We start from the raw sequence: 72,089 nt of genomic DNA on the forward strand, positions 1-72,089 counted from the left end.
TTTGGAATCCGCCTTGTAAATCATATCAGCATATATTTATGATCATTAATTTTTTCCAACCACTGCATGATAATCTAGAAATCAATCTTGCTATCATGGTAAATATCATCATTAAAATCCTTATTTTAAAAATTAAAAGCATGTTTTTCTTCGCTTCTTAAGTATAAAATCAAATCATCAATTGTATCTGTAGCCAAACAAATAACAAGATATATCCAATTCTAAAAATCAAATCATAAATTCTATCCATTGACAGAAAAATCACAAGCGATATCCAATTTTATAATCAAGAATTAATAAACCAAGCATTCAATTAATAAAGACAAATCCTAAATCATGAGAAAAACATGATTGAACTCATATCTAGAATCTCATCTTAGTCAATTGATATGAAGCAAGAACAATTTAAATCATTAAAGAACAACTATTGTGGGAAAAATCAAATCACATAAATATTACTGTTAATCCTTAACAAGGTTTCATCCTCAACCCTAATTATAAATTTAGCTACACATGGTAATCGAAAGAAAACACAAAAATAAAATACTAAACATTAAACTAGACAAATAAAATAAAACTAACTGTCATGGAAGAAAACCAAAGAAGTAGCCGCACTTTCTATGCATTCAGCCCTCAGCCCTAGCACTAGCCTCCGCCTCCGCCTCCACGAATTTTGCCCTAAAGAGCCTTTAAATAGGTCAAGGACTCCTATTACAAGTTGAATTTCCATTTGGAGAAAATCCCAGATTTTTAGGCTTCACTTAACCGACGGTTTTGGCCCATTTAACGTCAGAATTTGGACTTTCATTAAACTACAAAGTTGTATCCCTTTAAGTTAACGTTCCAGCCCAACTTGAATCATATCGATTGGACATCTGAGCCGAAAGTTATGCCAAAAATACTAACTGATGTGCAGTCTGGAATCCTAATCCGAATTGGACTTGGATTTGGTGCATATTTCCTTTGATTCCTTGCTCCAATTGGACTTAAATTTAATTGGATTGGTCTTCTCTTGAATTCATGCCTGGCTGGATGTAAGTTGGCTTGATTCAATTGGCCTAGCCCCACTTTGCATGTAAAGCCCTTGTTACCTACAACACAAAGATATTATATAATTAGTCACAAAATAATATAAAAGTAAGGCTAAATATGTAGATATATGAGTACTTTATTGTATATATTTCATGCACATCACAAACTTGAGATACAACACCAATACTACACCACAAGTTACATTACAACTAAGAACACTAAGCACCATACAATCAGGATCCTAACAAAAACCCATACATATAAACACATGAATATCACTTCCAAAGCTCATAAATCACAAGAATATCACTATCAAAGCTTAGATTAAAAGAACCCTAAGGAAAAGCATAAATCCCATAAAAAAGATTAGAAATCTTTACCTCAAATAAAAGGGATGAAGATGCTTAGAGGTTCTTAAGGATTTTTTGGTGATCTTGATAGAAAAATGATGGTGGATATGGTGGTGTAGAGTGTACCGGTGGGAGAAAGTGAGGGAATGAGAGGAGTGGTTGAGAAAAAAAAAAAAAAAAAAAAAAGAAGAGAGAAGAAGAAAGAAAGAAAGAAAGGTGAATGGCACTAGCAGACCTCTCTAGTAAATGGATAATTGGCTTGAAGCCCGCTGCACGAATGTGGGCCCTTATATCTACAGTAAGGACCCTATACCACACTGCCACACAGTTAATATTTCCCCTACCTGAAAATGGGGGCAAAGTCTGCAAAAGGATGAAAATAGGGTGCTGTATTTGTATTTGGATAAGAAACAGATGAAACAAGAGTTAAAATAGGATTCCTGACTGGTAACATGTGCACGCAAGCCTGTGTCTACATACACAGGAACTAGGAATGCATACGTACATTGGAAAACGTGTACGCATAATCTCAAGAATAGATACGCGTACGCATGAACAGGTCCGCATGTGCATAAATCCTGGCCGCACACTCATGAATGCAAGCTACATACACAGGCTCAAGCCCTCGTATGCATGAACATAGACAGTAGGTCATTCTTCAACATTTTCAAGCATGCTTAAATCAAAAATCATCCTAAACATGTTCCTACCCCTCCTAAGGTATCAAGTTTTCATCTAAACCCATCCTATAGTAAAACCCAAGTATTGACATGTCCAAAAATGGATTAAAACAAAAGATCAAAGGAAAATGAGAAAAGTTTGAAAAACTTACTAATCTGGTCCTTACACCTTCTAAAAGATGATCTTGTGGCCTATATATCAACAGAGGGGACTCATTCAACCTCACTGCTCCATTCCAGCATGTGAGGTTGAAGGCATCGCTAGAAAGCACCTAGGATGTTTTCTTGGACTTAGGTGCCATGGACAAAATGAGAGAGCTTGGAGGGGGAGAGAGTTGCAGATGAGATGATTGAAGAGAAATGAGTCAGATTGTGAAAGGAAGTGAGAGGGAGGTCAAGTGTTTTGTAGAGAGGAAAGATGGAGGTTAGAGAGATGGAGAGAATGTGAAGAGATGAGGGAGATAAAGAGACAAAAGAAAAGAAACGGTTGGTAACCGTTGGAGAAAAATGAAGTGGCGAGAACACATCTAGTGGCTAAACTACATGTAGTTTAGGCCCCCACTAAGCTACATGTAGTTTAATAAAAAATACTTTAAATATCCCCTGTGGGTTCCCAAAAGGTAGGAAATAAAAAAGACAAATTCAAGAGTGCGCCAAAATGATGGAAATACCCTCAGTTGGGTAATGGACACAAAGACCCTCAAAGCATCTCCAATGAAGGGAAAGTATCCAAAGTATCCCTTAGTGGATCAAAAGTTACCAAGGAAACACCGTCGTGAGTTTAAATCATCAATTCCCTAGTAAAGTACAATATCGTGGAGGGACTCCCCCGTGGGTCCGAGACATGAAGACAACCCTTTCATGAGTTGTGAAGAAATTTCAACATGGAGTAGATAGGACCTCCCGTGGGTGGAATCAACATAAGTTCCCCAATGAGCCATGAAGAAAAAAAAAGAACAAGAATTTTCCCCCAGTGGACCACACATTACCAAAGGCTTCCTTGTAGGCCGTAACCACCAACATGCTTCTCAGCAACTTACCATACCTAGTAAGCTACATACCAAGGAGGCTCCCCCGTGAGTCACCAAAACTTCTCAAAAGATCATACTCTCCAATGAGTCTTTCATCATCCTCAATGGATTCTTCACTTGAGACTCCTTTGTTGGTCGGAACAGCAAGGCCACTCATGCACATATCCTACGGGAATTCAGACATACGAATCCCATGCGACTTTGCGGATTTGCACCCGCCCCATGTATGCGTGCTATGTGCCGTGTGTGTGGGTTGGGCCTGAGGCGTACGTCGAAACAAAATGTTTTGTCTCTTATTCTTTTTATTCCGTTAGTGAAGTTCACGAATCAAAAGAGGGGTATCTGTAAACACTGCATTTTGTACCCCTTACGACTGGGGCCTCCATTCCCCAATGATGCCGAAATTCTAAAGCCCAAGGTTGGTTTAGGGCCCAATCAAATTACAAATTGATTTGAGAGGTGTTAAAATGGAAAAAATAACTTTTTATGAGCAAATAAATCTAGTTTTGGAAAGTAAAATGCCAAGGAAACCCTCGGCCTATGTATGTAGGTCTAATGTATGCGTACACATCAGTCTAGTAATATGTCCAATATGGGACTCAAAACTCATATTTCATTAATATCCAATCAATCTAGGATATCACAAGGGGGTATTGGGTCTCTGTCAAGTGTGAAATGTTTTATGCCTCCATGGAGCGGAAGTATTGTTTTGAAGGAGAAAACTATACTACCGCATCTTGTATTTTTTTTTTCCCATGAATAGTAAAATTCTTTCAACTCTATGAACGTAGGCAAATTGCCAAACTACGTAAATGTTGTCTTGTGTGATTGTTTTTCTTTGGTGCGTATTTTTTTAATCTATTTTTGCACCTTACAGATCTGAGAATTTTGTGTATATTCCTTATATAATCTATATCCTATTTCTTGAAATTTAGACCCACATGTGAATGTGACTTTGCATATTTGTGTTCAGATAGTAAAGGCTGTACCGATTTGTACAACAGTACCTGAATTTGTCTCAAGAGCTGTTGAACATAAGGAGTTGATGTTATGTTTAACCAGCCGCCCTAATATCATAATCGAAGTAATCAGATTCGAATCTATTGTTTCTATTCCTCTTAATTACAATCTGAAATAATTAAACTTAAGTTTCCAGAGAACATGGATAGTGCATTGTATCAAGAACTTTGGGCTGTAAGATTCAGTGAATGGCTTTGCTTTTAATTATATTTTCAATATCATACACCCTTGCATGGTTACAATTATAGCTTTAAATATAATATCAAATCACAATTAGCACAATAAGATCCAGCCTTCTCTTAATTAGTATTAATATGTCCTCCGTTATCAGAACATGGTGGTCATTGTTTAGAAAAAGAGATGCTTTTTCTTACTACACTCTAAACTAAACCAACACCTTTAAATTATTGTTGATCCTCAAAATAATTATGCAAATAAAAAGAGTTTAAAATCCTCCCGCCATGTATACCTTAAAGTAATTTACTAGTTCTAAGAGTTAATTAAGTCCATTCTCAAAACATGGTGGTTTCACCACCACTTTAAGTTTTATTTTAATATTCAAAACCCACATTCACTCGAGAAAAGAAGACTTGCTTTTACTACTCTCTAAACAAATCAACAGTTCGAAACTATAGTTGCTCCTCCAAAATAATGGTGCAAATAAAGACGTGTGAAATGCTCGGACCACATCCTCAAGTAATAAAATAATTTGTAATAAACTTAGTGACAAAATATTTTACAATTTTTACACAAATATTTATGTGATCGATTATGAATCTATGATAGGTGGATAATAAAAATAGCATGGTGTTTTGTTTTTTAATTTTTTTTTTATTATTATGCAGGAAAAATAGCATTGTGGCAAGTTATTATAAACATATATTATTTTAGTAAGGATAAAATATAGCTACAAAATTGGTTGTAGTCTAAGGTTACAATCTTACTCAATGTCACACCCCGAACCTAAGTAAGAGCTAGGCACATGATAACAGCCACACACTTATAAAGTTTACACCCTACAAGTGTGTAAGGCCCTCTTAAACAATTAAAGAATTATCCTCAAGAAAATTTCATCAATAAATTTAAAAATATCCTCAATAAAGAAATTCTCAAAAGATCTCCAAATAATAATCTTCCAACATCAAATAAAAATAAACTAAATCCTTTAAGTCTGAAGGATTACACAAATGGTAATCTTAAAACATAAAAGTTCAAATCTTATTCCATTGATTTCCTAAACTTCACTCATGCGCACATCCCAGCAGAAGCCCAAACATATGCTACTCTTCCTGATCAAAATCTAAAAGGAGAAAGAGGGGGGGGGGGTGAGTTGATGAAAGTTCAAATAGTGTAAAAATACGCTTGAACATTTAAACCTCCAATTTACAAATTAACCAATTCAAGCTTTATGTCAAACAACTAGTGTGCGGAAAATGAACAAAAGTTATAAAACAGAATTGGAAAATAATCTAAGCCAATTTAAAATCAAAACCCACAGCAGATAATAAAATGCAAAGATAAAAGGGAAGGAAGATGCAAACACAAGGACAACACACGATGTGTTATCGAAGAGGAAACCGAAGCTCTCGACGTAAAACCTCTCCGCCGCCCTCCAAGCGGTAAGTAATCCACTAGAAAATGTAGTTGGGATACATGAACAGCAATAGACCCTCCAAGCTTAATCTGCCCAGTGCACCTAAGCCTTCCAAGCTTCTTGCTCCAACGAGGTTGCGCTGAACCTATTTCTTTTCTAGCTTCTCGGATTCCGCTACTTGACCATAGCATCAACCAATGTAAATTGGTTCCTTCCTAACTGCTTCCCAGAATATCAAACAGCCCTCTCACAGTAATGGATATGGTGAGAAAAGGTTTTGGTAAAATGGCTCTCAAGGGTTTAACAATGGAGAGCAAGAGAGTTGAGGAATTTGAAGAGACTCTTATGTAAAGATTATAGATGAATCAATCTTGTTTTACTCTAGGGTTTCTCTCTCAAAATTCTCTCTGAAAGCTCTCATTCTTTTGTGGGTATAAGGGGTATTTATACTGGGGTGAGAAAAGAATGTGAAACGTTAGGTTTTTCAAAATAGGGGTGGCTCGCAGCTTGACTGAGTCGCGAGATCCAACTGCGCGATAACAGAACGGCTAGTTGTCCTATTTTGTCCTGTAGTGCTCCAGCTAGCATGACGCTTCAACTTCTGGCATGCTTGGCACGTGTGCTGCTTCTGGCGGTTTGCAGCCGCGAGACTCTGTTTTCTTGTACACTCTTGAGCATTCAACACTCTATCTCACTCACTACCCTTACAACAAGCTCACCTAAATACAGAATTACTAATTGCTAAAATACAAGCAAATTTGGTACGGAATAAAACCAATAAGATGGTTGACTAAATTCAACCTTACAGTTGACAACTCAATAAGTAACCAAAATCCGAATAAGTTCTATCCAACAATAGATCTGTAAAGTAATAACATGTAATATGAATCTTCAAAGGTTATACTATGCTATGGGTTTTCAAAAATAGCTAAAGAAGTTTCATGATCTTAAAATAATACTTTGCAAATAGATCACATACTTTAATCTTACAATTATATCATAGATGGTTTAAGAAGTAGTTAGTTTTCCATATATCAAAAGCTATAACTTACAATAGGGTCCAAAAATACATAAGCAGTTTTAATGACTCAAAATAGTTAAATATTCAAACGTAATTCATATTATTCACAATCTTATGACTATGGTCACGCTATATCCCCGTGACTGGGCATCAAAGTATCAATGAGCAACCCCCATTGGTTTGGGTATTAGAATACCAATAAACAACCCCCATTGGTTTGGGTATTAGAATACCAATGAATGACCCTCATTGGCTGGGTATCAGAATACTAATGAATAACCCCCATTGGTTTGGGTATCAGAATCAATTCATAGTCAATTTGTCCATAATCATATATATGAAATCATAGTTTCTAACAAAAATATATCTTATTCAAGTACATATATATACATATATAATCATATTTTCAGTATTCAAATATATTTGTGATATTTCTATATTCTATACTTTAAATCAATATAGCTAAAGAAACAATTAAATAAAATAAATCTTATATTCAATGCTCATATTTGTTTGTGGAATTTCTTTATTCTTTACTTGAAATCAATAATACAATAGAAATAAATAGTAACAACTGTAAACAATTTTCAATAGTTAAATTATGCAGAGATAAAACCAATTAGGATAAGGTTACTTACCTTAGCTAGCTCACCACAAAAAAAACTTCTCTCTAACACTTTCTCTAAAATCCTTAGATTTCACCTAACAATTTACAAGTACCATCTACTCAATAATCATAATGTTCAAGAAAGACTTATAACGGTATCAGAAAATCTTTCATAATTTTCTGCTTATCTCACACCAAAAATTCCACCTAATCATAATATTATATATATTCTGCCATCACTTATGCCTTACAAGATAAAGCTAGCACCTAGGAGTAGTGTAGTACTATGTCACTCAAGGAATGACAAGGACGTGTACTACTCTTACTTTACAGTTTCCTTCTTCTTCATTTTTTCCCCCCAATTCTATCAATCCGGGCACAGTTTCTTAAACAACCAAACTGTGCAAAAAGTTGACCCTTAGACCTCATGCCTAAAATTCACAACTTCCAGCTACTTATCGCATTGGAGCATATATACATAAAAATTTTAGATGCTAAGCACAAAAAAATATGTAGGTTGTAGCGTCCAATTGACCGAAATATAAATCTAAACTTTTCTTCGTTTGTATAATTAAAATCCTTGAATAAATAAATAGTTTCACTATTGATCAAAATACTCACATAAATAAAATACTCTAATTCTAAATAAAGTTTATATTTGACAAGCAGAGATTTTTAGGCTCTTACCTCTATTGTGCAGTCAAATCTTCTCTACTTCAGTATTTTGGGTAGTCTCCTCTCTCGAAACATCTGTCAGTATACGCTGACTTAAAATTAGACTATACAAACTAGGGTTTCAACCTTATTTTCTAAAAACCCCTTAGTAATATTAACTATAAAAGTTGACCCCATAAACAAATTTACTTAAATACCCCTCCTTTTATTTATTATTTTTTTCGGGGTATTACACTCAATATCATTCATATTACTACATATTTTGAAAATCTAACTGTTGAATTGCGTGTTCTTTATGTTCTTGATACACATATTAAATTTTGTGTCAATTAGATGTTATTTTCTGTACGATCTATAAGCTTACATTTTATGCATAATTTTAAACTATAAAAACTTGCAATTTAAATAATTTATTAATAACATAATTATTGATCTTTAATTTTATAAAATTTTTGCAAACATGGAGAATATAAGAAGAAATTGTAATCCAATGGTAGATTTGTCAAAATTCAACTCCAATAAAAAGATATTAAGTAAAATTGTAACCTTAAGGTTCAACTAATTTTGTAACTAAACTTTGTCATTTTAATAATAACTTTTATATTAAAGTAAAGTTTTATAAGAAATTTTATTTCTCCATGCTCGTTAGGGTCATATTTTTATGAAATTAACATATCTTTTGACAAAACTCATTTTACTTGTAATTCTGTAGTTTTTAGTGTATTCATATTATTGAAGACATGAGAAATACTCAAGAAACACTACAAAAAAAGCTGGAATAGATGATTTCGGGGTTTTTGTTTGTTTTTCTCCTGGGATTTTGACCAAATCTTCATCAACGATTCAACCAATCTAGGCTTTTGTGTGTTTGCCAAGAAAATTTATGAGTTTGAATGCTAAAGTTTGATTTGTTGGAGCTTGGTTTGGTTATTGGGTTTATGGGTTTGGTTGCTTTGCTAGAGATATGGGTTTGGGGTTTGGTTGAAATCTGGGTTTGGGGGTTTGGTTATTTGGTGGAGATTGAATATGGGGAAGAACACCGAGAAAAACACAAAGAACATGAACATGTTATTCTGAAAAAATAATGAAAGGAATAAAAAAAGAATGACATTTAATTAATTTATTTTGTTTAGATATATTTGGTTATAAAGAAAGTACAAGAAAGACAAAATAATTGATAAGAAAATAAGAATTAATTTGCTAAGAATATAAATCAAATTATGGGGAAGAATCCAAAGAACATGAATTTGTTCTTCCCAAAAAAAAAAAAAAAAAAAAAAAAAGACTGAAAAAAATTATCATTTTAATTAAAAAAAGTAATTTTTTTATAATTGAAATTAAAATTCTTTTGTTTTAATTTTTTATATTTAAATACTGTTGCGGCGTTTAAAAAATTCTAAATGACTTTTTTTAATAATATTTTAATGTCTACATCAGTGTAATGTTAGCAAGCAGGACACTTTATCTGCCATGTAGAACTTTTTTATTAATGGGTTGATGGTAGGAATCAAAACTGAAATGACTTTTTGATTTTAAGAATTAAGATAAGTGCAAAATTAATTTAGAGATCAAAATAGATAGAAATTTACAGCTTGAAGCAAAAGTGTTTTACGAGCAAAAGTGTTTTACGACTAGACTCTTACGGTCTTCAAAAAAGTTTAAAGTAGAAAGGCAAGGTAGATGGCACGTGATATCTAGATCTAGGTGCCTACTTGATAGTTCCTTTGGACTTAGTCTGGTAGAAGTGTAGTGGCCCACTGGGCGCTTGACCCTTGGGAAAACAAAAGATTGGCTCTTGGAGAGGTTTAAAAAATAATAATAATAATAATAATAATAAATAAGATGGGCAGTCATTTGAAAATTTTATTAAAGTTTTGATTTGAAGGGACAAAATGTAATTGGGGCCACACTCATTTAACTTTCACTAATGACTAATGTGAACGGCATGAAGCACGTGATTATTATTATGCGGGATGCTGTTGTAGTGTATAATTAGTAGATAAGTTAAGACTTTTCATTACCTAAAACATCTGGCTTTGAGTAAAGAAGGCAGCATCTTCTTGTCCCCTCTTCCATGACACAATTACCCTCATTTTCTAAAAAGTATATATACTATAATTTTTTTCTTGAATAATGAAATATGGGTTTCTATAAATAAATAAATAAATAATAATAATAATAACTAATTACTAAGCCATGCGATGCACTTGAAAGTTATATTATACTTAAATTTAAACAGTTCTTTGTTTCATCCTCTTGTACATTAAGATTCTAGTCTCAAAAATTTGTATCTTTGTTATGAAACATTAAATGACTAAATGAAAAATATTAATCAAACTTAAATTAAAATTAACAAAAACACCATCCATAAACTTAAATTAAATCCAAACACAAACAAATGAAAAAAAGAAAGAAAAAAAGTCTCATAGTAATACAAACAGAACATAAATTGAGGATTCTAAAAAATGGTCTCAAATTAATACAAACAGTTTATAAACTGGGAATTAAACTGTGCATAGAAAATCTTTCTGTTTATTCTGATATTGTAAAATTGTACGTAAACAGCTTTTTTAAACATGTTTACACCCATAGCATCTCAACTAATGACTTACTGATTATACACATTTATGCCTTTATGGATATAGCACACCCCAAAACTGGTCTTGATATAGGGTTTTAAGGTCCACAAAGTTCCACACAAAACCAAATTAAACAACATCAACATGAGCATGAACTAAATTTTCAACCAACCCAGATAAATTAAGAGAGCAATAAAAAGTTGCAATAAGTTGGAATAGAAAACATAATGAGTTAGGTTAGATTTAAAAAAAAAAAAAAAAAAATCCATAGTTAGTAATTTTTTTAAAAAAAAATACTAACTATGGACATAATAAAAAAAAAAAATCCAACAATGAGTAAATAGACATTTTGCTAGTTAGTATTTTTTTTTTTTTAAATGAAGAAATATTTAACTTCTATACTTTTCCATAGTTTAGGAGTGTTGTCTAACATTTAACGTTATTGAGTTGCAAATGCATAGTTATTGAAACTTACAAAATAATTTACAGTTCTTAAATTAATAAAGCAAAACTTTCAATAGTTATATATACACTCAAAACTAATATAAACTGCAAATATATAAACAAAGACCATGATAAGAGGAAGACATACCAAGTTTCAAATTTAAGTAGCAATATGACTTTCTCATGGTAATAACAATACAAACAATTTAAAACATGGAATAATATCAAAATTATAATACCTAATTCCATTATCTTTTATGTTGAATCCAAACAAATAATTAATTGAAATTAATCCAAACAAATAATTTATCAACCAAAAATCATAGCTTTTAATAAGAAAAAAAAAATCACATGAACCTAAATAAAAAGCATTTAAGGTGAAGAATTAAGATCAACCTACTGAGACGCAAATACCAAAAACCCCAATACTTAAAACTTCAAAAATTTTAGAATCTCCAAATTCTACTTCAGAACCAAACCAAATTCAACAAATTTATATATAACATACCAAATAAAAATTTATCATTCCCTAGGCTGGAAGACATAGGTTGCATCTTTGATTTTTCTCCAAAAAAATAGAGATGCTTTATTTGCTATGTACAATAAAAAAAAAAAATAATTAGTAGAAATTTCAACCCAAAAACCAAACCCACGATTATCAACGTGGGTCTCTTTATTTTTTTTTAGTCCTATCATAATTTTTTTTTTTTTTTTTTTTTTATATAGATTATCAACGTTTGAGTTTGATTTTAAGTTGGACTTGTTAGAGAGATAGAGTTTCATTCCTTGTTAAGTTTTTATTAAACAAAAATAATTTTATTTTTTTAAAAAATGATAATGTTGAGTTTGAGTTTAAGTTGGACTTGTTAGAGAGATAGAGTTTCACTCCTAGTTAAGTTTGAACTAAACAAAAATAATTTTATTTAAATAAAATGATAATTTTATTTAAATATTATGCTAACGTGAAAAATTGTGAGAGTTTTAGAGGTTTCAGTTTTATATATATATATAGATAATTGTATCCACAACATGCAAAATTTTGTTAATTCTATTTCTTTCTCTTATTAAAGTTAAAATATCAAGAAAAGTAATGCACGTTTTACAAAAATCATTTTTATTAAATAAAACCTCCTATAAGCAAAGTGATCACCAAGTTTTTTATATTAAAAAAAAAAAGAAGAAGGCAAAAGTCCAAAACTAACCTTATAACTTTCAGCTTTTGTCAATTAGTCCTCTAACTTTCAGTTTTGTTATTTTAATTCTTTAAATTTCAAATTTTGTCAAAATAGTATTTCATTAGATATCAGTTAAGTAGTGTCATTAAATGAGTCAAAACGATGTCGTTTAGGCTCTAATTTTTTTTTTTAATAAATTTCGTAATTAAAAGAAAAAAATTGTTATTAAAAAAAAAAAACGTTTAAGGGGAACGACGTCGTTCCCCTTCCCCTAAAATAAAAACCAAAAACATGATGACTCACTATAGCCCTAACTGAGAAAATAAGGGAAAATGAGAGAAGTTTAGGTCAGTGGGGGATTTTGAGAGGGAGACCGAGATTGCATCCAATTTGAGAGAAATTGAGATCAATTTGAGAGAGAGACCGAGATTGAGAGAGATTTTGAGACCGAGGTTGAGAGAAAAATTGAAACCGAGATAGAGAAGGTGATGGATTTCTAATATTGAGACCGAGACCGAGACCGAGATAGACTGGTGGGCTAGGGTATATCTCGATAGGCTAAGGTGTACTCCATCTACTCCAACTCTATCCAAGTACAGTTTTGGGTAAGTGATGAAAACCCAAAAAATTTTATTGTGTTTTTTTGGGTATAGGTAGTAGTAGAACAATAAATTTTGAGTTAGATTTTGCATTTCTGTATTTATTTTCTTGATTCACACAAAGTAGCATAGAAATTAAAATTAAAATTATTTGTCTTCTTATTCCCTTTTTTTTTGGGGGGGGGGGGGGGGGGGGCTTTTGAAGGCAAAGCTACAAAATCCTTGCTTCATTTTAAATTTGTTGTGCCCTTTTTCTGGGTTTGATATATGTCGGTTGATCATGTGCTAAACCTTCTATGTGATATTCCATGTGCCCTCTCCTTTTCCCCAAATTTTCTCAGCTAGGGCTATAGTGAGTCATTGTATTTTTTGTTTTGATTTCAGGGGAAGGGGAATGATGCTGTTCCCTTTAAATGGTTTTTTTTTTTTTTTTTTCCTTTTAATTAGGAAATTTATTTAAAAAATTAGAGCCTAAATGACATCATTTTGACTCATTTAACGGCACTACTTAACTGATGTCTAACGGGATATTATATTGACAAAAATTGAAACTTATATAACTGAAATGACTAAAGTGAAAGTTAGAGTACTGAAATAACAAACCTCGATATTAAAAGGTCAATTTTGAAATTTTGCCCAAAAAAATGGTTCAGGGTCAAGATCAAAGGCTTTGAATGAATTTTAATTCAAAATATTAATAGGTGTGAAAGCGACAAGTGGAATCCCTATAACTAAAAAAAAAAAAAAAAAAAAAAAAAAAAAAAAAAAAGACAAAGCAAGGGAAGAGTAGCCAATCCACAACAAACATTAGAAGAAAACTCTCCTAATTGAAGTCTAACCAACAAATTAGCAGTCTAGACTTTTTCTTCAAGAGCAAGAGCAAGAGCTTGGAAGATAAAAAGGAGATGGCAGGTGCAAGAAGAAGAGTAGAAATGATAAACATGATGTGTAGTACTGATTCTGCTGTTGCTGGCCGTCCCAATCCTATGCCAAGGCGGGGCCAAGTGAAGGTGGCAATAGTGTTGGGGTTGCTTCACTCTTTCTCTTCCATCTTCTCTCCTACTCCTAGGCGCAGGGCCGGTGCTCACCTTTCTTGACCTCGATCAGCTCTTGTTTACTTAACTTGTTTCTCTGAATCTTCAATTAATGTTGAGAAACTTTTAATAGTTTATAGAAACAGGATGTACAATTTTTGTTGTTTTCAACTCCTTTTTATTTGTTTGGATCAAACCTTAATTAGGGACCAAAGATTTCATTTGAATTTCTTTGCCAAGCTTCTTTAATATGAAATTAAATTTAGTTTAATTGGTATATATAGGAGGTGGTGATGGTCTGGAATTGAGTTTAATTAGATTTACCATGAAGTGCTTTAAAGCTGTAATAGGGAGTCATCTAACATTTATAACACCACCCCTCACCCCCCCCCCCCCCCCCCTTTTTTTTCCAATATAAAAATTATATTCTAACTTAATATAGATGTGTGTGAAGTTCCTTTTGAAGATTTGAATCCAGTGCCTTATCTCACATTCCACAAGTACTTATTTTTGTAGAGTGGACACACAAAGTTGATTTTAATCTGAATATAACTTAAAAATAACATAATCCAGGGCATCTCTGTACTCAATGTTTGTACGCTACAGACTTCTCCTATTCTTTTTGTTAGATTATATATTGTGTTGTCTAAACAAACACGATGATACTCTAGCTAAGTGGGCACTTAAATGTAATTCTAATGCTCTTTTGTCACAATAACCCTCCTGAAGAGGTGGTCAAAATTAATTACCCTGGAAAGGGGCCAGTGGATGTTTAGATTTCCTCTTTATCTTTATTCTAGAGAGAGAGAGAGATCTTAAAAGTTTTTAGGCTAATTTCGTGAAGTTCTTAAATTTATTCATCAATTTTGAAATATGTGAGTTGAACTAGATCACATTATTAAAATTTAAACAAATATTGAGTCATTAACTATTTACCATTTTGGTATCTATTTCAAATTATTGCCAACTTAGAGAAATTCAATCCAGTAGTAGTGGGTTGATGTTAACTTGAGAACTATGAAGGAGGTTAATTCTAAAAGAATAGGATTCATATATTTGGGTTTTGCCTCTTTCACCCTTTCTAGTTTAGATTTCCAAACACAACCAACAAGTTCAGTGGAAATTTGTTAACAAAGTCAAACTTAAAATTGGATGCTTTAACAAAATTCCACAAATTGTCTCAATGCCTTGAAAAAAAAAAAAACAAAAAAAAACAAATATATATCACCAAGAGCTTGCTAGCAAAGCACTGATTTTGTGTCAACCTATTCTGGAGTTATCTCTGCCGAAGACTAGTGTGGTTGCCCAGTTCATTGCCACATAAAACCTGTTTCTCCAACTGACAACACGTGTAAGATAGGCTGAACGCCAAATCAGCCAGCTTACAAATCCAGCATGGGATACGCCTTTTGCATCCTGTCAAATTGGAAGTGTAATAATAATGTTTCTGTTATTCCAAATAAGATTTAGATAAAAATTTGATTTTTGATTTATAAATTTATTTTGGGAAATGCTAATGAGTGCCCTTAGGGCATTGGTTAAGAATCCAGTTAAAAAAAGTTTTTATGAAAAAGGAAAAAAAAAAAAAACAATTAATGTTTTGACAACTTTTTTCATTTCCCATAAAAGTGATGTCAAAATTTTCTAAAAATGAATTGTTAACAAGTGCCCTTAGGGCACTCGTTAGCATGACTCATTTATTTTACCTTAGATTGGCGTAGATCCACTAGTGCCTTATAACGGCCTACTGATGCCATGCTTCCAAGATGCTTGTACACAAAAGGTTCTCCAAGAGGGATGTCTTTTGCAGATAATGCCTTCCCCCCATTCTTCTTCCCAATTTTTTTGTTAAACAACTCTGCCAAATATTTACCTTCCCTTTCTGCAACCTGTTCACACATAAATTTATGCAACTTCAAACATTGTTTTGCGTGTTAATCTCCCGCAATTATTGAAGAATTTTGATGCTTTCTTGAAATTCTTCTTTATGTAACAGTGTCGTAATTCTTCTTCTTTCAATGAACAACATTTGTTTTTATATTTTTGTGGCAATACCACTAGTTTAATGTTGTGTTTCAAAACTAACAAGTTGAACAAGCAAGTGTTTCATTTGGAGTCCCACTGCCCCCATGATCAGTGCCTAAGATGATATTTGGAGACAAGAAAAGCAAGTTACTCAAATCCAGTGTATAACATCTATCTTTTTACTGTTTGCGTTCCTTCATAATTCTGACTTCAATAGCATGTTACATTGTCACATAAACTACAATTATCACTTGCCATAAAAAAATAATAATAATTTGCAATAAGCAATTCTTACATTTTGTCTTTACAGGTGGAAATATTTTAAATGGGGAAGTTGTTTAAGTGAAATATGCAATATTGCAAAGAGCGAAGGGAGTATAGACTTGAAAAATGAAGAGTTTGTACAAGTTAAAACAGAAAATCTAACCTGTGCTAGAGCTGGAAGAACTGGCTTGCCTGTCTGTTCAAGAAAACCAGCACAATCTCCAAGTGCAAACACATCTTCCACAGAGGGAACCCGCAACCATTCATCAACACCAATCCTACAATACCCATAAGTTAATTAACACCATCCATAATAGATAACAAGGGATTCCTAATGCACATACCTACCATCCATAATAGATAACAAGGGATTCCTAATGCACATACCTTCCACCTGGGGACTCGGGAAGATTCAGCGATTTCACAAAATTGGAAGGACCAACGCCAGTAGACCAGACCAAAAGGCCATATGGAACATCAGTCCCATCATTGAGAACTATCTTCTTGGGATGCACCTCTTTCACAACACCTCGCATAAGGTGAACGCCACTCTGATGGATAAGTTTTAAATGTCAGAGATAGTTCTGAGTACCATAAAGAAACACCCTCTAACAAAATCGATTTACCTTGGTTAGGTGTTTTGTTGCATACTGACGTAGACCGACATCAAAGGATGACAAAATCTCATTTGCCTGTTCAAAGAAGAAATCAAAATTAATAAATAGTCATATTTCATCTCTACACAATTGATAAATAAACATGGAAAGAAGTTGCATATAAGAACCTCTATGAGTGTGACTTGGATATAATCCTTGACATGAGTATACCGCTCACGAACATCTCTCATTATAAAATCACTCAATTCTCCGCTGAACTCCACCCCTGTAGGGCCACCTCCAATAACAACACAATGTAACAACCGTTTCTTCTCTTCTTCTGATATGCCTGCAATAATAAACTATACATTAAAACTTAAAACTTAAAAAAGGAAAAATATTGGTTAAGAGATTATTTAAAAAAAAAAAAAAAACTAAACACCAGTCCCTTCAAGAAGCATTTTGATGAAGTTTATCCACAAAAAGGTCTAAATAGTAAATTGATAAAAGGATCGAGGCGAGTATAGGCCCATTTCACATTTCAAATAAAGCATGATGCTTGGAAAGGAAGAAAGAAAATACATTTAAGAAAAAGGGAAAACCAATTGGGAGAACAAACTCAACATATAGGTTTAGCTTCTCTTATCAAAACACCTCTACTCTGCTTCTCAAAATTAATAAGTGTATTTAAAGGAGAAAGTTTAAGAGGCCTGATAAATAAATCAAGTTGGGCATTTTTATTGGCCAATTATTATGGAGAATCAAAAAGAGCCTTCAAGAGTTTCAAATCTTTTAATAAATAAATAACACTTACCTGGATTTTCAGAGAGCATCAAGTTCAAGAGAAGCTTCTTCCTTATTTCTTGGGCATGGTTCACCTCACGAAGGAAAAATGCATTTTCATACACCCCCTTGATTCCAAAAGTCAAGGGCTCAGCCCCGGCAGCAATGACAAGCTTGTCATAGGCAATTTTAAATTGGTAAGGTTCACTAGGTAATCCACCATTGCTAACGGTCTCACAGTACACCTGATTACATAAAAGCACAGCATTAAATTAATTGTTACAGTGAATTCAGAATGAGCTAGAGGAGACGTGTATTTTCCATTGCCAGAATCAATGATGATGCTGGTACTCCATCTCCACTGTTTTATCCTGTAGTTGCTAAGATGGAAGAGTAGAAATGATAATATGGCTCTCAAATTACAGTTTGAAATAATGTAGTTTTGATACAGAACAAGCAGTAATTTGAACAGAAATGACACGCATGACCTATTGTGGTTTTGTTGTGAAATATCAATATGTTTTGGGGTGCTGTCATTATCAAAGTTGAAATTGTTGCTTCTATGTCAGTTAGAAGCACATCAATTGAGTGGACCATTACATGTGAAAATTGTGGACAAGCTAAACTACTCCGCCTGTAAATTTTACCAAAATGGAAAACCGTTTGCATGAGTATGCATTTCTTTAGGTTAATAAATATATTTGGGAATACTATTTATTATTACGTCCCTCAAGGAGAAAAAGAAGAAAACAATGCAAAGATACTATAAAATGTATAAAGGTGGTAGGAACATTCACTTACCTCATGTTTGTCGGTGTCAATGTCAATGCAAGAAGCTAGATAGAAGTGAGAATTAGGACTTGTTGCTAATGCAGACTGTATCCTACTAACAGGTTCAGCAACAGACCGGAATTCCAGGGTTCCAACACAAGTTGAAGCAAGTAAAGGAGTAAAGACCATGTGATTCCTAGGTGATACGCAAACAGCATCATAAATCTTGGTGTCCAGTCCCTTAAGGAATCGACAAGCAGCCCACCCAGTTCCAAGGACAACAACCCTTGGCTTTTCACCAGGCTTGGTTGCTTCTAGTCCTGGATACCTTGGCTCATCATACTCTGAATCAGACACTTCTGCTACCATCTCAGCAGCAGGAGAATGATAATGTGGCATTACCCTTATCCCCCTGCTCCAAAATCTCATGTGATTTACATTTTTAGTGCTGGAAAAGTATGACAGATTAATGTATTCCCTGACATTTTCAAGGGAAGGCATGGAACATTGGCAAGGTGATACACCCTCACAGAATACATCCTCAGTTCTGTTACCGCCAAAGGAGCCTCCTGACCTTCTCAAGCCACTCCTAGCAACCCTTGCCAATGCCATTTGATGAGAGTAGTACCGGATGTTTATTATAGCAACACCTGATACCCTTTGATCTTATATTAAGAACCAGATTCAAAAGGCTTGAACTATTGAACCTACACCAAAGAAGACAAGAGAAATAAGCAATGCAAATTGCAACTATGATAGAATGATCCATCAACAGGCAGATCTATATATATATATATGTAGCAGCTGATTTGAATACATAAAGCCAATATGTTGTTAGAGGACTTGTTCAAGCAACACAATTTTAGAAATAAAACAACGATTCTTTCTAAGGCTACTTCCTGACAAGAAAACAAAAACCAACTTGGCTACGCTCATCAGCCGATGGTAGATACAAAGATTTTTTTTTTTTGGGTAAAATTATAAAAATTAACTAGAGACATAAACAAGAGCTTTTCCTACATAACCAACCACGCTTAAATAGTAATAGGTGCATTTCATGCAACTTACACTTTTTCAAATTACATCAAACATGACTTGATTAATACAATTGTAAAACTGAACAGATTTATGCAATTAACCTCTTAATTCATTCATGAAACGTAATAAATGGCCAAGATGCCCAGAGTCCAAAAAGATGGGAGCTTCATATATTCACAATCAGGACATGCACACAGGTTCAGTTGGGCATTTCTCACAATTCTGAGCCATGTATACAAGCAACAAGAAAAAAAAATAATCAACTTACAAATCTACCCCTCTAAAAAAAAAAAAAAAAAAAAAAACAAAAACAAAAACTTTTAGAAATGAAGGAGGATTGGCAATTCTAGAGACATAAATTACCAACCATTGGACAACGTGAATCACTTGCTCTAAGCAAAAAGATTGAAAATTAAGAAGAAAAGCAAGTTGGCATCACAGTATGATGATCAAGATCAAGCAGGTATATATATTAAACCAAATTTCACCCAGTACCAATATTAGTCAAGTTCTTTTTCAAGTTTCCGTAAAATCTGGAGATGGTCCAGAGTGCCTAAATTTACGGAATCTCCCGTGTAATTAGGACTACTAAAAAAAAAAGGTTAATAAACGTATATAATAATAAGAAAACCAATTTATCAGGAATATTCTTCGTAACGAAAGATCAATAGACCAAAGGGGATATTATTTTACTACACAGTAACTACGATGAGATATTATTTTTACTACTACGATTCGAATGTGTGATTTTTTTACATGGAGATCAATTTTTTTTGTTTACAATAAAAAAAAATAAAAAAAAAGAGTAAAATAAGCTACCAAAAATGAAATTACAAGAACAACAAGCATTTTGACAAACACATAAAACACACACCTTTAGGAAAAGGAAAAAAAAAAACCTTTTCACAGATCCTTTAACCAAAAAAAAAAACATAATACATAGATGTTGATGAACCAAAAAGAAAAGAGCATAACGAGAGATACATTAATAAATTATGAATATCAAGAAGAAAGAGCGTTACTTTTTCTTTTTCTTTTTTTGTATGCAGCAGACGAAGGATGAAGGAAAAAAGAAATTTGGAACAGAATTGTTGTCCAAGATTGTTGGGTTTGGGCGTGGCGGCCAAAGTGGTACTACTACTTTTAACGTCGACTAATAAGAACGAGTCTTACTTACATTACATATATAATAAGAGAGAGAGAGAGAGAGCGAGCGACTTGAGACGCAAGAAAGAAAGTGGGAAGTTCGAGGAAGGAAAATGTGTTTCTGTCCAAAGTTGTTGGTTCGGACTTTGGAGTTTGGACACTATTATTTTTTTTACAATGGAAAATATATATTTTTTATATTATATAAATTATAAAGTATAAAATTAAAATATCTCCGCGTCGTTTGAAAATTCCAATTTGCAAAGACAATTCTCTTCTTTTCGTCCAAAGTTAACAACGAAACAGCAGTTTTGACCTAATGTTGTTTGACCACGTGAGCTGTACCTGCTCTGCTATATATGCTGTATGACTGTATCATATATTTTTGGATTGGATCTTCGTATGTTACTATGTTAAAACTTTTACCCTACAGAATTTCTTTAATAATAAATTCATTTGAAAATTATTTAACACCTGCTATTAAAATTAAAAATTATAACATTAATATATATCAAAAAAAAAAAATTCTAACATTAACAGGGACTCAGAGAGAGTCTAATCCGGCGACTGCATTTGTCTATTCTCCTTCTTTTTGGCCCAAAAATGAGAAATTTAGTTGAAAATGCTACCACGGACCTCACAATCGAGATTATTCTCATCCTAACAAATCTTTGAGGTGTTTATTGTATGAACAACTTTTGATGAGAAGGATAACCCTCTTATATATATATATATATATATATATATATATTATTACAATTTTAGATGTCATATTCAGCTGCGGCTCCACTTGAATTGTCAAAAAAAAATATTTATATAAATAATTATTTTTAAACTAATTTGTTTTGTCTACCCTTCAGAAAGTTATTGGTCATCCTACTCAAGAATTTTGGTCCATCCAAAATAAAATAATGCTGCCCTACAATACTTTTGCAACAACTTTACAAAAAAAATTAAGTGATAAATTGTTACTTATTTTAAAGTGTAATAACTATTAACATTACTTTTTTATTTATATTCATAAACACCTAAAATTTATCATGAAAATAATCAATAGGTAGATGTATTATTTCTTCCAAAAATAATTTTAACCTCCAAACATAATATATAACCCTCCAAATATTACTGTCGGTTTTGTCTTATCAACTATCAAATATCAGTCCTTCCAGGATCTTGGGGTCACTATTGTTAATATAAAAGATTTATTCCTAAAATCGTGTCATTAAATTTAAGAGCACCGTTGCCTATATTTATACACTTTGCTGTTGAATTGCAGCCATGGCCCACGGCTAGATTTTGCTGTTGAATTGCAGCCATGGCCCACGGCTAGACTGGCTCCAGCCTCAGTTGGAATTTGGACCAGGTTCAATTTCAAAGCCACAACCAAAGGACCAATCATGATTTAGATTTCAATAAAACTAATCACTAACACGTGCGATGCATAGGTTTGTTTTAAATTAAATCAAATGTTAACATGTTCAAGTTTAAACATTTCTCAAATTTCAATTATTGAAAACTAAATTGGTTCTAATATAAGATGAAACATGTAATATTATGAAGTAATATTAAAAATAAGATAAATACAAATATTATGAAGTAATATATTACTATAATCATAATGTGCTCTTACATTTGGTTTAATAAGTATTACAAAAAACCCAGTAAATAGAACAAATATACAATTGTGCTTACATCTTCAAGCTTTATCCAATACTTTTCAAGAATGTATTTCTTCCCTTTCTTAGTCTCTTCTCTTTTCTCAACTTCTTCAAGCTACTTAATTTTTCGCCAAATTTTTTTTTTTAAATGGTTTACTAATACATACCCTAACACCATACTTTAGTAAAACCCAATTTGTAATATCTCTAACAATATTTTTGTTACACATATCTCATCTCGAGTACCAAAGTACCTAACATTTGACAACAATTTTTTTTTTTTCATTTTTTATAACTAACGTTTTTTCACCTCCACTCATTCTCTGTTGCTTTTAGGTTTTATTTATTTTCTTAATCTTCATATTATATCCTCCACATGCTCTCTTCCAATATGTACTTACATTTCAAAATTTGCAAAATAAAAGTCTTGGCAGTTGGCTCTTTTTACCTTTCATCATTCATAACTTGATAACCCAAAGCAAATTTCAAAAACCAATAGAGAGAAGCGGTAACCAATAGAGAAAGATCTGATAGAAAAAACAAAGAAGACTGAGAGTAGAGGAACACGCAAAGACCACGATGAAAAAATTGTATTGCAAAGCTCACAAAAAACAACGGAGAAGAAGAGAAGAGACCAAGATACAAAAAGAGAAGCATCAGATTGGCAGATTTTGGATAATTCTAAAGAAGTATTTCTGGCTTCTGAAGTTGTCGAAGAGTTAAGAAGTTATCAAAGAGCATAAGAGACGTTGGAGAGAAAAAAGTCGGGTTTTTCAAAGCTTTTGTGTCTATGGGTCTTTAGATGCGATGCGATGCTTTACTGTTGGTTTGCCATGGGCCTGATCGAGGAGGAGTTGGTAGAGGAGGAACTGGTAGAGGAAGGTAGGGAAGAGATGGCAGAGCATCACGAAAGGGAAAGGTAGAGCATCGGGTTTTAGAAAACTTTTATTATGTTTTTTTTTTTTTATGTTTATTTTTTTTTAATATTGTGCTGATGTGGAAATTTGTGGGAGTTTCAAAAGTTTCGATTATATATATATATATATATATATATTTATATAGATAAAGGAAAAAGTTTAATTACAAAATTAGTTATAATCTAAAGTTACAACTTTAATCAATAAAATAAACATTATAACATATTTTGAAAATCTAACCATTAAATTGCATGTTCTTTAGATTCTTGATACACATGTCAAATTTTATGTCAATATGATATTATTTACTATATAAGTTATAAATTTATATTTTATGCATAATTTTGAACTATAAAAATTTACAATTTAAACAGTTTATTAATGACGTTGTTATTTATCTTTAGTTTTTTTTTTTGCAAGTATGGAGGATATAAGAAGAACATGTAATCCATTAGTGGACTTGTCAATATTCACCTCCAATAAAAATATATCGAATAAGATTATATAGCCTAAAGTTACAACTAATTTTGTAACTAAATTTTGTCTTAAAATAAAACCGGTTAGACTGTGGAGCTTATGCCTTAGCCAAGAAAGCAGATCATTCTTTAGCTTCTTAATAATATTGCATAGTCTTTTTCTTATATAAAAAAAAGGGTTTAGATCTCAATAAAATAAAATTAAAAAAAAAAAAGTTGCATCTTCCTTTTAAATTTCATACAAATAATACCTATTTCAACCAATGATTTTAAGATGATTAAAAAATCCTTTTACCTTTCATTTAATAAAGAAATCTCAAAGATTATACAAAATGGCTCAATACTTCTCCTAAGAAAAGTCAATATAAATCCTCTGGTTTGCTTTATCCTCTATTAATTGTAATTGATTATATGCCTTCTTCTTCGCATGGCATGGGTCACTTTGTTATAATATCTCGATACCCAATCAAATAACACAATTTTTTTATTTTTTATTTTTTATTTTTTTTTATTTTTTTATTTCTCAAAGAAAATCATAATAACACATTTTTGGCCTTTGGAGACTTCATTGGTGAGATACCATTCTCACATCTCGGTTAATTTCATATTGCTTCAACCACTTTAAGGGCATATCTCATCTAATAAAATTGTTAATGTTTTCTATCTTGATCAAAATCGTTGTCTACCTAACTGTGTGTTTGTTTTACCTTGTTTTTAACAGCAACCAGGTTTACTAAACTTCTTGAAAAATGCATCTCCAAATGGAAAATCCTCATCATAATTTGTTGGATTTAAGGGATTACAGAAGCCCTGCATTAATGATAGTTGATCATTATTATTATTTTTTTATCAAAGATAATTGATCGTTATTTGCTCAAAATATATGTTCTTGTTTTCATACACAGGGGTGGCTCCATGTTTAACTCAAGGTAGTCATAGGATTAATACTGATATCACTTTTTTACCCACTAATATCAACTTGTCACATAAGATTTGTTGTGAAAATATTGTGAATGTAACATTACTCTAAAAATAATTATGGCCCCCTAAACATAATTATTAGAGAAATGCATGTTTACAACATTTTCATAATACTTTCAAAACAAATTCTAAGTGATAAGTTGTTATTGATTATTAAGAACGGGAAAAAAAAAGTAATTTAAGTTGTGAATTTAAATTAGAACCAATAACAACTTACCATTTATGATTTGTTGTAAAAATGTTATGAATGTAACATTTCTCTAATTCTTAAGCCCTTAAACAAAAAAAACAAAAACAAAAAAGGCTTAAATTATAGCAATAAAAAAAAGGTAAATTACAAAGTTGAAACCTATCCTTTACAACAAGCCCAAATAACAACAGAAACAAAAACAAGATTGCGCAAATAACACCAAAAATCACCCGAACAAAAATAAGACTAAACCAAACAACAAAAACTAAACAAATTATTCAAGAAAAAAATTTTAAAAATAAAAATAAAATAAAAGAAGTCCTAATCATTCAAATTTGTAACTTGTTCAACTTATTACTTTAAAAAATCTTTAATTTCATTTTCCCTTAAAAATACGATACCAAAAGAAATACTGTGGTCGTGAGTTTTCCTTGTCGGTGTCAGTAGTTATGCTCCTTTTGGCTTTGCAATCGCAATAATTTTGCTCTCTAGTAATTCAACTTGCATTTGTAATAAATCTCTCTCTCTCTCTCTCTCTCCATTTTTCTTACTATTGTTATGTTGGACTCTTTCTCACTTTATTACCCTCATCTTAGCATTTTCAATTTCTACTCTATCTCTTATTAATCCTTTTTTTTTTCTTTCTTTTTTCTTGTTACTATACAAAAATTATAATATTTCATGTATTTGCATTTTTTTTTAATGATGTTGATATATTCATTTTATCTCTTTATTAAATTTTGTATAATTTATTTTTCTTAGTGGCCACCCTAAAAAAATTCCTAGAGTCACCACTATTCATATGTCACCAACCATGGATGCAATGATCTCACACTAGTGTTCCAAACTCATTTGTGAAATTTGTAAGGGGGCCTAAGTACATATTGAATGATTTTTTTGTCCTCCAGTCAAAGTCTCATCTTTCATTCCCTTTGTTGGCTTCCTTCTCTTTTGTGAGGGCTTGGTCCACATAATGAAGTAATTTATTTAAGGCAAAAATACAAATTTGGTTCATACATTTTGGGGTCATATTTAATTTTGGTTTTTACTTTTTTTTTTTTTTTTTGGTTGAGAAAACCATACTCAATGGTACTTTATTCAAATTAAATTGGAAAATCTAAAACTACCAAATGAAAAACATCTGGTGGAACATCCTCCAGACAACCAACAAAACGAAAAGTTTAGCTCTCTCTGCTAAGGCATGGGCAACAATGTTGCCTTGCCTACTAATGTGAGAGAAGGTGTGGGCTTCAAACGAACCTGAAATATGACCTACACTAGAGAGGGAAGAATTGTCTATAGAAAGAGCTTTAATAACAACCTCTGAGTCACCTTTGAAAGTAAGCTGCAAAAAACCTAACTCTGCTGCAAACATTACAGCTCGTCACGCTGCCAGAAATTCCAGAATTTCCACCGAGGCTGGTTGATGAATTTTTTCTGCCAATGCAGCCATAACTTCCCGAACTTCATTCCAAATCACTATCCCAATACCCGCCTCAGTAGATTTCGGAAATAAGGCCCCATCAAAATTTACCTTGACTGCATTACGAACTAGAGGTGACCATCTAACCCGAGGTTGGGCTCATGCCCTCTGCTGTGTCTGAACCCAAGGCTTATCTGAAATTCAGTCAACATGCTACAAGCTGATTCCAATTTTTTGTCTAATGGCAAGCTAGGATCACTGCGGCGGATCTTAATCCTTCTATACCACACCAACCAAGCAACCATAGCAAAAGTCTCAAGCTGAAGAGGTTGCTGATCTACCAAAGATACTATGGCAACAAAAGAATTTATCTGAGGATAATCTTTTCTAATCTAGCAGAAGATTGGTTCCCAAATAAAGTGAAGATCCACACAGCCCCTTAAAGCGTGGAAAGTGTCCTCCGGATAGTTTGAGCAGAGACTACGTAGAGGATTATCCAACACCTTTCTCCTCTGCAGATTTGTCCTCGTGGGTAAAGCTTCGGAACACGCCTCACTATAGAAAAATCTTTACCTTATTTGGGACCCCCATCTTCCATGTACGGTCCCGAAAGAATTTTGGAGGATTTATATCAGAACTTGAGGCTCTATCCCTCCTCTCCAACTCAATCAGCAGCTAATACCTTGTCTTCACAGAGTACTTTCTGATGGGTAAAAAATTGTGCAACATCTGGGCCTGACGGATTCAGGATCATGGGCCGACATTAAGCAGAGGCCCAAGGCTTAGCCCCGCCTACAATGCTTGATACGCACGTATAGAATCGGAGGGAATCCCAGAAAATCAGGTGGTTCGCACTAGGGCAATTCTAGAAGATCCGCCTTAATGAAGAGACTCGCTCTACAAGGAAATATTTGCCCATCACGTTAGGGATTTCATAGTTCTACAAGGAAAAGACTTCTAGTCCAAAGAGGAAAAGTCGACCTTCTTCTACTATAAAAGCTTGAATATTCTCGCAAATCAAGGTACGCAAAAAACCCTCTCTAGCACTCTAGAGTTGAGAACAATACTAACTTGATCGTCGGAGGGTATTTGGTCGACACCACACCGGTGCCCACGGCGAGAATACTTTCTTTTTCTTTGCAGGTTGCTAGTTGCGGCGAGCGTGGATTGTGCGGCTCACTGGTGATTTCACGGCATCATCAGTTGGCGCCGTCTATGGGAACCGCGAAAAAGATTGTCGCCTCCCGGACGTAAGAGTTGCATGGTACTCACTCGTTCAATGGCCACCACCAGCAACGCCCAAGGAGACGAACCGCCAAGATCTACCGCACTGGAAAGGCAGGTCCAGACCCTCATGACGGCGGTCGAATGACTCACAAAGCAGAATCATGATTTGGAGGAACAGCTACGTCAAAGGGATGTAGGACCTAATCCTCAGGAACGAAACCAGGAAGGTGACAGTGCCGAGCGGAGGGAGCGGGAGAATCCAGAGGACAGCAACATCCCAAGCCGACAGGAGCGGCAAAACGAAAGCCTTCCGTCTCTCACAGATCTTACTCCCCCACCTATCATCGCGGAGATGCAGGCGATGAAGGAGCAGATGGAGGTCATGATGAACGCCCTCAAGGGGTAGGTATCCTCCGACCTTGACGATTTAGTGAACAGGACCGACTCACCATTCACTGCGTCCGTCAACTCATCCCCCTTGCCACCAAAGTTCCGAATGCCTCATATCGAAAGTTACGACGGGGTCAAGGACCCCCTTGATCATCTAGAGACCTTCAAGACCCTAATGCACCTTTAGGGGGTACCTGACGAGATCATGTGCAGGGCGTTCCCGACCACACTGAAGGGACCTGCGAGGGTCTGGTTCAGCAAACTGACACCAAACTCAATCAATACTTTCAAGGAGTTGAGCGCCCAGTTCACCTCCCACTTCATTGGCGGACATCGGTACAAGAGGTCCACCGCGTACTTGATGAGCATAAAGCAGCGAGAAGACGAGACGTTGCGAGCCTACATAACCCGTTTCAACAAAGAAGCCCTTTCGATCGATGAAGTGGATGACAAGATACTGGTAGCCGCGTTTACAAGCGGGTTGCGGAAGGGGAAGTTCTTGTTTTCCTTATACAAGAACGACCTGAAGACCATGGCGGATGTACTCTACAGGGCTACCAAGTATATGAATGCGGAAGACGCACTATTGGCCCGTGAAGAGAAACCTAAGAAGAGGGAGAGACAGGAGGATATGCGGCAAGATAGGGGGCGAAAGGTCGCTAGAACCGGGGATCAGCGTGATGAAAGGCGTTTCAGACCCCCCACGGGAAGATTCACCAATTTCACACCATTAACCGCCCCAATCGACCAAGTACTAATGCAAATCAAAGATGAAGGAGCACTGACATTCCCAGGGAAGTTGAAAGGAGATCCAAACAAAAGACCAAGGGACAAGTATTGTCGCTTTCACCGGGACCACGGGCATGACACTGCCAACTGCTATGACTTAAAGCAGCAGATTGAGGCACTGATCAGACAGGGAAAGTTACAAAGGTTCGTCAGCAGGGAAAAGACCTACAAACCGGAAGAACAGACCCCACGATGGGAGAACGAGCGCCCCAGACCACCAATAGGGGACATTCAGATGATAATAGGGGGCACAGTTGCAGTCGGGTCTTCCAAAAAAGCCCTCAAAACCTACCTTAGGACGGTCCATAGCGTCCAACTCACAGGATCCGTACCGAAGATGCCACGAATAGGTAACCCCGTCATACATTTTTCAGAGGATGATGCTCGGAGACTTCACCATCCTCATGACGATGCGCTCGTAGTCAGCCTGCAGATTGGGGATTATAATATGCATCGGGTGCTTGTCGACAATGGTAGCTCAGCGAACATCCTGTACTATCCAGCATTCCAGCAGATGAGAATTGACAAGGAACTATTGTCTCCAACGAACGCCCTACTCGTGGGATTTGGAGGCGCAAAAATATTCCCTTTGGGCGCAATAACTCTAACGGTGACATCAGGTGACTATCCTCAGCAAATCACCAAGGAAGTAACATTTCTCGTAGTCGACTGCTCGTCCGCCTACAACGCCATCCTTGGCCGACCAACCCTCAATTCCTGGAAGGCGGTAACTTCCACGTACCACCTAATGATTAAGTTCCCGACGGAGTACGGGGTAGGAGAGCTACGGGGAAATCAAGTTGCTGCCCGAGAATGCTATATTGCCATGATAGAAATGGAGGATCAACAGCAGACGATGTGTATCGGGAAACAGAAAGTAATGGCAGAGCCAGTTGAAGAGCTAGAAGAAGTTAGACTGGATGACGCACGGCCTGAACGGACGACCAAAATAGGCACGCTAGCCAGTTGGCCGGTGCGACAAACGATTACGACTTTCCTAAAAAGTAACCAAGACGTGTTTGCTTGGAACCATGAAGACATGCCAGGTATCGACCCATCAGTCATGGTCCACAAGTTGAACGTGTCACCCTCCTTTCCTCCAGTCAGGCAAAAGAAACGAGCCTTCGTCCAGGAACGGGATAAGGCCATAGCCGAGGAAGTTCAGAAGCTACTGGGGGCAGGTTTCATCAGAGAGGTGTATTATCCCGATTGGCTGGCGAACGTCGTTATGGTGAAGAAGGCAAACGGGAATTGGCGAATGTGTGTGGACTTCACGGACCTCAACAGAGCTTGCCCCAAAGACAGTTACTCGCTTCCATGGATAGACACCCTGGTGGATTCAACTGCAAGACATCAGCTCCTAAGCTTCATGGATGCCTTCTCGGGCTACAACCAAATCCGAATGGACGTATCTGATCAAGAAAAAACCTCCTTCGTCACCAGTCAGGGATTATTCTGCTACAAGGTAATGCCCTTCGGACTTAAAAACGCTGGAGCAACGTACCAGAGGCTAATGAACAAGATGTTTGCGCACCAAATAGGTAGGAACGTTCAGGTTTACGTTGATGACATGTTAGTCAAAAGTCTGCGCGAAAAAGATCATCTAGACGACCTCCGCGAAACGTTCAACACACTTCGGTCATTCAACATGAAACTAAATCCGAGCAAGTGCGCGTTCGGGGTCACGGTGGGAAAATTCCTGGGTTTTATGGTGTCCCAAAGAGGAATAGAAGTTAGCCCGGAGAAGGTACGGGCCATTATGGAGTTAGAACCCCCGAGGATGGTCAACGAAGTCCAGAGTCTAAATGGAAAGATCGCGGCCCTAAACAGATTCGTCTCAAGGGCGACAGACAGGTGCTTACCATTCTTCCGAACCCTAAGAAAGTCATTTGAGTGGACGGATGAATGCCAAGCGGCCTTCAACGATTTAAAAGTATATCTCTCATCTCCTCCATTACTCAGTCCATCCGTGCAAGGTGAAGAACTCTACCTTTACTTAGCAGTCTCACATGTCGCAGTAAGCGCAGCTTTAGTAAGGGAGGAGGAAGGGATACAAAAACCTGTCTATTTTACCAGCCGTGCACTCCGTGGTGCAGAGGAGAGGTACCCCCATATGGAGAAGTGGGCTTTTGCGCTAGTAATAGCTGCACGGAGACTTAAGCCGTATTTCCAGGCACACACAATCATTGTCTTAACAGACAAGCCACTAAGGAAAGCGATGAACAGCCCAGAGGCAGCGGGAAGAATGGCCTTGTGGGCAATAGAGCTAAGCGAGTTTGATATCCAGTACCGCCCACGGATGGCGATGAAAGGGCAGGCAGTTGCTGACTTCATTGCCGAATTTACACTCGGGGAGGACCGATTGGAAGAAGTAAGGGAACAGTGGAAAATCTACACAGACGGGTCCTCAAACAGGTGAGCCGGAGGAGCTGGAGTTGTAATAAAAACTCCGCGAGGAGACACGATACGATGCATGATCCGCCTGGACTTTCCAATAACCAACAACGAGGCAGAGTATGAGGCCTTGCTAGCAGGACTAGACCTCGCAAAGGCCGCGGGAGCAGAGAACGTAATTGTCCATTGCGATTCGCAAGTTGTAACAAGTCAGATCAATGGCGACTACGAATGCAAAAACGATAGAATGAAGAAATACTCAGAAGAAGTGAAGTACCGGATCAGCAGCATTGAAGTCGAATTCGTTCAAATCCCACGGGAAGAGAACGGGTGGGCAGACCAACTGGCAAAGTCTGCATTAGTCGAGTTTGTTGTGGTCCCCGAACAGGTATTGTCGTTCGTGCAAACATCCTTATTAATCGATAACGAAATCAACATGCAGGTTGGAGACTCTGAGTGTGACTGGACTACGCCATTAATCACCTACCTAAAGGTCGGGGTGTTACCGGACGAGAAAGGTGCCGCCAGAAAATTGAAGGTCCAGGCTTCACGGTTCGTGCTGATAAAAGACATTCTATATAAAAGAGGTTTTTCCCGACCATACCTGAGGTGTTTGTGCAAAGAAGAGGCGAATTATGTAATGAAAGAGGTGCACGAGGGTATGTGCAGAAACCACTCAGGGGCGCGATCACTGGTACATAAACTGATCCGTGCAGGGTACTACTGGCCTACAATGATGAAGGACGCGCAAACCTATGTCCAATGTTGCGACAAATGCCAGAGGTTCAGCAACTTCATCAGGCAGCTGTTCGAAGAGCTGACACCTATGACGGCACCCTGGCCGTTTGCACAATGGGGACTCGACATTATGGGCCCTTTTCCTACAACAGTCAGGCAGTTAAAATTCTTGGTCGTCGACATAGACTACTTCACCAAGTGGGTCGAGGTGGAAGCTTTAGCCACCATTACGGAGAAAAATGTCCGAAGTTTTGTCTGGAGAAACATCATATGCAGGTACGGGATACCCAGGGTACTGGTCTCTGACAACGGCAAACAGTTCGACAACAATACTTTTAGAGACTTCTACGCAGAACTAGGGACCAGGAATCATTACTCGTCACCCGCACAGCCACAGGCGAACGGGCAGGTAGAGGTCACAAACCGGTCCCTACTCAAGATAATCAAGACCCGTCTTGAAAGAGCAAAAGGCTTATGGCCAGACGAACTACCTAGCGTCCTATGGGCATACCGGACCACAGCAAGAACACCCACTGGAGAAACACCTTTCCGACTTGCGTATGGGACAGAAGCTGTCATCCCTGCAGAAGTGGGACTCACCAGCTACCGGGTGGAGAGCTACGACGAAGATGGAAACAAAGAAGCTATGCGCCTCCAACTTGATCTACTGGACGAAGTCAGAGCGACGACCGAGTAAAGGCTAGCACGCTATCAGAATCTCATGGCGAGACATTACAACAACAAAGTAAGGCGCCAGGACTTCGGGGTCGGGGACCTAGTGCTGCGGAAAGTAATGGGTGCCGCTAGAGACTCCTCGCAAGGGAAACTCGGCCCCAACTGGGAAGGACCCTACAGGATCATGTCGTGGCAAAGGAAGGGGACCTACCACCTCGAGACGTTGGAGGGACGAAAGCTACAGCACCCATGGAACTCAGAGCATCTTCAGAAATACTACCCGTAGAAAGAAGAAGGATATGAGAAAGACTTTCATTTTCCCCTATTTATTTTTCTGTCAACTTTTACTACGTTTTTTCCTACTTTTGATACAATCTCTTTGTGCCCTTTTAAGCCCTAGGGGGCAGGCACTTGGTTTTTTTTTTTTTTTTTTTTTTTTTTATTCGTTTATTTAAGTGATTCACAGACAATTTAATTTTTTATGGATGTGGATATGCTACAAAGAACATGTCCACAAAGTGGACGGATCACCAAAAAAGGTGAAAATATTTTACAAGTCCATAAACTGGACGGTATAACCGCCACAAAGTGGACGGATCACTACGACGGTAAAAGAACTGTCCATAAAGTGGACGGATCACCAAAAAGGTGAAAATATTTTACAAGTCCACAAACTGGACGGTATAACCGCAACAAAGTGGACGGATCACTACGACGGTAAAAGAACTGTTCACAAAGTGGACGGATCACCAAAAAGGTGAAAATATTTTACAAGTCCATAAACTGGACGGTATAACCGCCACAAAGTGGACGGATCACTACGACGGTAAAAGAACTGTCCACAAAGTGGACGGATCACTAAAAAGGTGAAAATATTTTACAAGTCCATAAACTGGACGGTATAACCGCCACAAAGTGGATGGGTCAATACGACGGTAAAAGAACTGTCCACAAAGTGGACGGATCACCAAAAAGGCGAAAATATTTTACAAGTCCATAAAATTGGATGGTATAACCGCCACAAAGTGGACGGGTCACCATGACGGTGAATTAAGTCCACAAACTGGACGACATTTTTAAAAGATGATGTAACCGCCACAAACTGGACGGATCACCATTCGATAAAAACTGTCCACAAAGTGGACGGACCGCAAAAACGATTGAAATTTGTCCATAAAACGGACGGTGCTATAACACCCACAAAGTGGACGGATAACAAAGAGCTGCCCACAAAGTGGACGGACCACAGTAAAGGCTAAAATGGACAGATCATAAATAGATGCGACCCGTTCACTTATTCATAAATCAGATGGACCCTCCAAAACAGTAGTTTGCCCAAATTAACACTAACATACAAGAAGACGGAGAGAAAAATCCTTAACGGATGCAAATACTCAAGCAACAACAAAAATATGCGTAAACGTATTATGAAAGTAGAACATTGTTCGGTACAAAAGCTAACTTAAAGCAAACCGTCCTCAAACTACTAAAAACATATAAAAAGGGGACAGATCCTCCTAAAAAATTACAAAGATCAATCTACTTTCTTGGGGTCGGCATCAGGAACCTCCTTTGGCACAGCTGATTCTCTGTCACCCTGAGTTGTTTTGTCTCCGAAGAGGTCCTCCGTATTTTCGGAAGCAACGGGAATAGCAGAGGTCTGGCCTTGGTCGTCAACTTTGATCATTGACATATCCAGCTCAGGATAGATCTTTTTGATCTGACGATGCGAGTCATCAAAGCCTTGCAGAAAAGAGTCCGCCAGCTCGCTCAACAAAGAGTCTGAGTCACGGTACTCCTGGACGGCTACTACCTTAGCTTGACGGATCTCTTCCTTCAACGCTTTAATTTCCTTCTCCTTCTTCTCTAAGACCGACGACGCCTCGTCCGTCTTCTGCTCCAGTTCTTTCCTTGCTTGCTCAGAGAGCTCCAGCTTCTTCTCCATGTTGGACTTCCATTTATGGAGTTGACCAAGCTCTTCCTCCGTCTGTTCTGCCTTTGCACGCACTCGGTCCAGAGCATTTTCACGGTTAAGGCATCGATCCAACAATCCCTTCATCATGACCAACGCCTACAAAACGACAAGAGAGTCCGTCACATAAAAAAAAAAAAAAAAAACATAATTGACGGGCAAAACTTACTTGAGCAACGGCGAAGAGGCCCATCTCTCCCATAGCTTCCGTCAAGTGGTTTCCAAGGTCTTCATAGTCCTCCGCCGTGATAATAGATGACAGTTTCTCCAAAGCATACTTGGAGTCGTCGCGGAGGAGCGGAGGAGGTCTCTCTTGTTTGGAGTCCGAGGCCTTCATAAAACCCTTACCTGTCCCATGCTTAGCTGGGGTGACGGTCTTGACACCCTCAGCCATCAAGCCAACGACTGGTTCAAGAGAGATCTTGGGTTGTTTAGCCGGACGGTCAGATTTTGATGTCGGCTTCCTCTTCGAGGCTGGAGCCGACCCCTTTGGTACCACCTCGCCGGATTCCTTCTTTTTGACGGCTTGGGATTTAATCAAAGCTCTCCTTTTTGCGTCTTCCATCTCTGTAAAAAATGACGGATGAAATTAAACTAGTACAGTTAAGTAAAGGGCAAAGTAAAATCGACGGGCTTACGTCTATGCACTCGCTCGTCGTATGTAATAGCCTCTTGGGTGGGCTCGGGACCGTCACAGTACCAATGTATGGTCTTCGGGTTCACCAACTTAGCCTAGGTCCTTTCCTCCGGCTTAGTTTTTCTGCAAATCTTTTCAAGGAAACTGAATTCCTCAAGGCTAACTTGAGGGTGCCGTCTACCTGCAGAGAAAGACGATCAAAATATACACATAAAAATGGACGGGTATGAAAAAGTATTATAAAAATGGGACGGGTGCATACACGATTGGTTTATTACTCCCCAGGTTGTATCAACAGGCATGTACTCCGTCTCCCCTGGACGGTTCATCCATCTGTCACCCTTCAGGAAGAAGTAGCGACTCTTCCAGTCTCTATTTGAGTCTGGGGTCTCAAAGATAATCTTCAACAAGGGACTTCGACTAGCAAAACTATACATCCCCCTTGATCTATCAATCTCGTCAGGACGGTAACAGTGAAGAAACTCACGGACCGTCAATCTCCTTTCTCCATTTGACACTGCACCATAAAGAATCTCCATTGCTATGAAGACCCTCCAGGCATTCGGAGAAATCTGGGTGACGAACAATCCCAGATAGTGCAAGAGTTCCCTATGAAGTGTAGAGAGCGGGAACCGAAGTCCTGCCTTCAACACCTGCTCGTATACTCCAACACCTTCTACCCCTTCATAGTAACACTTCTCCGACACATAGGGTAGACGGATGGGAATGTAATCCGGAATCTGGAAGTTGGTTCTAAAAGTACTGAAATGTCTCTCCCTGATGACGGATGTGAACCTATGCACTGTCCACTCTGGTAACATGATGAACTGCCTTAGTCCATCAGCACCTACAACGGACTCCAGTGCTTGATTCCCGTCGTCATCAGAACCCTCTATCTCAACTATCTCCACATCCTCATTTGTTGAGGACGAAGAGGATTCAGACGGACTCCTATCTTCGCCGGGACTCTCTTGGTCTTTATGATCGGACGGGTATACATTCTCGTATTCCGTCCCGTCACGAACCACCGACTGGTTACTTGACGCACTAGACATTTCCTACAAATCGACAGTAAAACCTAAGACTGACGAGTTTGAAAGTGTTGACGGGTGTAATAAGCCTAACAAAAATGCATGGACGGAAATGTAACTTGACTATGATATTAAAGTAAGTACTTACCACTCTTGGAGGAAAATTGACGGTTGGTGTGTTCTGCGGATACAAGTCCTCGACGGAGTGCTCTGACAAGGTTGACGAGTTCGCTCTGACAAACGATTCTTGATTGAAAATAGTAGAAATGGAAGAGTAATGCGCTTTATATATATGGGAAATGCACGGAAGACGAAGCGACGCTTCGATCCGATACAAAGCCCATTCAGATATTGACACGTGGCATACCTAATAAATGCTGACAACCTGTCAGCTCACGTCAACAGATTGTACCCTTCTTGGTGCCGTCAACTTCATAAATCTCAATTGACGGGTTTATCCATTTGGAACCGTCATCATCATGAATTATAGTCGTCATCCCCCTAATTTTTACAGCCGTCACCCTAATGATCCGTCCATTAAAAACATTGACGGACCATAGGGTGAAGGGGGCAATTGATGGGTAAAAAATTGTGCAACATCTGGGCCTGACGGATTCAGGATCATGGGCCGACATTAAGCAGAGGCCCAAGGCTTAGCCCCGCCTACAATGCTTGATACGCACGTATAGAATCGGAGGGAATCCCAGAAAATCAGGTGGTTCGCACTAGGGCAATTCTAGAAGATCCGCCTTAATGAAGAGACTCGCTCTACAAGGAAATATTTGCCCATCACATTAGGGATTTCATAGTTCTACAAGGAAAAGACTTCTAGTCCAAAGAGGAAAAGTCGACCTTCTTCTACTATAAAAGCTTGAATATTCTCGCAAATCAAGGTACGCAAAAAACCCTCTCTAGCACCCTAGAGTTGAGAACAATACTAACTTGATCGTCGGAGGGTATTTGGTCGACACCACACCGGTGCCCACGGCGAGAACACTTTCTTTTTCTTTGCAGGTTGCTAGTTGCGGCGAGCGTGGACTGTGCGGCTCACTGGTGATTTCACGGCATCATCACTTTCCATCCCTAATTCTCGGCCAAATAAAAAAATCCTCCTTTCTAGTCACTCACAGAGGAACTTCCTTTATTTTCTAAGCCTCGAATAGGAGAAACATCCGATCAATTTTCTGGTTATCCCACCACCATGTTACTGGATTAATCAATTTTGATACTCGTAGATCATCTGTGGAGCCATCCCGAGGTGAGGCAATTTTTGTTGGAAAACTACTAAGAAGCCAATTATCCTCATAGACCTGGATACTCAAAACCATCCCCCACTCTCCATAGCAAACCATCTGATACTACTAGCCTGGCTTTTAAGATGCTTTGCCAAGCATATGATCGCAAAGAGATTTTTGCATCCAAAACTGAGCCCGGTGGAAAATATTTTGCCTTAAAAACTCAATAAAAGAGAGAGGATTGATCACTCAATAAAAGCCAAACCTGTTTTGCCAGTATCGCATTATTAAATTTTAATAAGTTTTTAAAGCCTAAACCACCAAAAGATTTTGGTTGGCAAAGAACAATGAATCTTTTGTTGTTCACCCCGTTGCCCCTACCAAAAATTTCTTATCAACATTGTAATTTCATGATAGAGATCTATGGGTAGTTTAAAGCAACTCATGGCAAAATTCGGGATAACTTGTACAACGGCCTTTAGTAGGACCTCTCTCCCTGCTTGGTACAGTAGTTGTTTCTTCCACCCTTGCAATTTATTCCAAACTCACTCTTTAATATAATTTAGGTTCACTTTTTTGTTCCTCCCTACTACCGATGGAAGCCCAAAATATTTCTCATACTCTCGAACTTTAGGAACACCTAAGAAGTTTGAATTTTCCTCTTTTCTTTCCACAAAAACTGCTTTGCTGAAAAGGATTTTAGTTTTCTCTCTATTTATTTGTTGTAATGAAAAATGCTTAAAAAGAGTGTTAGAATTATGGTTAAGTGATTAAACTCACAATTTCTTGATAACTTAAACTTTTAGGACAATCGGTAATTTAACATGGTATTAGAACAAGAGATCTTGAGTGAGATCCTTGTATTCACTCTACCTCCTATTTAATATGTTAAATTCCCACTTGTTGGACCTCCACTTATTAATGGGAAGTTTAGGCCCACAAGTGAGGGGGAGTATTAGAATTATGGTTAAGTAATTAAACTCACCATTTCCTGATAGTTTAAACTTTTGGGACAATCGGTAATTTAACAAAAAGTAGAATTTCTTGAATAGAATGGAGATCACCTATAGTTATAGGTGGCTAATCTGTGGGCTTGTTCTACACAAAGAAAAGCCTCGAATCTGATCCTCCCTTGCTACCGTGTGGAGTAACCTATTTAGACCTTCTGAGCAAAGAAGACAAAGGTAAGGGAAAAGAGGGTCTCCTTGCCGAATACCTCTTGAAGGAAGAATATCACCCTTTGGTTCCCCATTTACCAGGATAGAGTAAGAGACTGAGCTAATACACCTCATGATAAGTGTAATCCATTTAACACCAAAACCCATTTTTTCCATGATTTGTTTCCAAGAAACTCCACTCCATTTTGTCGTACGCTTTACTCATATCCAGCTTTAAAGCCATAAAAACCATCTTCTTCGCTTTCTAAATCTTTATATGATGTAATGTCTCAAATGCTACTAATATGTTATCAAAGATGGCCTTATCCAACTGAAAAGCACTCTGGGATTCTGAGATTGAATTAGGTAGAAACTGTTTCAACCTGTTTGCAACTACTTTGAAGACAGGTTTATACAAGATATTACATTAAGAAATCCAGTGATATTCTGATACACAGGTTAGGCTTTTTTTTCCTTTGGAATTAAAGTAACAAATGTGTGGTTTATAAAGGAGGGGAAAGAACTTGTATTTAGGCAATGCAGCACAGCTTGAGAGACATCATCCCCAACATCCTACCAATAGTTTTGGAAAAACAAAGGTAGCAAACCATCTAGTCCTGAAGCTTTTTGCAGTTCCATTTGTTTCAAAGCCCTCTCCACCTCATCCTTAGTATACTCGGCCTCTAGCCAAAAATTCATATCATCAATCACTACCTTTGGAATGTCAACCATGATAGCATCAAGATTGTTGGGATTAGATGATGTAAAAAGAGACTAATAATAATCAATGAGGATGTTGGAAATGCTTTCTTCATCAGAACATGTGACCCCTTCAAAATTTTCAAGTTTAGAAATTTTATTCCGGCGGAATCAGTGTGTGGCCCTACTATGGAAAAACCTAGTATTTTTATCACCCTCTTGGACCCATAGAGCTCTCAACCATTGCTTCCACATCTGTTCTTCCTTTACTAGAAGACCGTTAATCTCACATTTCAAACTTATCACCCGGTCCATACTCCCACCATTTATAGCTACTTCCTTGGCTTCTTAAGTTGTTTTTTTTTTTTTTTTTTCTTAACTTTTTCAAGACATTTCCAAAGACTAATCAGCTCCACCACATCAATTTTGATTGGCATCTTAGAATTTTACCTTCCACTCTCTTCATCGGATCCCCTAGAAAATCATCCCTCCAAGCTGATTTTATCACCTCTCTACACCCTTCATCTTCCATCCACATCTTTTCAAACCTCCAAGGTTTAAGGTTTTTTTTTTTTTTTTTTGGCATTCCATCAAGGAAGATAACAATGGGTTTATGATTAGAAGTCCTACATTCTAAGTGTAATACTTTAATAGCTGGAAATTGTTCCAACGAGCTTACTGTAGCCACTACCCTATCCAATCATTCCCAAACTATTTGTCCTTGTCGTTGTCCATTGCACAAAGTAAACTTTCCCCCTTCTCCCAAATCTTGAAATCCACATTCACCCAATACATCCTTGAAATCTTATATTTGTCTAACTGGTCGTAACCTTCCTCCCAATTTTTCATGTGCCCGGGTTATCTCATTAAAATCCCTAGTGCAAAGCCATGGCACCGAGTGCCTTAGTTTTAGCTTGAGTTGCTTAAGAAACATGGTGGTTCTTTGTATCTGGCTCCTCATAGAACCCCGTAAACCTCCATTCATCCTCCTTCCCTTGATTAATAATTGCATCGATATGATTTGGGGAATACGTATCAGCTGTAAAATCAAAATCAAACTTCCAAAAAACTACCACATCTCCTCCTCTACCTACCCTTGAAACCTCCAACATGCCTGCATATTTAATTCGTGACTTTATTTTTTCTAGCCTAGCTTTATCCAGCCATATTTTTGGCTCTTGTGCTTGTATTAAATTCACGAGCTCTTGTTATGTCTGTAAGCTCCCAATCCCACGACAGTTCCAAACCAAGAGACACATTGGTTTTGGCAGGACTGTGAAACAGACTCCGCCAATACATTGACATTTTTCTTGTCATTATGGGAAACCACCCTCCTCTTCTTCAATGCCTCACAACAACTTTCCTCATCATGATTTTGTTTTGCCAAAGCCGGACCATACATCAAAAAATGCCCATTGTTTTTTTCCTTAACGAGCTTTTTCCATTTTTTTGCCAATGTAGACTTGGTTCAAGTTCTCTACGGGTTTCATCTTTGGGTTATTATTAGACATAGCAATAGGCTCATGCCCACTTCTTCCTAAAACCACTTGGTCATGTGACATAGGTTGAGTTTCAAAAATAATGAGATTCTCTGCAAGTTTATCCCGATAAGGATCATGGACAATTACCTTGCTAGGATCCACCTTAAAATCGAGAATATTATTTTCAGCACCATCAAATCTCCTTAATTCATGGTCAATCTCGAAAACCCTGCTATCCAAATCTTCTCTATGATTGGCTCGACTATCTTTAATTGGATTTGAAATTGGCTGTTGAAAGCTCAGATTTGTGCTAAAACACACGAGCTTGTTTAGACCCCAATTTTAAAATTACGGCTAGATTGCTTTTACTCTAACTTATCTAAGTGCGGAACAAGAGTAAATGAAGCGTAATCACCGGAACTACTCTAGTGCATAAACATGAACAATAAACAATAAATGTAAAGTACAAGAGTAAAGGAAGAGAGATGCAAACATAAGATAACACTAAGTTGTGTTATCGAAGAGGAAACCGAAGAACTCAGCTAAAAACCTTTTTTGCGATCCTTTAAGTTGAAATCGATCCACTAGTGAATAAGTTGGAGTACACGAATAATAAAAGACCCTCCAAGCTTAGTCTACCCAATGTACTTGAGCCCTCCAAGCTCCTGCTACCAATGGACTTCTTAGAGTCTTGTCTTCACAAGCTTTCCGGATCCTGCAATACTGCCCGGTTGCATCCACCAAGCCTTACCAGCTTCTTTTGGCAAATCCTTAAAACTTCCCAAGCTCTAAAACACTCTCTACACTCTGAATAGGTGTGGGTTGTGTTTGGGTATAGATCTCCTCTCAAGGTATGACAATGGGAAAGGGAAGGAGAAGAGGCTACAATGATTTCTCACTACAGATGAGTAGCTCTCTCTCTAAAAGATGAGTGTGTTGTGTTGTGGAAACCTATCTAGAGTTTTCTCTCTCAAAATAGCCTCATTTACTTTTGTGGGTAATTAGAGTATCTATAGTATGGGTAAAGGGTAAGAAAGTCACACTTAAAATCCTCTACGTAGAGAGTTTCACGGGTACCTCGCGAGATGGCTTGTCTCGCGAAGTACTCACGAAATGCTGCCTGGCACTTGACTATTTAGCTTCCAGCATGTGCTTCTCACATGCCCTTGATGAGAATGCAAAATGTCATATTTTTCTCCCTTAATGTTTAGTCTTTCTATATTTTTTTAGTGCCTAAATGTACTCAAATTCTTATATTTTGATTTAGGATGCAAATTGAGGCATTAAGTGCAAAACGTAGCTAATTAGGCGATTCTGGACAGCTTTGACATTGTTTCATAATCTAAGCATAACTCTCTCATCAGAGCTCTGATTGAGATGATTCAAGATTTTATGGAACACCAAGACAAAGCTCTACAACTTTCATGTTTTGAGTTTTGACAGATACAGGCTTCATCATGGTCAAAATCGGGCTTGAAATTGCTACACCTGCATTGTTGACGTTCTAAAATGTTCCTTTGCTTGCAATTCTAATATGCAGATCTGATGTGGTTTATTTTTGGAAGCTTCCAGATCTGATGCACAAAAATTCCAGCTGAAAAACACCACTTTCCTAGTTATATTAGGACTTTGTTTTATTTTTAGTATTTTTCCTTAATTAGTCAGATTTGGATATTATTATTGAGAATATTTTTAGGGGATTTTGTAGGCTTGGAAAAGGGGGAATTAACATGTAAAAGAAGGGAGGAGAAATCAGATTACACACACGCCTCTCTCTCCCTCTTCTCTAATTTTCTCCTTTGAGTTTTCATCATGGCCTTGCGTGGCTAAAACTTTTATACTTGGCCGAAGGAAACTGAAGCCTCGGAATCAATAAAACTGTGAGATCTAATTTGTTTTTATTGTTCAATTTATGCTCTGAATATCGAATTTTCTTCTATGCCTATTTTCATGATTGTCTCATTTAATTACTAGGAGGCCTACTAGTTTATTATTCGTTAGATATCAAATCCATAATTGCTTAATCTCTCTAACTTGTGAAGCAACCAAGATTTAATGGTTTGCTACGTTAGAAATTATTAGATCTTAGGAAGAACACTCGACTAAATTAAATACAATCGCTTGTGCTTGTGTTGTTTAGTTTCACCGATCTCTTTAATTCTTAAGGCTGTTACTAGATTAAACCTTTAGCGCTTGTCTTGGCTTGTTTAGTAGTTAGGGTTTATTAGATCGCTGGTTTTCTAATTAACTACGACTAAGGAGAGATAGCAAAATAGTTCCAACGGTGAGTATTCAAAGTGTGAATTGATATATACTTGTATCGATGATCAGTTGTAAAATTCCAATGGTGGATGTTGACTTATACCAAGGTTTGTTATTTTGATTGATTTCGATACTTTAATTTGAATTGTTCCTTAGTTTTTTTTTTCTTCTTAAAATTGTTTTCATTATACTCAACCCCCTCCCCCTCCTTGTTCACGTGGCATAAAACTAGGCTAGATACTCTCCGTGGGAAAAATCCTTACTCGCACTACTACATATATTTTTAGGAGTATAGGTTTTATTTTTGGTTGCCTGCGACAGCACACCAGCCCTTTTCGCAGGAACCTTTCTCGCGAACTTCTTGTGAGCTAGTCATGAAACTGCACTGATCTTCATTTCATGCTTGATTGTTCACTAAGTTAATACTAAACCCAATACAATAAACTCCCACAAAATACAAGGAACAAAATTAATGCAATTACAACACTTTTTGTCATGGAATAAAGCCAGCAAAAAACATAGTTGAAAATCACAACTTTACAGTTGTCCTTCAGTTGACTCTTTTGAAAAAAGATTCTCATTTATCCCCCCCCCCCCCCCCCTCCCCTCTCCCAAAAAAAAAAATCAATCACCGTCACTTTCCATATCTTGTACTTGACCAATCTAGAGACAAGTTTGGTCGGCTCTTTTCAATCATCAAAGAAACCTCACCGTCACTTTGATTTTTTCTCAAAGAGGCTTTCTTCTTCCTATATTCATAAAAACCCAACACCCTAACCACAGCTTTTCGAAACATAGCTACTGGACCTACGCGTATCCATGGACCATATTCTTGATCTTCCTTGGTCAAAGTTCCGTCACTCTCTATCCATCAATTACAATCTTTATTAACATGATTCAAACACTACACTAGTAGAAGATGTTAGGTAACCTCTCATATTTAAAGGAAACCCAAGTCTTAGTCCCTTCCTCCAGAGAAATAATACGGCCGTGAGAAAGAGGTAAGGAGACATCCACTGTTACATGAACCCTTAAAAATCTTCCCCCCTCTACCTCGGAATCCTCTGCAGACTTATCTACCACCCCTACAACCTCACATATCTCTTTAGCTACATCCATTTTCATAAAAGCTTGCTAGTATATTGAGAAATTGAACCCATATTGAAACTTTTTCCAAGACCAAATCTTTAATCAGGATTTTTTCTCATATCTTTGCAACATCATAAGATGTTTATCAAAACTCCATGGCTCGCTTGCTAGAATCTTATCAATCTCTTCTTTTTCTTCCAAACAGGAATAACACTACATGGTCACCCGCACTCCTGACCTCAAATTTGTTTCCAGATCGCCACAACGAATTAAAAGTTCTAATGATTGCTTCAGTATTTAGTCCTTGTTGTGAGAAACTTTGCGGCAATGATGAACTCTGTGGATCCCTTTCCTTGGTTAGATAAAGTCCTCTACCTTCCCTATTATTTAAAGAGAGATTGCTCCAATGTTTTGTTAGACTCTCCATCATAGTTGGAAGAGAACAAAACTCTCGTGCTTTTCTGAAAAACCTTAAAGGGAAAAAAAACCTCAAACCCTAGAACAAACTCTCGTATTTTCCTAAAACCTTGAAAAGAAAACCACAAACCCTACAAATAACAGTGTTACCTTAGGGACCCAAAACCTTACTAGAAGGGACAACTATTCTACTACGTAAGAGAAGTTAGGAGTGCCTAGAATTTCTTAGTGACTAGAGAAACTTGATGGATGTGATGTTGGTTCATACATTTTGATAGTAATCAATTTGGTCGTATTATTTTTAACTTGCAATTAATTTGGTTCCTACTATCAACTCACTAAGGGTGGCTATATGCATCTTGGGGCCTAAGGTGAAGATTTTTTTTTTTAATAAGATAGTGATATTAACAAAAAAAAATTGAAGTTTTTTTTTTTTTTTTTGTTTTTTTGGAATTTTTATGTTTTGTTGATTTGTTTTGTTTTGTTGAGAGCAAAATAGAAAGGGAGAGAGATTTGAGCTTCCGATCACAAAAAAAAAAAAAAAAATATATATATATATATATTTTTTTTTTGTTTTCTATATTTTGGGTATAATTCATTGGCCTCCTTTCTTTCTTCTTCTTTTTCCCTAACAAGTCTTTCCCCTTATTTATTGCTATATTTTTGGCATCCTTCCTTTCTTTCTCTCTACATTTGTTTTCCTTATATTCTTGCTATAATTTGGGGTTTAATTTATTCATTTTACATAATTAACCCCCCCCCCTTTTTACTTTTTGGAATCAAAGAACTAACCTAATTGGATAAAATTTGGACGCCTTAGGTGGTTGCCTAACTCGGCTAAGGTAAGAGTCAGCATTGCAACTCACTAATGGAAAATGTTTACTGGGTGCACAACGTATATCGTTTGCACACTTAATACTTACGTGGCTAATAAAATAAGAAAAATGATATGTTAATAACATTTTTACAATAAATCTTATGTAGTAGGTTATTATTGGTAGACAACAAAATAAATTCAGTTGTGGGTTCAAATTAGGACTAGTAAGTAACAATTACTACCTATGATTTATTGTGAAAATATTATGAATATAACACTTTTCTTATAAAATAAAAAAAAGTTACTGGACATTTAAAAATTGCCACATTAAAATTAAAAAAATAAAAATAAATTAAATAAAACATTAATCTTCATTCCTCAATTTACAAGAAAAATGAAAAAAATAATTTTAAAAAATCTTAATCTGCAATTTTTTTTTTCCTTTCAATTTCTTGGCAACCAAACACATCAAAATCAAACCTTTCGAAATTTCCACTTGCTTACTTTACAATTTGCACAAAATGGCTGCGAATCCAAATGAGCTTCCAGGGTCATAAATGACTCAACTTAAAGTCATACTAGTAGATACTAGTCTAATTAACCCATGAAAATCAAGATTTTCTCTGTATTTCTATTTTTGATTTTCTCTCTTAACCTCAAGTGTCTAAATACAATCCAAGATTCTAGTAATAACAAGTCATTCAAAAAGCTTATAAAAAAGCCTAGAATTTAGAGTAGAGGTCTGTTGCAATGTGCTAGACATGTATACTCTGATCAAAATGTACCTCGGTGCTGAACTTAAACATATCAAGATAATTAGTTAGAGGCATTCCCTGGTTTATTAAGTACCCATTGACCCCATTCAGTACATAATTTCCTGCACTCTCCGAATTTGAGGCACCCTTAACTTCTCCATAAGCGGCTCAAAGATCAATTTTTTTAGGGCTGAAAAGAAAACCTCAAAGCGTTTGCCGTGGCCCCCATCAAGTTGACCTTAAGGTGAATCTGTTATCCCTCGTAGTAGGGATGTACTTGCAATTGTTTATCTTTAACTCTATTACTTGAGCATTATTATGATAAAAATCTCCTCAATAGTTTTTCCAGCTCTCTGTGAAGACACAAGAAACATATGCAATGAAGCGAGAGTGCAAGGTTCCGATTTGGATGGAGGAGAGATGGTGTCGCGCTTTTGGAGGGACAGCGGAGATATGATGGAGTGGTGGTGGTGCATAAGTAATTTTTGAATTGAGGATTTAAGTTTTACAAGAATCTGAATTTGGGGAAGGCTAGCATGCACATAAGATAGGGAGAGAGGTGGAAAAAAATTGGCTTTCATTTTAATTAATTTTGAAGAAGGGTGTTTCAGTCTTTTAAGTTTGTTCTATCTAAGCAAAATGCATGTACTTGTCACGTGTAGTAAGATTCGTTAAACATAACAGCAAAAGTAACATCGGGGTGCAAAGTGTGATAGTTTAAGGTGTTAAATGTGCATTCGAATAGTTTTAGCCCTTTAGGGTGCACAACGTAATCTTAGAGTAGTAAAATGTAATTTCCCTAATAAAAGATAACTAGGAATGGCAATGGGTTAGGTCGGGTTGGGTTTCTTTATGCTTGAACTTGACTTGCGGGCCCACCTCGAAACCCAAACCCAGCCCGTTTAATAAATGGATTTTTTTCAGGCCCAAACCCAGCCCATTGAGCCCCACCCAACCCATGCCATTTCAAGGCCCAATCCATGGCCTAAATAAAAAAATAAAAAAAGTTTGCCTGAAGCCCTAAACCTCCAAAAACCTAGATTAGAAACCCAAACAAAAACCCCAAGATCATGTTCATCAATCTAGATCAAAAACCCCAAAAAAGAAATCCCAAGAGGCCAAGATCATGTTCATCAATCTAGATCAAAAACCCAAAAAAAAAAAAACAAAAACCCTAAGATCATGTTCTTCAATCGGACTAGAGTAGCCACCAAAACCCCAAACACAAACACAAAAATTTCAGATTTTTTATTTTCCCTTTCAAAATCACAAACACAAACACAAACACAGAAATCACAAACACAAAAATTTTAGATTCATAATTTTCCCTTTCAAAATCACAAACACAAATCCTAACACAAACATAAACACATAAATCACAAAAAAAAAGAAAAAAAAAGAGAACATATTATTGAGAAATAGGAATGGCAACGAACCCAAACCCTAACAGGAACCCAAACCCTAATGAAGGCAAAGGTCCCAAACCTTAACGAACCCAAACAAGAAAAAAAAAATTAGAGAGAAGAACATATCATTGAAGGTGTAGGGAGGAGGGAGAGTGGGAGCGATTGTGGGGGGGGGGAGGGGACGGTAAGGCCGTAAGGTTGTGACTGTGGCTGTGCGGGTCGATGAGAGTGATGTCTTGAGGAGTTGAGGGGGGGGGGTGGTGAGGCTGTGGCTATGTGGCCGTGACTGTAAGAGTGACTGGAGATTGAGAGAGGGTGGGTGGGGACTCAAAGATGAGAATGAGAGAATGAGATAGGAAAGGATTAGGGTCTTGACTAAATAAGTTTATATATATAGTAGATTTTTTGGTAGTTTAGTTTAACGGGTCAGGTCTGGGTCCGAGTTTGGGGCAAGTATCATTAAAACCTGAACTCGACTTAAACCCACTTTGGGTTTTATTTTAAAATCCCAAACCTACATTACTATTTCGTGAGTCGGGTAAAGCCCAACCCATTAGGGTCTGGTTGGGTACTTGCGGGTTGAGTAGAAATTGTCATCCCTAAATATAACTTACTTAATTTGAGGTGACTAGCCTCCCGAACTTGAGAGGGAGAATAGACTTTTTGGGTTAATTTTCTGCTTGAGTTCCATTCATTCTTTCACACAACATAAATAATGCTTATAATGAGATAATAACTATTCTAAAAAATAGTAACTAACTCCTATCAAATACAAATTTGAAACAATAACAACCTAATCTACTATTACTAATTTATTATTCAAATTCAAACTTCATTATGCTTTATCTTCCATGTGGCCTTGGGATATAACAGAAATCATGAACATATTCAATTCATATCTTTGCCCTAAATCTTTTGGAAGAAAAAAATTCACATCTCCTGGTTCATTCACTGCTTGGCCCAACCACTAACAAAACTTTTGGATGTAGTTCAGCAAATTATGGGCTTCTTTCACTTTCTTAAGCGAAATTGGGGAATCCTAAAGCTGGCATTGTTTCAAATTAGGATGACATAGTATTATTCATCATGATATGTTGTGGAATGCACTACAGAATCATCAGAAAAAATGTTATTCCACGCCTGAAATTGACTTGTACATGTGCTAGAGGGGTGTGGAAGCAACAATTTCATATCTGAATGAAGTAGAGGTTCTCTTATTTGAATCTATAAACTAAACTAGGGATGAATGACTAACCTACAAGATCAGTCATCAAATACAAATTAACAATTATTAACAAGTTGAGTTAAAAGCAATTATTGGTCAACAAAAGAAAATGAAGAATATTCAAGTATTTTTATGTTGATGAACTGCTTTAAGTAGCTATTGCAAATCCTTCATCAGTGTCACCAAAAACGCGGTTCAAAATCATAGCTAATCGAACTCCACCCTGAGCAATTTGTTTCATAACGATTGGCATCCTTGAGTCGAAGTAATCATCTAAAAGCACACAAAATATGCAAATTAACTACCATGTCATCCTAATAATTTGAAACAAGGCTAGCTGTTAATCACTTTTTTATGCCCTGATTTGTTTTGTAATTTGATGATGGTCGAAATTGTAATATTCTTTTTTTATTTTATGCTTGACAAATTGGAACAAATGGAAAATCCTAAATACATAAATTTCAAACAAGAAGATTGAAATATACCCTCAATTTGCTAGATCTAGCATGTTGTAATTGGTAATGGATTGACATGAATAATTTTCCATTTTAAACTGGCTTTGGTGTTTATGATGTGAGGGGGATTTGCATACCTGCTAGAGTTGTACCAGTGTCAACTCCTTTGTAACCCCATTTGCAAGCTATGTTTATGCTCTCTATAGCCCACCTGCATATAGACCACCATTAGGGAAAAAAGAAAGAGAGGGGAAAAAAATCGAAGTTGGAAAGTGATTTGTAAGAGCTAAGGGGTGTGTTTGTGTTATCCGAGTGTATTTGTGTTGTTTGTGTGTTTGCATTCCTACATGCATGTGTAAAGGATGTTTTATGTATGGACAAAGTTTAACAACAAAATTAGTTGCAGCATAAAACTACAACCTTACTCAATAAAATAAACATTATTACATATTTTTAAAATCTAATCATTGAATTGCATATTTTTTATGCTTTTAATATGCATGCCAACTTTTGTGTCAATCGAAAATTATTTACTATATGATTTATAAGTTTTTTTTTTAATACATAATTTTAAACTACAAAAACTTGCAATTTAAACAATTTATTAATGACATTGCTATTGATTCTTAATCTTCTAGAAATTTTGCAAGTATGGAGAATATAAGAAGAAGATGTAATCTAATGATGAATTTGTTAAAATTCACCTCCAATAAAAAGTTATTGAGTAAGGTTGCAACCTAAGACTACAATCTCACTAAATAAAATAAACATTACTACGTATTTTTAAATCTAACCGTTGAATTGTATGTTCTTTACGCTCTTAATACACATGTCAAATTTTGTATCAGTCGGATATTATTTACTATATAATTTATAAGATTATATTTTATGCATAATTTTAAATTTCAAAAACTTGCAATTTAAAAAATTTATTAATGGCATAGTTATCGATCTTTAATTTTTTAGAAATTTTGCAAGAAGCATTTGTTGAAAAATAAATCTGAATAATGGGTATGAGAGAGAGAGAGAGAGAGAATCACTTGGTTACGCATGAAATAATATCATCGCAATGTTCCCATGATGAAACATCAGAAGACCAGATTCCCTGTAACTATATAGTTAATAATCAAAAGCAACTAATTTCATTATTGGAAAAAATGAATCTTGTTTCTTAAATGCTAGTGAGGAAATTAATTAGTTGGTCTTACATCGGTGAAGTTTCCCTCTATGTCTTTTTGGAGGAGATACATGTCTTTTTCATAATAATCTGATAGAGCAGTTAGAACGATCTCCCTATCCCATACCTGTACGTAAAGTTAATAGAGAGTTATTTAAACTATGAAGAGTTTTCAAAAACTTAAAAAAGACACATAGATTATCACTTATTATGGAGATCCTATCTAGGCAGCTTACATGATGCAGATTAGATTTATGCCTAAACCAGCGTAGATTTATGGTGTTTCCTCCTTCATCGCTTGTAAATCCGACATGCATTGGCTGGAGAAATCAAGAAAATAAAAATGATCTTTTTTGGACAAGTGATAATTTTATCAAAGAAAAAAGATGTTAAAATTCTCACATACTTGATGGATATCTCCCATGAAGTGTGACAAGAATAAAAAGGCCTCAGTCATATTATCTGCAAATATATATATATATACACACATGGTACTGCTAAACCAAAACAATCTTATACATAACTAATTAGGACAAACTATACACTCAAATTTTGTTTCATCGGATTTCCTTACATCTACGATCAGCACTTCCCTCTCTGTAGTCCACAAGCTGAGAGGTGAAATTTTGAACGGCACCTGCAACACACATGTCCTCCACTCCATGCGGATCATGACAGTCCCCTAACCGCATGCCATGTTAACATTTTTTTTTAATAAAAAAAAAAAATTTAATTGCAAATATACTTATATCACCAAAAAGAAGAAAATATTTGGCTTACTTTGATAATTGAAAGTGCACTCATCATCGGGTGTGTCAATGAAATGAAGTGGGCTTGTCCACCGATATTTATGCCAATGCCGGATTTGGTCAGGCCATGTACAAAGGGCCAACAGGTCGCCATTGACATTAAGGGGTAATAAGTTTTGAATAGCTTCTAATGCTTCAGACCCTATTAATTAAGCAAGCAAGTAGTAGCAATTAGTTAGTCATCATCATTATATTTGATTGATTGTGGTGTACAACATATTGTTATTTTTAAAGACGACGAAGCCGCAATTATTCCTTGGAGATTTTACACATTTGATTGCATCTCTCTCTCTCTCTCTCTCTCTCTCTCTCTCTCTCGCATGTCTTTGTTCTTGTGTACTCACTCACTCTAAAATGATTAATTGAATGAATTCTGGGCCACACACTATTCTCATAGGATTGGACCTGATCATAGAAAAAGCGTAGGAGCCAGCTAGGTTGCCCCAAATGGCCAAACCTACATTTAGGTGATTTGTAACCCTCTTTTAACACTTTTGGGCCTTTGATCTTTCTGAAACAAGGTCCTGCCCATACCAAGTCATTCTTAAAGTGTCTTGGCTTCATATTCCACCAATAATAAGACTAACTTTCAATTTTCCAAAAAAACTTAAAAAAAAAAAAACTTTTAATTTCATTAAACAGAATTTTTTTTTTAATATAATTACTATTTATTACTATTATTATTTTCAGAGATTTGATAGGATTTGAATCTATAATGTCAGTTTCATGATGATTGTCTTTTACCATGAAATCAAGACATTAATGAATTCTTTTAGTTGCACAGAATTTGATCTCGGGTTTTTTATTTGACAAAAACAGACTTAATTAACTAAAGTAACTAGTGTTGGATATATATCGGAAACAATTTACATTTTGTGATTATACAAATAAGAATAATATACAGACCTAATCATAAACAAGAACATAGAAAATTCAAAAGCAAGAATAATGACTAAATTAAGAAAATTATACAATAATGAAATAATTCACATACTAGATTTCTAAAGAATTAAAGATGCAAAACTAATTGATTCTTGTGTTTGAAACAACCTCCTTAAGGCAGATATTCCCCTCGCACATTCAGTGGGGCTTAGAGATTCATTAATGTCTGCCTTCCAGAATAAAATAATTAACACCACATAGAAGAAGACATTTCAATCTTCATGCTCAACGAATTGAAATGTGTCTCTTTTTCTCTCTTTGACTTTATGCAGATGTATGCATAAATGTATTGTCTTTGGGAGAATTTCTCAGTCAAAGTAGTTTCATGAAAGAAGGATTATGAATATGTACATTGGTGAACAGACACCCTATTTAGAATAAATTGTTGTGCATAGTCTTACTGACTCAAAAATTAAAATAATAAAATATTATTATTTGGATAAGAGGGCCCAATTCATAGATGCCTAAAACCCGACCTAAAGTCAAACCACATATGCCTAAAACTTGGCCTAAAGTCAAACCTATGAACATATAAACTCATATATTATTTTGTTCATTTCCTTCTTTTTTGAAAGATTATTGGATATACTAACTAACCATTGAACATGATATCTTGAACTGTTCAGCTGTTTGTAATATAATTCACACAACTCCTTTTTGAACATAGCTCGTTCTTATGGTTGTGCTCATTTTGGTCCTGAACATATACTAGTATTTTCATGACATGCTCTAGAGAATTCATCATTGGAACTCTCATAGAAGTGGCTCACTTCACACTTATATAGGTGACTCTTATTTTCTTGTTATATCCCACTTGGATTTTTAAGATATAAGAATTATTGAAAGCAAAGCTTACCTTGATCATTGCTTGTACTTGTAGGCATCACTATTTCATCATAGGAATACTTGGGTGATGTTATCTTAATGGTGATAAGATTAGTCTCCGTGATTCAGTGGTCCTTTTAAACCTTGATCTTGGGATCTCCAATCAACTAGGTTGGGCTGTCATCTTGGAAACATTGACGTTATAGGCTTTAATCCCATCCCCCTCAATAAACATGCAATTTACTTGCTTTCCACTAAAACAATTTATTACAGATTGGTTTTATAATCTGAAAAATATTTCCATTTGAGAGCATGTACTATGTCTACGATGAATATGTCGAGACTTACCATAACTCCATGTCCTACCAAGATATATGAACAAGCACGAGTATCCAGCAATGCATGTTTGTTTAGATTAATGAGACTTGCCAATTATATATGCTCTTCACATAATGACATGGCCTCTTGTGATATCATTAACACACCAATCGCATTAATTTTAAACCCATTTGACATCATTAAATTGTCAAATTTCTCATGTCATTGCATTGGAGCTTGCTTTAATCCATATAAGGATTTAACAAGCCTACACACTTTGTTTCCTTATCTAGGAACCATAAACTCCTCAAGAAATCTCATACATTCCTTTTGTTTGTAGCCTCTACAACAAATTTCACCTTATACTAGTCAATAATTTCATCAACTCTCAAATTCCCAGGTGGTAGATCAACCAATTACCATGCATGGATTTCTAAGATGGGTTTAATGCATTTTTTACACTCTCTTTTCCAACGAGGCACCTCATGTGTGAATATCGCTTCTTTGAAGCCTTGAGGTTCATCTTCTAAAATATGAATTAGAAAATATGAACCATACGAATAGGACATTTTTCTTTTTACTACGCTTAGGTTCAACCTCTCTTCAATCAACTCTTGATTATGAGAGGTACTAAACATAAACTCAAACTTTCTTTCAAGAAAGAATAACACTTGAAATATATTCTAAGTAATTTCCATGCATATCAAAAATAGTATACTCGTAAATTATAAATCAGCATGCACTATCGTTATGACCATAATACAGTCAATGGCTATTAGTCCTAATTTTATCCAAGGAATGGAACCAACACCTTTTCTTAACGCCCCACATTTAAAGAATTTATAGCAAGGTGTATAACCTTTTTATAATTCACATGGTATCTTAGTGGTTTTCTTTAGAGGCAACTCATTTATAATTTCTTTAAAAGCAACTCGTTGAGACTATAATTGGTGAAAAGAATAGCTCCCCCCCCCCCCCCCAAGTTCTATGGCAATCAAGAACTAGTCCCATTCATTGAGTATTTTCTTAATTTTATTCTTATAATTAATGAACATCTTTAATGCCTTATCCTTGCTACTTGGCAAGATCACATAACAGACTCGTGTGCATTCGTAAACAATAAACAACTCAAGCATGTCAAATAAGACATATATCATATATTTCATCCAAAGAAATATTATAAAATAAACATTGGAATTATTGTACACATTACTCTCCAAATAGATTCACACATTTAATTTGTAAGTTATTTAATTATTGTACAAACTTCTCAATGTATTTATTATTTTTTCCTTTTAAATCTTTTTGCATTCTTGTTTATGATTATTGTGGGAGGGATGAACCCGAGAAGCAAAGACACGTTGTATGAAAACATCCTGAAGAGGCAATTAGGCCTCACTGTTCATTAGATTGGGCCCAATCCAGATGAGAAAACCAAACACCAAAAACCAAAGGGAGTATCCTGTCCAAAGAGGCCGAGGAGTAAGCTTCCCTTGGGTGACCGGGGTCTAACCCAAGAACCACCAAGATAGGGGCTGAGGAAGGAATTGGAGACATGTAGGCAAGGGAAGGGGGGAAGTTTCTTGACAAAGCACTTGTCATCTCCACATTAAATGTACTATACTACCTCAGCCTGTTGTATTGATGGCAAAATGACTCATGAATAGTGTTCTTACAGCTTGCAACCTACTCTACCACCACTGCCAAGATAATGATGGGACAAGTATCCAAGTAAGAATCAATAGTAGTCTAAGTGGAAGGTTGTGATGCAACCCTAGGAGCCTATATAAAGGAAGAAAGCTCCTCCAAGAAAGGGGATCAGAAAAAGTGAGGAGAGAGAAATAAAAGCCATAGGGAGAGAAAGTCATTATTGTAAAATCGAGAAGTATGAGCAATAGAACTGTTGCTCCCTGACTAGCCCGAGGAAGAAATTAATATGAGAATCTTTCTTTTTCTCCTTAACTTAGCTCCTGAATTACGCTATTGTTCTTGTCTTTTTCTCTTTTTCTAATTACTGGACTAGGACTACCAAATGTGGTGGGAGTTATCTAAAGTATCCACCTCTATAAATTAGTTGTATTGGACCTTAACCTAACCCATTTTTGATCAAGTTGGGCTGGGCTACACACTCATTTTTAGCCTCCCTACAATTATATATATATATATATATATATATATTCATAATAACAAAAGTAAATTGTTTCTAATATACATATCCAACAATCTTAAAGTAAATTTCACCCCTCACACATACAATGGTGCTTAGAGACTTATGGATGTTTGCCTTCTAGAATAAAATAATCAACAATACAAAGAAGAAGCATTACAATCTTCATGCTCAGTGAATTGGACTGTCTCTTTCTCTCTCTTTGACTTTATACATGCATACAAATATTTTCTATGGGAAAGTTTCTTAATCAAAGTATTTCATGAATGATGGGCTATAAATATGAACGTTGGTGAACAGACACCTATTCAGAATAAACTGTTGTGCACAGATTTACTCAAAAAATAAAAAAATAAAATATTATTATTTGGATAAAAGGGCCTAGCCCACAAATTCCCAAAGTCCAATCCATGAGTATATAAAATATACTCTCTCTCTCTCTTGCCTTTTTTTTATGTAAAACTCAATCATTTTCACTACTTTAATACCATATTCAAATAGACACATTAGGAGTTAAAATTTCTTATTCACCACTTTTAACATTTTTCTAACAACTAGAGCCTATAAATCAAAGGTATTCAATTTCTTAGCACACAGGCAAAGGAAGCATGCAAAAATTTACAATTCCAAATAATTAACAAAAGAATAAAAGGAAAAAGGAAAAGAAATCAATTGTAAAACAAGCAAACGCCAAACAGTTGAGTTAATGTTAGGTAGCCTAGTGAAGCTAACTGAAGAAAGAAAGTTCACGGAAAGTCATCAATGATAGAGTGATAATAAAAGATGATCAAAACCAGTCAACACGACGATACAAAAATAGATTGACAACTATTGCCATGGGGAAAAAGGTGAGTCATGGATTCATGGGTTCAATTGTTTCCATTAAGCATTATTGACCCATACATACAACTTAAACAAAAACACACTTTCTATAAACATCCAGTTAAAAGCTCCCTCCATTAACCCTTCAACTGTCTAGAAAATAGAAATGAAAATAACTGAGTGGTTTATTTTGAACCCATTAGAGCATTACCATCAGGTGTGTCAAATGCCAAAAACACACCTTCATGAGGTGTGTTAAATGCCAAAAAATTTTGAGACATGCTACAATATCATCTTATCTTGGCATGGTACGGACAGATGTGTTAAAAAAATATTTTTTTATTCAACTTTTTCTCTCTTCTCACAGATTCAACCCGTGTTCTCTCTCTCTTTCTTCTTCAGATTAGATTCCCTCATCCTCACCGATCCCTCATAGATCAAGCTGCCACCATTGCCTCTGGTTTGAAGGCTCCATCGCCGCCAATTTGAAGCCGCCATCGCCGCCACTGATCTGAAGCTCTTGGCGGTGGTTGTAGTGGTGGTTGTTGGTTCTTGGGTGGTGGCGATTGCCACTGGGCTGTGCATTTGTGTATTTGCTGGGTTTTAAGTAAATATATTATTTAATGTGTTGTATATATTATTTTAATATTTAGAATCAAATAATAGAAGATGTGATAAATGGTGAATTGTAAAATGGTATGTTAAAATAATAAAGTAGGCTTTTGGTATGTCAAAGTGACATTTTTTTTTATAAGAGATCTGATGGTAATGCTCTTATAGTATATAATTGTTGGCTTGATCAAAAACCATTTTCTTTGAAATAACTTTTGAAAAGTACTCGTCAAAAAAAAAAAAAAAAAAATTGGAAAGTATATTTTACTTAATTTTAAGAGTATTAAGAATCAATTTCTTCAACATAGAAATTTTCTCTTGTTCACCATTCATGATACTGTAAATAAATTATTATTAAAGTAAAATTTCAACTTTACCTGTGCAATCCGACATGTCATAATATGACCTTCTTTGCTCCAGCCCTGAGCTCCGGGCCCTATTATGAAAGCAAAACACAGCAACAAAACAAACCAGAATGGAGAGCATCTCCCCAAAACCTCAAACTTGGCCATTCTCTCAAAATACCAACAAATTTTTTTTATGACTAACACATAAAAAAGATGAAAAAAGAGAATGAGTTAAATATACAAGTTAATCATTTAGTAAAAGTTTATAATTGCCACTATTTAAAGTACCCGCCCCAATCCCAATGGCTAGTCATCCACAATTTAAAGCAAGGTTGGGGCATATTCTAGTATATAGAAGGGCATCATCGTTGAGAGAAGCTTAAAAATGATAATTAATTAATTTGCATCATGACTCATGATGTCGTCTCAACAACAACTACTATAATATTAGATGGCATTGGCCCACTCTAGTAGTCTATCATCATCAATTTTCAATTGAGAAGTGAAGATACGGTTGAGTGTAGCAGCTAGTCTGACCCCACCTTGGGCCACCCTCTTCTCCACAATTGGCAGCCTTGGAAGAAAATAATCATCTACAACACAAACAAGGAACTGTGAGACAGACAGAAATGGTAATTACGTAACCAACTTCAGATAGATGGTTATGTAGGGGAAGCAATGAGGTGTAACCATAGCTTTTTTTTATCATTTCACACGAACTTAATTTGGTGCTACGTGGAACTAATGACCATGGTCATGTGGACGATTTGGCATCGATGCAACCAGCTACGTGTCAGCTCCATTGATTTTCCACGATCACAGGTCATCCAACAAGCTACTCAGGCGTTGTCTACTTTCCAACACAGCCAACAGTCCCTCAGTCAACCTTCAGCAACTCAGCGAACCTAGCCTCGCACACTGTGGTGCCCGCCTCCACCGAACTGCTTTAAACTGAATTTTGATGGAGCCTCTTTTCCAGAGCTGGATAAGGCTGGACTGGGTGTGGTCGTGCATGATAGTCAAGGAAGTATGATTGCCTCACTGTCTGAACAAGCTCCTCTGCCATTCTCATCGGACATCGTGGAAGCCATGGCAGCAACAAGGGCGTTGGTCTTTGCACAAGAATTGGGGATAACTGAATTTGTTTTGGAAGGAGATTCTGAGGTAGTGATCAACTCTCTACGTAGCAACGAAATCTCCTTTTCTTCTTTCGGCCACCTGTTGGAGTCAGCAAAATCTTTACTCGGCCCAATGACTGGTATCAGCTTCTCCCATGTACATAGATGTGGTAATAGAATAGCCCACAACCTAGCTAGACATGCAAGAAATGTCAGAGGTTTGTCGGTGTGGGTGGAGGATGTCCCACCACACTTAGTCGATGTACTTTTTGCCGAACCTGGCTGATTTTTATGATATTAGTAGTCTTCTTTCTCAAAAAAAAAAAAAAAAAAAAAAAAAAAAAAAAATTAATTTGGTGCTGGCCATGCGCAACAATTAATAAAAATAAAAGGGTTGGCCACCAGGCATTTCAATTCAATGCTTCCAATCTTCTTTTTCTTTTTTTCTTTTTATTTTATTTTTGTATGAAATAATCTTTTCTGTGATTAAAAGTCCAATAATAATAATAATAATAATAATAATGTAATTGTATGCTCTTTTCAAACAACCACATTCAATGTTGTTTGCCACTGGTATTAAGAGGGGGGACGACCTGAACGTATATGTAAAAAATAGTCTAGCCTGTACACAAGGAATAGAGCCATATTCATTTTATTGAAGTTTTTCTCTTGCATTGATCTGGATACCTGTGTATCTCTACAGCTTAGATTCTTTATTTTATTTTTATGCATGTTTATACATATCCTTTGTTTTACTTAAATAATTTCAACTTGCATAAATTATATGTGGTTATGGTTGTGGTTGTGATGGTAGTGAAAAGTGGTGTTGAGTAAAGGGCTGATAATGAATAAAAAAACCATGCCAAATCGCTCAATAAAATTTTGGTGTACATCATTGGGCAAAATTAAGGACTATTCTACCAAACAATAATTATAACACAGAGATTCTTCCTCACATGATTCTTGTGCTACTTTTGATCTGATAACCTCGGCCAGAGTCGGAATAGTGACCCTGATATGGGGAATAGACATCCCTTGGCCAATGCACTTCCTCTTCTTTCCTCTAGAAGCTTGGAAGAGTTCTTCAGCGGAGGGGTCGTAGCCTAAACCGAATCCTCATTTGTTATCAAGGAGCTCAATCGAAGAAGCCTTCCCATGTCCTACGACACCGAGGCCTTGGCCTATTTGATAACCAAATTTGAGCATTTCCTTGGCAGCCATTAAAGTGGCGGAGGGCCATGCAGACTCGAATTCTGGAGCTCTGGAAATCATGGAGACTAGCTCAAAACTGTGAAAAGTTGCCTCTGGAAAGGCATTATGTAGGGGACATAAGTCTCCTTAAAGAAAGTTAGGGGTTCCTTAGCCATAATAGTGACCATCAAATCTTCGGATGAGAACTTAAGTCTTCGATGAAGAGAAGAAGCAACCGCACCCGCAACGTGTAGCCAAGGCCTCCCTAGAAGCATATTACAAGGGGAGTCCACCTTAATGACCTGGAAATTGACCGTGAAGAACATAGGGCCAACTCCAATGGCTAGCTCAATCTTGCCTTGCACCTTCTTGAGAGAGCCATCAAAAACTTTAATGATCATGGTGGTAAGGTGGATAAGAAAGGTATCCACATTCAAACGCTCCAAAGTGGACATCGGGTAAACATTCAAGGTCGACCCATTGTCAATCAGTACTCTGGCAACGATCATATCAACACACTTTACTATAATGTGCATGGGCAAAGTGTGGTCTCTACCTTCTGGTGAAATTTGGTTGGTGGCCAATATTGTTGAGACCATGCCTTCAAAGACAGATTCTGTAGCACTTGTAGGAACATGTGTCTCCTTCAAGACTTTTAAGAGAGCATTACGGTGGACCTCAAAGGATAGTAATAACGCCAATATGGAGATCTAAGCCCGCGACTTGTTTAGCTGCTAAATCACACTGTACTTTGAGTTTTTGATAACTTTCAAGAACTACTTTGCTTCTCCGGTTGTGACTCTGTCCCTAACGGGTTCAGCCGTACCTTTGCCAATCTCTTTCCTCCTTTTTTCCAACTATTTAGAGGTATAGCAATGGCCACTCCTAGTAAGCCCATATAGACCTAAAGAGCTATTGGAGCAGACCTTCTCTTTTCTAGTTCGAGTGGAGATCAAGGACACATCGTATTTCCAGGGAATGCAGTGACTATCATCATAAGGGAAAGGCTTCGGCATATGAATGATAACACCCTTTTGAGTCTGCAAATTGGGCGCTATAAAGAACGTCTTGGATTAATGACCACCAGATTTGGCAACATGGCCTCAAGGGCCTTTGAGATTCCCGAGGCAGGCTTTGGCAAAATAAAAGGATCGAAACCTCGGATAACAAGAACGATAGCAGTTCCCTCCTAAACTGATGATGAAGCCGGCCTTATGACCGCAGGCAAGGCAGAAACTAGAGGAGTGAATCCCTTTATGGCAGGCAGTGTTTGCCTTTTCTCTGAATCTGATGACCTTGAATCCATGGGTGATTCTACAATCTCCTCAATGACCACTGAAGAGGAAGGTGTCAGAGCAACCTGGCCAAGGCATTTCAGTAAATACTCGTCCTAATCCTTTCTTGACCCAATTGATATAGCATTATAGCTGGCTTCTGATTGGGTAGCTAGAGGACATAAGCTGGCTGCCATACAGTCATCTCTTTGCACCGTTTCTCTTATAATCCAAATGATAGCTTGCTCAGCTAAACTCTGCACTTGTGCTCGGAGCATTTTACAATTAAACAGGGTGGCTATCTTCACTGTCACTAAGGTGGCTCTCTTAGACCAAGGTTTGGAGCATAGCCTTCCACGGGAATGATGGTGAGGAGAAATCCAAAACCCTTTCTTTCACTGTGATGATGGCATTCACATTCCCTTTCTAATGGGGAGGTAAAGGGTTTGTGATGATGTTCGGAGTGGCTGTATTATCGAACTGTATTAGCTTATTATTTATGATATCTTGGACCCGGTCCTTCAAATGGTAACATTCTTCAAGGGTATGCCATTCAACCCCAAAATGGTGTTCGCACTTCTTGGATGGGTCAAAGTTAGGCGATGGAGGGCCTTCCCTGGGTCTTAAAAATATTGGTGTCATTAGCTTCCTTTCCAATAGGAAAGCATAGAGATCTGCCATGGGCATGGGTAACAAAGTGTACTTCCAGTTCTCCCTTCTAAAAGGATGAGGTGGTTCTAGCCTCCCTCTTTTATTAAAGGCTCTGCTAGGTGCTTAAGCGGGCTGATTCTATTGCTGATAAGGCTTAGCAGCCAAGCGAGAATAGGTAGAAGCAACACCCCTAGGCCTTTCTGATGCATTGTCAACCATATGAACATCGACTTCCTTGGTTTTGCAACTAGTCATTCTCTTGACTTGCTGTTCAACCATGGAACTCAAAGACTCGGCATCCATGATCTTCTTGCTCCCAATACCCTCGTCAATACGCTCCCTAATAGGGATGAGGCTACCGAAATGAGTGACTTGGGTGCTGATCATCTTCTCATAGTAAGGAGGCTTGAGGTTATTAATGAACCACTTGATCATCTCATTCTCCATCATGGGGGGTTGCACTTGTGCAGCTAGCTCATGCCACCTCTAGGCATACTCACAGAAGGACTCCCCACTCTTCTTTTCTATCCTCTGAAGAACTGTGTGGTCGAGAGCCATCTCAGTGTTGAATCGATAGTACTCTAAGAAAGAGTTGGCCATTTCCCTTCAGTTAGAAGTCTTTTCTAATCTCACATACCGTGTGGCCGCTGGGCCGATCAAACTATCAGGGAAGAGCAAAGGGTGATTATCCCTATAGGGAGCCATCTTCCTATAGAACATGCACAAATAGGCGCTAGGATCTCCTGTACCATCATACTTGGCAACTCTAGCGCCTTGAACTTGGGAGGCATAATAACCTAAGGGCAGTTGGTTAGATTGTCTAAGTCAACGTTTCCATGGACATTAAAGCCCTCTATGATACGAAGCTTCTTAGCTAGGGTTTCCATGTGGCTCTTGACTTGGCCATACCCAGATTTAGGGTTATTGTCCTTAGAAGGATCTGTTTCTTGGTCATTGCGCTGGGGCGGTATATTGTGACCCTGTTCCTGTACTGGTGGAGGTTGATTTTCATTCTCAGTCTAGGGACCTCCTTGGCTATGACCGGAAGAGTTTTGTCCTCCTCCTACAACTAGCTATTGCACCATACGCATTAGTTCTGACATTTGCTCTTTCAGAAAGTAACTTCTTGAACTGTTTCCTCATGGGTAGAAGTACCATTGGTAGACATCTCTCTTACATGAGACCTAGTGATGATGGGATCATGATGTGGTGGTAGCTTAGACTATTTCCTTTTAGCAATCTTTTGATACTAAGAAATAGTGGGAAGTGAAAGAAACGGGGTGCGTTTGACAAAGTGGAAACACAACACCAAAATCAAGTTAGTTTATGCTCTTGCCATTTAACATGCACCTACCATTTTCAGAAAAAATGTGGCTTTGCACCCTAAATTGAGTATTTATCATTGTGAGTTTCTACTATGATGCAAGATTAATGCACAAGATAGGCAAGTAACCGAAACTTTCATGACGCGCTTAGCAATGCGGGAAGGACCTTTCCTTTGATTACATGCTTGTACAAACTTTGCTTTTACAATGCTAGGTTCAACGGCTCAAATAATGGGCCTTTTACAATACTAGAAATGTGATTGCGAGGAGAAAGCTCGGCTTTTGATAATGCGGATTTCTTAAGGAAGCTCTTGGACACTTGGATAGCATGGATCTCTTGGACCTTTGGATCCCTTTGGGGAGTCCTTGGATTCTTGACAACTAGGACCTTCTTGGCTATTTTGACATCTTGGCAATTCGAATCTCTTAACAATTTGGACATCATGGGGCCTCTTGGCGATTTGGATCTCTTGGAGGAGTTCTTGGATTCTTGTCATCTAGGTCTTCTCGGAAATTTAGACATCTTTACAACCTAGGCGACTTGGACTTCTTGGACCTTTGGATTTCTGACAGTTTTTCGGTAGCATCTCCCTTTGAATGGAGTTTCGGTTACTTGCCACAAATTTTATCTTTGCACAATTAGGTGACGGAACCAATTAGTGTATGCATGAGTGCCCTTGTAGGGTTGTAAACCCTTAAGGATAGGTTATGATCTAACATGTATGTTCAATGAGGTTACTTTTCCTAGGGGTTTAATCATGAATGTTGTGCAAGCAGGATAGAAGGAATCTAGATTAGAGCATGATTTCTTTGGTGCAAGCAAAAAGGGCGCACCTGTCACAAGACACTTTCCCCTGACCTCTAGCCCTAGAACGGTATCCTTACCTAGGCTTGCATGTTCACTCTTTAGGTTTTCCCTAGTCCTGATGGGCTCTAGCTTGATCTAGTCCTTACGGGTTTGACATAACTAGGTCAACTATATGTAAAGGCTTAACTACTAGGTGGTTCCTGTTCTAGGGTACTCAATCGCCATACCCTTCTCTTCATGGAAGTTATAAGGCCGGAAGGATCGAGAGGGCCTTTTCAGCTACTCCTATCCACCCATGGACCCAGAAATGCCTACAACAGCAGCCCTGAAGCTAACTATGGGTAACACTGCCGATGTGTTGGGGTCTATACACCTACAAATGGGGTGATGAAATCCCCAAAAGAGGTGAGACTACGCCAATAGGGTTCGGCTCAAAAGGGTGTAAATGTCATGCAATTCTTAATGAAGGGGAAAACATTTTCAAAGCACAGCAGATATATATATATATATGGAAAGCGGATAAAGGTGTGGCAGAAATTAAATTTTGCTACCCTATGTTTATATGTGAAGGAAGGCGGTAAAGCATGTGAAGGAATGTTGTAAAGCCCCATATGAAAATACCTCAAAGCCTCCCTTCTTGAAAAAGGATTTTTGGAAAAAACAATTTTTGCTCTTTTGAAAATGGTCTACTAGGATATAATAGAAGCCTTTTTCAAAAGGAAATCCCTAAAGGCCAATGCTAATTTCTATGTTTTTCAAAGCCAATGTCCAAAGATTATGGCTTTATCAAAAGCTCTAAAGGTTAAACTCTCATCGATCGCTAATGGAGTCGCCAATCTGTTGACGCCCGGCCTCGATCTTTGGCTGCGGAAAGAAAACCGCCACCGCTGTGGGCCTTCATTCGACCACTCATCGTGGCAATAGCTCACCGCGGGGGGCTCATTGGAAGCCCCTTTTGATGTGAATGTGTATGGTTTGCGCGGAGTTTCGACTGCTCTATCTCTTGGTGGAGGAAGGTAGGTCTACCTTTGGTTTTATGGTAGGAATCTAGGACAAATTTTAAGGGATTACCAAAGGTAAGTGGAGTCACCACCAATCATTGGGTTTTTCTAAGGTGTGATTAGTCACCTGTTTCTAGTTGATTTTATTACCAATCCTAGGTTAAGAAAAAGGCCATTTTTCCTAATCTAATGTGGATGGCAAAAAATCTTGATTCTGAGGTCTGGAAGTTTGGTTACGTGTGGGGAAGGTGTTAGGCACCCCACAACGCCTATCCCAAGGACAGTCCTTTGTTTTGATAAAATCATAATTTTTGGAGATTGACAGTGAAAACATGATTCTGGTATTGGCTTACGAGGCTTTGCAGGCATGGAGGCTTTGAGGTTTTGGCTTTTGAAAGGGTGTGGTACCAATCTATGCTTTCCTAAGGCATTCGATCATAGTGCCAGATTTCCATTGCGAAAATATAGCGAGAAGTCGCCTTACTTTTGTGGTGGAAATTAGGCATTGCTAGCCTTAAGTGATACAGATTGCGACAGTCACACCAGAAAGGGGTAGGCAGTTATATATATAAATGCATCATGCACAATGCTAGCACACAGAGTAGGAAAGTAAATGCTTACATCCCTAGAGTATGGCCTAAAATAACCAAAGGGAAAAGGCTAAACTCCTAAACCTACTGACTACAGTCGCTTGGCTTGACCACGTGCTTGTGTCCTTGCCTTTTTCACTTGCGCCTAGGAGATCATGCCCTAGCTCCATGCGTCCTTGCTCCATATGTGTACATGCAAAGGTAGAGACAAGAAAACTAGCAGACAAGCAATGGAAGGAAAAAGCATAGATAAAAGCACAAGGTTACAAAGTAAACAAGCAAGATAGATATGTCAAGCACAACATGTGACAAAAGCAAGAAAGCTAACCAACAAGCAAAGAGGGCAAACAAGCAAGGAAAACACACAAAGGGGGTGTCCGCGAGGGACAAATATAGGTTTGGATCGAATGTCCATGACTTCATTATGTTGAAGCATGGACGACACACTAGCAAGCAAGACTCATGAATAAGCAAGCGTGTAAAGATGCGTAGAAAGCCAACAGGTGGTGCAAACAAGCATGGTAAGTATATCATCACACGGAGCGGAAAAGGGAGAGGTATGCATGAAGCAACCAGCATCACAAAGATGCCTTCCAAGTGATTACATCCAAACAAGGCCTCATAGGCGTCAGATGTAACCACACAACCATAACTCGCTGAGGGCGTCAAGAATAGCAAAGCCTAGAACTAGAGAGGCTAGCACAGAAGATAAAGCATAGAAGCAAGCAAGCATAGACATGCAAACGGATGATCCAAACCCTTTGATATGGGCCAAGGTATATGGATGATGATAAAGACCATAGGGTCTAGATCGGGTCCTAACCACATGGCCAAAACACAAGAAAGAAAGGTAAAGTGACAAAAGGGCTACAATAGCACATGGCAAGACAAACATAGCCTAGATCTAAGCAAACAAACATGGCATGGAGCACACAAGCACATGGAAGATGGCTTAAAGCAAGCAAAGCATAGATCTAAACACACAAGCATGTGGGAACATAGATCCGGGCATATAAACATGTGAAAACCTAGATCCAAGCACATGAGCATGTACAAATGTAGATCTAGGCATAGGCATGGAAACACGTGTGTGAACATGTGAAAGCTAGCACATAAACATGGAAGAACATGAATCCAAGCATATAAGCATGTACGGATGCGGATCTAAGCATAAAACATGGCAAACAGCATACGAGCACATAGATTTGAGCAAAGCATAGCCATAGACATGGTATCAAGCACATGAGCACATAACCCTAACATCAATGTAAAGCAAAGAGAGGAACAAAAGAAAGGAAACATGGCATAAAACCATAAGCATGTAGATCTAAACATATAAGCATGTAAGGACATAGATCTAAGCACAAAACATGCATAAAAACCCTAATCATATAGATCTAAACATATAAGCATGTGAACAAGCATAAAATAACATGGATCTAAGCTAAGAACATGCTAGAAACAAGGTAAAGCAAGAAACATGTCAAAGAAAGCAACAAAGCATATTATCATGGTAAAAAGGAGCAAGAACGTGCTAGGAAAAAGATTTAGAAGGTTAAGGGTGTGGATGATAGCTAAAAAGCTACATCCACACCCCTAAAACCCCAAATCCAAAGTGTAGAACCAAGGAAAGGAAGATTGAGTGCAAAAGCAATACCTTGTGTTCTTGGTGAAAAAGGAAGAATCAAGAGACTTTGATGTGTTTTTTGAAGTGTTTTTGGGTGTTTTTTGGTGTTTGGGAGAAAAAAAAAATGTAGAGAGTAGCTGGGCAGAAGGTAAATTTCAAAAAAAATATGTGTTCCCCCAGTCTCGGGCATGCTTGGGGCTATTTATAGCCCCGGGCATGAAAATCGAGGCGGCGGCCATTGTATGGCCATCGGTGGCCTTTCAATGGCCGCTAGCCTCAATCCTCCTTTGATCAGGCTAATCTTGACTCCTTTAAATAGATCTTGATTTTCATTTCTAAAAAGGTATGGAACTAAAAAATCCAACGGTTGGATCAAAAGTTATGGCTCTCGGAAGTTTGTGGTGCATTGATCGGTGCGTCATTCTAGTTTTCCTAATATCTCGGCCGTTCTAACTCCAATTTCGACCCACGAATAGTCATTGGAATAAGAATTCGATAATATTTGCAATGGCATTAGTTTCAACCCGTTCCAATAGCTGGATCAAAATTAGGGTTTTTGGGCCCACCCGAAGTCAACTTCAGGTTAAACTTGGTCATTTTAGCTAGGGGTGTAAATTCGGGTTAGCGTATCGGGTTCGTGTTGTGTTGAGGTAGGGGTATTTGACTAAATGGCTCAACCCTAACCTAACCTATTTAATAATCGTGTCATGATCCTTCAACCCTAACCCGACCTGTTAATAAGGCGGGTTGACCTAACCCAACCCATTTGACACGCTTAATAAATGAGTCATGTTGGGTTGACACGAATGTAACACAACCCATTTCAACCTGTATAATATTAAATATAACATCCATCTAGAAATAATTTTTTTTAAATCCCAAAAAGCAGTGTATACACTTTAAGTCTTCAACTCACATTCAAAATAATATAGTTTAACAAAAATATAACATTCATCTTGAAATAATTTCTTTACACTCCAAAAGAAGTGCATACACTTCAACCTAAATTCAAAATGAAAAAGTTTAACAAAAATAAAATAACATAGTTCAACAAAAATATAATATCTTTGGAACTCGCCAAATGCTAAGTATCAATATTGAAAAAATTGAGCAAACAGTGAACTAATCATAACTATGACCACGATTATCATCCAATGATTCTTTGTTGATGTCCAAATTCATAACATCTTCCACAAGCTCATCCAATTTTATTTGTGCAAGTTCTATGCCAAAAAAAAAAAGTATTAGCAATAGGTTTGTAAAGTTTCAATTTTCAATTATATCCCTTGTAAATTTTTGTAATTACTCACTTTTCTTTTTAAATTTTAAAATATATGTTGGATATAATAGGTATTTCACATATCTAAAATAAAGTAAATATTTATTTGTTATACGAGTTAAACGGGTTGTATTAAGTGGGTCATTTCGAGTTGACACAAATAAATTAGCGTGTCAAACATGTCTATTGTGGGTTACTCGAGTTTACCCACTTATGACAAGTTTTTTATCGTGTCGCTTTAGGGTCGACCCATTTATGACCCAAACCCATTAAGGCCCAACCCTAACCTGAAAAAACCCGTGTTGGGTTCGTGTCATGTTCGCGAGTTAGGTTGAACATTGGCACCCCTAATTTTAGCTGAAAAAGGCACTTTGGGTGCTTCGGTGTCCGAACAGGTTGAGTCACATTATTTTAGATGTTCTCATGGCCCCATGGGGAGAAAATAATATTTCATGTTGACTTGTAGGATATTGGATGCTAAGTCCATAGCATACTTGTTACCTTAAGCCTAAGGTTCTCTTTTTCAAAAGCCCTTTTGATTTGGGCTTATGATAGTAATTAGGCTATGGTCTTGTGAACCTTTCAAGTTAAGATATACCTTTGGATTTTGGGATAAGCCTCTTATATGGGAGAACTTCTTTTCTTTTATTCAAACATCTTAGGGTATGCCATAACTTTTGGATCATCCTTTAATTTTACATCTTTTATGTTTATTTGTCCTTTAGAATTAGGTGAACACAAGATACATGGTTGAACAACCAAGAGATATAAAGGGTACCCTATTTTTGATAGGATCTAGGATCTCTCTAAGTGTGGGTAGGCTCCTTAAAGCTAAAGGGATAGATCAGTAGTTCACTCTTAACTAGGTGGGCCATGATTCCAATCGAGGGCCTAAGTGGACCTTTGTGGATTGGTGGTGAATCGTTAATGTACTCAAAGCCCATTATAGGCAATGGCACAATTGTGAGTTAATGGGATGAACTTCAAAAGATTTCGGCCCGAATGGAGCATACTCATCTTCCCACTCATTACTAACCAAGGTAAAGGGACAAAAGAAGCAAGTGAAGTGTGTGCAAATAAGTATTGAACAAGCTTTTATTAAGATTAAGAAATAAGACACATTGGAATCAAACTCTCTATCCCTAGTGGAGTTGCCACTATGGGTGCAACACGCGATCAATGCCACTTCTCTATGTGGAGTATGCCTCGGTCGAGTGGATTGGGGTGGAGAAAAAAGGAAGGAGTTGCCACCTAGTTTTATGGTCTAGGAACCATGTATATAGCGCATTTACATGGAATGACTGATCTTACTGCCAAACTATGAGTTTGGAGTTTAGGTATGATTTCGGGAAGGTTTAGGCACCCAAAACCGCTTGATCCATGGGTCGGCTTCCACTCATTATGTCTTATGTCTTAACCTTATTAAAGGCATGTTCAATATTGCGTCTTAAAACTCACACACACACTAGCATATATCTAGGCATACAACATGGCATTTCATCCCGAACCTAACATACATCTATCATGCTTCTCATCACATCACATCACAAACCCTAGCATTCATTTATCATGCTTCTTATCACATCTCATCCGAGCAAGCAAACAAAATTCATAAGCGAGGCAACAAGTATATATGATAGAAACCCATATGATATCATCAAAACATCTAAAGCATAACATTCAACAAAGCATATTCATAATCATCGTCAAGTTGAACCCATATGCATGTTCATGTGAGTGCATGACTTACCTCACTTACCTTACTGCATTATAGCACCTATGGTATCAATGCATGATCATGTGAATGCATGTTCATGGCATTAAAGCAAGAAATAAAAGAAACCCCAATCTAGCATGTTAAAGGAGAGCACATAATAAAACAAAGGAACAAATACTAAAAAACATACAAAAATGTCAAAACAGAGGCATATTATGTAAAAGAAGTGAAAAGACAAAAACATAAAACTCAAATGAGGGTTTTTGGACACGAGTATGCATGCGCATACATAGACTTGCATATGCATGTCAGTTGTATGCATACACATACTTTGAGCCTGCATATGCATGCACACGCAGACACACCCTAAACCCTAACCCAGAAACACAAAAAATGAATAGAACTTTAAAACAGCAAATCTAGCAACCTAGCATGCTTTAAAACATAAGAACTACATAAAGCTAAACGAAACAAACATATTAATAGATAAATAAAGCAAGAAAATAGATTAAAACATGATCAAAATGAAGAAATGAAAAGAAAAATTTTAGAACTTGATAGCTCAAACAAGAAGCTTTTCATGCTTGATTTTGACCATTCCCCTCGGTCAATCTATTCACAATCAAATACAAAAGTCATTGGTAATCTTAAACTCGAAAGATCAAGCCAGAAAAGGTCTCAATAAAATAAAATTGACATAAGGATGTTCTGTGAAAAACTCCCTCTTTGATTCATTAATTCTAGTGAATCTTAGATTTTCCCTTAGGATTTTCTATGTGTCTTTGAAATATACCATGTAGTGTAGTTCAAAAATGGGGGTTTGGAATGGCTCCTAGATGATGTGAGATTTGTTCCAAACCTTAGTCTTTATTGTAGAAAACTTGTCTTTCATAGTTTCTGAAACCCTAGTTGCATGTGCAGGTCTGTGCTTGCATACGCATGCATCTAACCTGCATATGCAGGTCCTTGCCTACTTATGCAGGCCGAGAGTTTCCTTGGCCTTTATTTTCCAAAAATAGATTTATTCGCTCACAAAAAGTTATATTTTCCATTTTAACATTTCTTAAGTCAATTGAAATCTGGTCGGGTCCTAAACTAGTTTTGAGCTTTAGAATTTCAATATCATTAGGAAACGGGGGCCCGAGTTGTAAAGGGTACAAAATGCAGTGTCTACAAGAAGGTATTTAAAGAGTTCACAATAATTAAAGAGTTCATGAAAGATGTGCACACACATTTAGTTTCTAGGTTTTAAAACTCCATTTGTAAGGGCCCAAAACATCATTCTTTGATGTGGGCTGGCCCTTGACCCTTGGGAGAATCCCAAGGCATCTAAAAAGCCCCTAAAACCCTAATTTTAACTTATAAATACTCACCTTATGTCTCCAATCAAAACCCTAGCTAGAGAGAGTTATTTTTTGCCTCAATCTTCTCTAAAAACCTAGTTCATCTTTTCTAAACTCCCACACAGCACCTTAGCATGTTTTTTACAGATTCAAAACCTTTCTTTAGTTAGTGCTAAGTTAGAAACTAATGTTCTAATTTGATTTCTCCAAAATCTTTTTCAATTAAACTTTGTTCATGAGTTATGATTCCTAAAACTATTGTGTTCTTTAATTCCTTTGTTCTATCAATCTAATCTTTGTGTTGTAGGCACTGAGGGGTCGGTTAAATAGTCTCAAACTTATAATCTTAAGCAAGGTGAGTGTTCTTTCCCTGAACTCCTCCTTTGTTTAATAAGGTTCGCATGAGTTTCTTAACATAGTTTTTATAATTGTTTTATTTGTTTTGTTTGACGTTTTCATTTATGTTTTATATGCGTTAATTTGATTTTAGGTTGTTTATAATCTGTTTTGGTTGTTCTTGTTTTATTATTTTTGGTTTTATGTGAAGTTTAACATATTTATTTATTTTATGTTAGTTTAGTATACTTATTTGATTTTGTTTCATGTTTATTTGTTTATATTGATGTTTGTTTTATTTGCTTAATGTTAGTTTAGTGTTTAGGGTTTCTAACATGCTTATTTGATCTCACATGCTTTATCTTTGTTTGATTAAATCTATAAAAATATGATTTATTGTTTCTATGTTAAAGGATGTGTACGCATCATTGAGTATGCGTGCGCATGGTTTCAACCCTACGTATGCATAGTTGAGTATGCATACGCACCTCTAACCCAGATTAGGGCAAAGTCTTGCTTTTATTATTTTTATCATTTTTCACATGTTCTTTGATTCTGTTTGACTCTGTTTAGGTTAATTATTTATGTTTATTTATTTTCCATTTTTTTTAGTATTTTTGCCGTGTTTGGTTTATTTGTGATATTTTTCCTTTTGTGTTTATTTATTTGTTATCTTTTCCCTTTTTAATATATTTGTTTGATTGTGTTTTATTTGTTTCCTTTTACATTGTGATATGTTTTTAACATGTTATTTGTGTTATTTTATTTAAGTGCATGATATATGTTTAGGTAAAGGATTGAGGCTCTTTTAATAACTTCTTTATTTGAATATGGCCTAGCAACGCATAAT

At 36.8% G+C, this 72,089-nt stretch overlaps 3 protein-coding genes across 4 annotated transcripts; 1 reads left to right on the plus strand and 2 right to left on the minus strand.

Annotated features, from left to right (window-relative positions):
- Window positions 1–14,974: 14,974 nt before the first annotated feature.
- On the minus strand, window positions 14,975–20,613 carry LOC115988427 (internal alternative NAD(P)H-ubiquinone oxidoreductase A1, mitochondrial-like). Of its 2 annotated transcripts, none has more exons than XM_031112004.1 (9): window positions 20,341–20,613; window positions 18,311–18,987; window positions 17,541–17,754; window positions 16,915–17,075; window positions 16,757–16,822; window positions 16,518–16,681; window positions 16,294–16,408; window positions 15,548–15,730; window positions 14,975–15,257 (listed from the first exon to the last, which is right to left on the minus strand). In XM_031112004.1, exons 2-9 carry the CDS (start codon window positions 18,890–18,892, stop codon window positions 15,102–15,104), a joined length of 1,641 nt encoding a protein of 546 aa, XP_030967864.1. In that variant the 5' UTR covers window positions 18,893–18,987; window positions 20,341–20,613; the 3' UTR covers window positions 14,975–15,101. The 2 variants fall into 2 exon arrangements, with proteins under 2 accessions (XP_030967864.1, XP_030967865.1); XM_031112005.1 differs by lacking the exon at window positions 20,341–20,613 and adding an exon at window positions 19,686–19,760 and having other exon boundaries at window positions 15,102–15,257.
- Window positions 20,614–27,931: 7,318 nt separating this feature from the next.
- On the plus strand, window positions 27,932–30,934 carry LOC115990432. The gene has a single exon (XM_031114266.1). It carries the CDS (start codon window positions 27,932–27,934, stop codon window positions 30,932–30,934), a length of 3,003 nt encoding a protein of 1,000 aa, XP_030970126.1.
- Window positions 30,935–49,996: 19,062 nt separating this feature from the next.
- Window positions 49,997–59,887, minus strand: LOC115990433 (endonuclease 1-like). Its single transcript, XM_031114267.1, has 7 exons — window positions 59,569–59,887; window positions 50,918–51,088; window positions 50,712–50,819; window positions 50,544–50,599; window positions 50,374–50,457; window positions 50,169–50,264; window positions 49,997–50,065 (listed from the first exon to the last, which is right to left on the minus strand). Exons 1-7 carry the CDS (start codon window positions 59,885–59,887, stop codon window positions 49,997–49,999), a joined length of 903 nt encoding a protein of 300 aa, XP_030970127.1.
- Window positions 59,888–72,089: the final 12,202 nt, after the last annotated feature.

This window comes from Quercus lobata, chromosome 5 (genome assembly GCF_001633185.2).
Source record: "Quercus lobata isolate SW786 chromosome 5, ValleyOak3.0 Primary Assembly, whole genome shotgun sequence".
In the NCBI taxonomy this organism is placed as follows: Eukaryota; Viridiplantae; Streptophyta; class Magnoliopsida; order Fagales; family Fagaceae; genus Quercus; species Quercus lobata.

Bases quoted from the DNA above. Each gene is read 5' to 3' on its own strand.
- LOC115990432 (XM_031114266.1), top strand. From the start codon at position 27,932: ATGTGCAGGGCGTTCCCGACCACACTGAAGGGACCTGCGAGGGTCTGG.
- LOC115988427 (XM_031112004.1), bottom strand. From the start codon at position 18,892: ATGGCATTGGCAAGGGTTGCTAGGAGTGGCTTGAGAAGGTCAGGAGGC. The intron at 16,682-16,756 runs GTAAATCGATTT...CTTATCCATCAG, and splicing joins CAACAAAACACCTAACCAAG to AGTGGCGTTCACCTTATGCG. The intron at 15,731-16,293 runs GTTAGATTTTCT...ATGTGTGAACAG, and splicing joins TTCTTCCAGCTCTAGCACAG to GTTGCAGAAAGGGAAGGTAA.
- LOC115990433 (XM_031114267.1), bottom strand. From the start codon at position 59,887: ATGGTCTCAACAATATTGGCCACCAACCAAATTTCACCAGAAGGTAGA. The intron at 51,089-59,568 runs GTAATATGCTTC...CTTAATTAATAG, and splicing joins CATTAAGGTGGACTCCCCTT to GGTCTGAAGCATTAGAAGCT. The intron at 50,458-50,543 runs GTATGTGAGAAT...TGATTTCTCCAG, and splicing joins TCATGGGAGATATCCATCAA to CCAATGCATGTCGGATTTAC.